At 45.9% G+C, this 68048-nt stretch overlaps 1 protein-coding gene across 3 annotated transcripts; it reads right to left on the bottom strand.

Moving 5' to 3' along the window:
• Positions 1 to 7684: 7684 nt before the first annotated feature.
• On the bottom strand, positions 7685 to 38129 carry LOC130114164 (BTB/POZ domain-containing protein 10-like). 3 transcript variants are annotated; one of them, XM_056281951.1, is made up of 8 exons: positions 37985 to 38129; positions 23438 to 23664; positions 22964 to 23291; positions 21874 to 21976; positions 18711 to 18831; positions 14099 to 14296; positions 9239 to 9349; positions 7685 to 8932 (listed from the first exon to the last, which is right to left on the bottom strand). In XM_056281951.1, the coding sequence occupies exons 2-8, from the start codon at positions 23604 to 23606 to the stop codon at positions 8355 to 8357; spliced, it is 1608 nt and encodes a 535-aa protein (XP_056137926.1). In that variant the 5' UTR covers positions 23607 to 23664; positions 37985 to 38129; the 3' UTR covers positions 7685 to 8354. The 3 variants fall into 3 exon arrangements, with proteins under 3 accessions (XP_056137926.1, XP_056137927.1, XP_056137925.1); XM_056281952.1 differs by lacking the exon at positions 37985 to 38129 and adding an exon at positions 34739 to 34799; XM_056281950.1 differs by lacking the exon at positions 37985 to 38129 and adding an exon at positions 34561 to 34688.
• Positions 38130 to 68048: the final 29919 nt, after the last annotated feature.

Below are 68048 nucleotides of genomic sequence, written 5' to 3'. Positions count from 1 at the left end.
TGTTTGATGGTTGTATCACTTACTGTGCGAGAGATGTGTCCGTTAACACATGAAGATGTGCACAGTGTTGGGTTGGAAACGGACGTGTCCAATGCCGAGTTGGGAAAAACAGGGAATGGTAAATTGGGCCGCGCCAGGTGAGAATATATTTTGCCTCCACCTTCATAATCTGATACTGGCTGGTGAGGTTACCTCTGTGACTCTGTTCTTAGTGGTTTTCTGTTTCAATAATTTTACACTACACACTTCAATAAAGTGTTCCTCTTGTTGATATGCCTCTCCCTACCTGACAGTAATGTATCAGATCTTTAAATATTATCATGTTAAAAGTATACTTTATGCAAATATGAGTATAATGAGTGTATTGTATGTATCAGCAGTGAAATATTTTTAAAATAAAATCTGTTTCCGTCGACTGGATTTCCCTTCTGTCAAGAAGATACTTCTGATGTTTTTTGTTTCATATTTCTCTCCATTAGCAGTGTAAGTGCAATGCAGTCCATAAATATTTCTCTTAGAAGAGTAGAAGTCCAGAGTCCCATGCTCAAGAAAATACACCGTGACCTTCCTGGTCCAAACCTGAACTCATGGTTCTGGTGTGTTAAAGGCTTTGCCACTTCTATTTGCCTTGTTTAGGTTTGTTAATCAATTGGCAGTTAAAACATGCCGAATTAATCTCTTTCTGTTGTTTGCACTATAATAAAAAGACCAAGAGGTCAAACATCCGATGTTTCTGATACTCCAATCCAGTTCAAGAGTCAGTACCTGTAAAAAATTATTTTACACAATGGCGGACTACAAAAACAGAATGTTCTGTTGAGGTATAGTCGAGTCCATAAATATTTGGGCAATGACAAAATTTTGTTTTAGCTGTCTACCACAGCATATCAGAGTTTAAATCAAAAGATGAATATGAGCTCAAAAATGCAAATGTTCACCTTTAATTTGAGGGTATTTGCATCCAAATCGTGGGAACGGTGTAGGAATTACAGCACTTTTTATATGAGCCCCCCCCCCTTCTTAAGGGACCGAAACTAATTGGACAACTCGACTGTTCTATGGCAAGGTGTATGTTATTCCCTCATTTCATTTTCAAGTAAGCAGATAAAAGGTCAGCCACCTGCGATGCACAAGCCAGTGCATTCTTAGTGCTGGTCCCAAGCCTGGATAAATGGGGAGGGTTGCATCAGGAAGGGCATCCGGCAGAAAACCTTTTGCCAAATCAAATGGTTGAATCATACCTCAGATTTCCATACTGGATCGGTCGAGGCCCGCGTTACTAACAACCACCAAGGGTACTGTTGGGGGAAGAAGGAGAGGGGGATGGCATGTCCAGAGGCAGTGGGAGAGGAGGAAGGGTAGGAGTGTGGAGGTGAGAGTCAGAACTTTGAATGTTGGCACTATGACTGGTAAAGGGAGAGAGCTGGCTGATATGATGGAGAGAAGAAAGGTAGGTATACTGTGTGTGCAAGAGATCAGGTGGAAGGGGACTAAGGCCAGGATCATCGGAGGTGGGTTCAAACTCTTCTACCATGGTGTGAATGGGAGGAGAAATAGGGTAGGGGTAATCCCTAAGGGAGAATATGTCAAGAGTGTTCTGGAGGTGAAGAGAATGTCAGACTGAGTGATGAGTATGAAGCTGGAAATCGAGGGTGGTAAATGTTATCAGTGCATATGCCCCGCTAGTTGGGTGTGAGATGGAAGAGAAAGAAGAATTCTTGAGTGAGTCGGTTGATGTGGTGGAGTGTGTACCCAAGGAGGAGAGAGTGGTAATTGGAGGGGACTTCAATGGGCATGTTGGTGAAGGGAACAAAGATGATGAGGAGGTGATGGGCAGGTATGGTGTCAAGGAGAGACATGTGGAAGGACAGATGATGGTGGATTTTGTGAAAAGGATGGAAATGGCTGTAGTGAATACATATTTCAAGATGAGGGAGGAACATAGGGTGACTATATCTTATATAAGAGGTGCAATCTGAAAAGGATTGGAGACTGCAAGGGGGTGACGGGAGAACGTAGCTAGGCAGCATCAGATGGTGGTCTGTAGGATGACTTTGAAGACCAAGAAGAGGAATAGAGTGAAGGCAGAGCCAAGGATCAAATGGTGGAAGCTGAAGAAGGAAGACTGTTGTGTGGAGTTCAGGGAGGAATTAAGACAGACACTGGGTGGCAGTGAAGAGTTGCCAGATGGCTGGGCAACCACTGCAGAAATAGTGAGGGAGACATTTAGGAAGGTACTTGGTGTGTCATCAGGACAGAGGAAGGAAGACAAGGAGACTTGGTGGTTTGATGAGAAGTACAGGAAAGTATACAGAAAAAGAGGTTGGCAAAGAAGAAGTGGAATAGTCAGAGTCAGAGAGATGGTAGACAGGAGTACAAAGAGGTGAAGAGTGGTGCCAAAGGAAAAGGCGTATGGCAAGTTGTATGAAAGGCTGGATACTAAGGACTTGTACTGATTGGTTAGACAGAGGGACTGAGCTGGTAAGGATGTGTAGCAGGTTAGGGTGATGAAGGATAGAGATGGAAATGTGCTGACATATGAGGTGAGCGTGTTGAGAAGGTGGAGGAGTATTTTGAGGAGCTGATGAATGAAGAAAATGAGAGCGAGAGAAGGTTGGATGATGTGGGGATAGTGAATCAGGAAATGTGGTGGATTAGCAAGGAGGAAGTGAGGGCAGCTATGAAGAGGATGAAGAGTGGAAAAGCAGTTGGTCCAGATGACATACCTGTGGAAACATGGAGATGTTTAGGAGAGATGGCAGTGGAGTTTTTAACTAGATTGTTTAACACAATCTTGGAAAGATTGTAATGATTTTCAAGAACAAGGGCAATGTGCAGAACTGTAGCAACTACAGAGGTATAAAGTTGATCAGGCACAGCATGAAGATATGGGAAAGAGTAATAGAAGCTAGGTTAAGAGGAGAGGTGACGATCAGCGAGCAGCAGTATGGTTTCATGCCAAGAAAGAGCACCACTTATGTGATGTTTGCTTTGAGACTGTTGATGAAGAAGTATAGAGAAGGTCAGAAGGAGTTACACTGTGTCTTTGTAGATTTAGAGAAAGCATATGACAGGGATATTAGAGAGGAAGTGTGGTATTGTATGAGGAAGTTGGGAGTTGCAGAGAAGTATGTAGGCGTGGTGCAGGACATGTATGAGGGAAGTGTGGCAGTGGTGAGGTCTGTGATAGGGGTGATGGATGGGTTCAAAGTGGAAGTGGGATTACATCAAGGATTGGCTCTGAGCCCTTTCTTGTTTGCAATGGTGATGGACAGATTGACGGACGAGATCAGGCAGGAGTCTCCGTGGACTATGATGTTCGCGGATGACTCTGATCTGTAGTGAGAGTAGGGAGCAGGTTGAGGAGAGCCTGAAGAGGTGGAGGTATGTACTGGCGAGAAGAGGAATGAAAGTCAGTAGGAGCAAGATATGCATGAAAGAGAGGGAGGGCAAGGGAATGGTAAGGATGCAAAGAGTAGAGGTGGTGAAGGTGTATGAGTTTAAATACTTGGGGTCAACTGTCCAAAGTAATGAGGAGTGTGGAAGAGAGGTGAAGAAGAGAGTGCGGGCAGGGTGGAGTGGATGGAGAAAAGTGTCAGGAGTTATTTGCGGCAGAAGGGTACCAGCAAGAGTGAAAGTGAAAGTTAACAAGATGGTAGTGAGAACAGCTACGTTGTATGGTTTGGAGACGGAGGCCCTGTTGAAAAGACAGGAAGTGGAGCTGGAGGTGGCAGAGTTGGAGATGCTAAGATTTTTGTTGGGAGTGACGACTTTAGCTTATTTAAGAAGCAAAAGACCCAGCTCTTTCACGAACACCTCCACACTTGATGGTATTAATAAAAATGCCAACAAAAAAAAATGCTCCTTTGCACGCTATGCATTGCCTTTGTGCACTGCCTGTTGACATCTATGTCCTATCGGACTTGATCCTAGTTTTTTGGCACTTACTTGTGTTGTTGTCTCCTGACTAGATCCTTGCTTGTGTTGTATTAACTCTCAGATGTATGTCGCTTTGGATAAAAGCGGTGGAAATGAAATTGTAACTTTGTAATTGTGACATTGTGATGAAAAAGGACAGGATTAGGAATGAGTATATTAGAGGGACAGCTGAGGTTGGACAGTTTGAAGACAAAGCAAGAGAGGCGAGACTGAAACTGTTTGGACATGTGTGGAGGAGAGATGCTGGGTATATTGGGAGAAGGATGCTGAATACGGAGCTGCCAGGCGCGAGGAAAAGAGGAAGGCCGAAGAGGAGGTTTATGGATGTGGTGGGAGAGGACATACGGGTGACATGCAAGTGACAGAGGAAGATGCAGAGGACAGGAAGAGATGGAAACGGATGATCCACTGTGGTGATCCCTAATGGGAGCGGTCGAAATAAGAAGAAGATAAAAGGTCTAGAGTTGATTTCATGTGTGCCATTCGCATTTGGAATTTGTTGCTGTTAACTCTCAGTATGAAGTCCAAAGAGCTATCATCACCAGTGATGCAAGCCATCGATTGGCAGAAAAATCAATACAAACCCATCAGAGAGATAGAAAAAAACATTAGGTGAGGCCAAATCAACTGTTTGGTACATTCTTGAAATGTGAGCTCAGGAACCCCAAAAGGCCTGGAATACCATGGAAAACAACTGTGGTGGATGACAGAAGAATTCTTTCCCTGGTGAAGAAAAACCCCTTCATAACAGTTGGCCAGATAAAGAATGCCTTCCAGGAGTTAGGTGTATCTGTGTCAAAGTCAACAATCAAGAGAAGACTTCACCAGAGTAAATACAGAGGGTTTACAACAAGATTGAAACCATTGATATGCCTCAAAAACAGGAAGACCAGATTAGAGTTCGCCAAAAAACCTCCATAAAACCATGTACAGTTCTGGAACAATATCCTTTGGACAGATGAGACAAAGACCAACTTGTACCAGAATGATGGGAAGCTGTGGCGGAGCCAGAGCGGGGGCATGGGGGCGGTCGCCCCAGGGCCCACAAGGTCGGGGGGGCCCGTTTGGAGCTCTGTTGCCGAGTTTACGAGCGTTCGTGAACGCACCGGGTCTCGGGACTCCGACGCATTCAGTGACACACTCGTAAAGTCGGCTAATGATAAAAAATACAGTGCAGTACGGGGCCCCTATACATAGATATTAATGGCCCCTATAAAGGCTAAAGCCTTTTTTACGACTATTCATGATTACACCGGAGCTGTGAGCCAGCTGTGATTGGTTGTGAGGTATAACTGCGTCACACTGCCAGAAGGGGGAGTGACTAAAATGACTATCACAAGGGCTCATCGAGAAGCTCCGCCACCTTTGTGCTGAGACCCACACTCCGCCCCTGATGGGAAGAGAAGAGTATGGAGAAGGGAAGGAACTGCTCATGACCCGAAGTATACCACCTCATCTGTGACACATGATGGAGGTAGTGTTATGGCATGGGCTTGTATGGCTGCCAGTGGAACTGGTTCCCTTGTATTTAATGATGATATGGCTGCTGACAAGAGCAGCAGGAGGAATTCTGAAGTGTATAGGGTTATATCATCTGCTCAGATTCAGCCAAATGCTTCAAAACTCATTGGACGGAGCTTCACGGTACAGATCACAATGACCCGAAGCGTACTGCAAAGCAACCTAAAGAAGTGGAATGTTCTGCAATGGCCAAGTCAATCACCTGAATTGAAGCCAACTGAGCATGCACTTCAATTGCTGAAGGCAAATCGCACCCAAAACAAGCAGGAACCGAAGACAGCTGCAGTAAAGGCTTGTCAGAGCACCACCAGGGAAGAAATCTAGTGGCTGGTGATGTCTATGGGTTCCACACTTCAGGCAGTCATTGACTGCAAAGGATTTGCAACCAGGTACTAAAAACAACAATTTAATTTATGATTATGTTAGTTTGTCCATTCCCTTCTGAGCTCCTAAAATTGGGAGGCTATATATAAAAATGGTTGTAATTCCTAAACGGTTCATACAATATTTTCGACAAAACCCTTAAAGTTGAGTCTACACCCGGATTTTTTCATTTCAAATCCATTGTGGTGACTTACAGAACCAACAATTGGAAGCGAAAAGGTGAAAATTTTGTAACTATCCCAAATACTTATGGACCTGACTGTACATTCTGTTGCCATTGAGATGGAGAGGTCTGCTAGACAGAGACTAGGACTAAGGACTAGGACTAGACAGAGACTAAGGACTGTTAGAAAAAAAATTTACACTTCAGAGACTGAGAGATTGTTGAAGAATGAGACGTTGAGTTTTTATAGATTATTAGTGTTTATAGCTGTATTAGCAACCAAGAACATTGCTTAATTTGGTTGTAGCTGTCAGAGTTTTGTTCAGCACTCCAAAACTATAGCTGGTTTGGAATTTTATTTTAAAATGTATTTTTACCTCAGGATGCATTTCAGAGATGGTTACTTAGGACTGCAATAGTACATCATAAATTAGGTTCATGTTAAACATGGAGGAATTGGGTTTATTCAGCTTTCACAAACATTTTCCAAACAGCTGAGGAAAATAACCCCATTCAGCACCAGCCTTCTTGGACGGTAACTACACCGGATGGTCAAACCTACCACCTTTATAACTGCATTTTCAATACAAGGTGTACACCCAATAGCGCTAAAATTGGCAGTCATTTCTCCATACTTACCATATATACATGTTTAATTGCATATTACACCCAAGTTGTACATGTACCAATTACAATCACCGCTGGGTCACCCCATCCAACCACCGTATCAAGGTGTGCAGGATTACTACGTGATGAAACACTGACTCAAATGATGACACACACCTGGCCAAGAACAGAATGTGAAGACCTCTAATCATCATGCCGTAATTTCCTTTCGAAAGGAGATTTACCTGACAACTCTGGTGTGGGAAGATGGCAGCGCAAATTCATGTTTGTAGCGGCCTCACTCAGTACCGGTGTGGGAAGATGGCGGCGCAAATTCACGTTTGTAGAGGCCTCACCCGGTACTGTCCATGCAGTGTCTTTGTCCATGTCTGCGTCTAAGTTTGACTTCATTCGATGGCTGGGAGAGCTGGCGCTGGATCAGCTGGGAGAACTTGGTCTGCCGCGTCCTGTGGGCCCAGGGACCACGGCCCTGCCTGGAGCTGTGCCTGAACAGGTAACACCGAGAGTGGTCTGGCGGTGGCCTCGCCTAGCTTTCACTTTGTTTTTAGTGTCATCGTGTGGAGTGCAGGGAGGTGTGTCGAAGGTGTCTGGCTGGTAGAGCTAGTGTTGGATCGGCTGAGGGAGCTTGGTCTGCTGCGTCCTGCGGGCCCAAGGACCACAGCCCTGACCGGCGCTGTGCCTGGAGTGGAAATACCGAGGATGGTCTGACAGGACGCGGAAGCGGGGCATGCTAAGCTAACTGCTAGCCCATGCAGACCGGCAGCTCCAGCAGTCATCCTGGCTGGTGTTCGTTCTCTGGACAGTGATTTTTTTTGTTTCTTTGTTTAGTTTAGATATGTGTTAGTTTGGATATGTGTTCTTGTAGTTTTTGGATATGTGTTTTTGTCTTTGTGTTGCACTGCTGTGGGCTGGAGGAAACAATGTTTTGTTTCATTTCATGTGTGCAAGTGCATGAAATGAAATGACAAATGAAGTGTTTCTGATTCTGAACTGCTTTTTATGAACTTGGAACAACAAGTCAGTCATCACTGAGGTAACTGTCGTGAATAATTTTATTACCAAAAGGGTGTCTTTATCAAGTATTCTGACGCCTGGTAGGGACCCAGTAGTAGGCTCCTAAGCGTGCAGTGGTACAGTCAAATGTGACACATGGCAAACTGTAGGCCTATATTGATACACAGAACGTTTTGACTGAAACAGGTAAAATTCTCAGTGTCTGACAGATTTTTTCAAATAAGAACATAAACAATCAGCATGGATAACTTTGTGGATTTCTAAGGAACAGAAGAGGTAAAAAAAATTGACATTCCGAGTTGTTGAGGAGGGGGGATAACACCCGTCTATGTTTGATGTGTCAAAATGTTTTATGAACACTGGAAAAGTGAATACTCAAGACTGTGTGGAGTAATCAAAAGTAAATTCCCCAATGTGAGGTACTGTATCACACAACAGCATCACTCATTGACGCACACACATACAAACAGTCAAGCCTCTACACACCATATATCTATGATTCACGTCAAGATAATGTAATCTACAGTACTTAATTGTGTCTTTTTATGCATATAGAAGACTGCAACAAAATAAAATCTCCTTTGGTCGGGTTAAAAAAAAAGAAGACAGGTGAATAAGGAGGTCCAGTGTATATACTGTGTGTGCTTTATCTATCCTTGGCTGTTGACATTAGCTTGTTCATTTTAGGTGTGGGTGACCACTGTCCTCATACAGACGGTGATGGTGTGTCGGGGTCTGGCTCATAGTGATAAGTGTACTGGACGGGGTGGTTGGGTGGAGTAGGGTTGCTGCCGTGTTGCTGCTGGTTACTTTGAGCTTGGCTGTGCGAGGGCTGGCCAGGGCTGTCCTGCCCCTGCGGTTGGCTGTGGCTGGCATCGTGGCCATGTTCAGGTTGATGGCCGATGCTGTCAGGCCCTTGTTGGGCCGGGTGGTTGATACCGTCGTGACCCTGTGTTTGCTGGTGGCTGACGTTCTCCTGCCCCTGTGCTGGTTGGTGGCTGTCGTTCAGCCCCTGCTGAGGCTGGTGCCCAGGCAGAGTGTCCAGCTCATCCACTTGTGGTCCTGGTGGCTGCATGACCACTAACTGATCCTGAGGTATGTCTGCAGCGGCGGCAGCCAGGTTGGTGGTAGACTTGGACTTAACACACTGGAAATCCACGTGACGGCTTTTCCCCTCTTCCTTCTCCCAGGACATGCGGATAAAGGGACGTTGGACATAGTTGTATATGACTTCCGGACGACCTCCGGGACGCCGTTTCACTTTCTCTTTATATGTGGGGTAACCTAACAAAGGCAAAGGTCAAAGGTCACTGAAGGTGTTCAATAATAGTGGGAAATAAATTCAACCCTCTTTTGTCACGACATTACTTTGTCACATTTTGAAATACACTTTTTTCCCCCATACAGAAAGTTCATTTATGTTGTAAAATGTTCTTACGTTTAGCAGTTTTAAGGCTCTTTATGTGGATGATGGCGGACATCTCCCATGTGTAAAAGATGCCTCATGACCCAAATCAGCCAAGAACCACTGCTGACTTTTAGAAGAATGGATCTTAAAATATACATCAATAAAAAACATTGATCCAGTACCTTCTATGCCTAGCCTGATCTTTTTCAGCCCTCTGTCCTTCAGCACAGATTTGGCCACGTCACGGTTCTCTATGTACTTGAAGAAACGGTACAACTTGGTGCTGTAGATGACTGTTGACGACAGCAGAGAAGAGGACATCAATAACATGAATCCATCACACAACTCAAAATAGATGACTGCAGTAAGGGGATAATTAACTACTTTAAAAATCAAGCAATAAAAATATTGATATATTAAATATCGATATAAATATATTTATATCAATATGTTTATTACTCTGGCAGTAGGCCTCCTCTTTCCCCCTCTATGGTATGTACCATGTAAGAATTACTAAAATAACGAAACTACAACATACATAAGTCATTGTAATATTTACCTTGGAGTAATAGTAAAACATCTTATACATGGAGTAATAGTAAATAATAGTACATGGAATAATAGTAAAACATCTTAATAATCAAAGTGCTATGAAAAATACAGCAGTAGTAACCAATCATTCTCTAAGAATGATTGGTTACAGAATCACCCTCTACGTAACCTGACATCACGAGACTCATTTACAAACTCTGGAACCTCCCAGTTCATTTTCCATTTCCAAGGGGCAATATCGTTGCTTGATATCCGACAGAGTTGTAAACTCGTTACACTCCATTCCTACTCTGGGAACCGGATGAAACTGTAAGCTCATGTTTTACATTTGCTCTGGCCTCCCTCCCATTCTGACAGATTTCCAGCCGACCTAGCCCAGGTGGGGCCAATCACAACTGTTTATCTAATATGGGGCGCGTTTTATACGATGACGTACAGCCTTATTTTTTCCCCACCTGCATTCTGGGAACTGTGCCTCTGATAGGCTAGTACTCATTGCCTCTGTTGGTTAGGTTGGTTAAGTTGGTTAAGGGTGGGGTTAGGGGTAGGGTTCACCAATCAGAGGCAGGTCTTCCCAGAATGTGGGTGGGAAAAAATAACGCTGACCTTCAGAGGCGTGCCGTTGGCTGCTGCTGATGTAGTAACAACTACGGATAAGTAGACTCGCTAGTCCTTGGCTAACGGGTCGGACCCTTTAGTCGACTGATTAACGTAGTTGTTAATCAGTTAATCGTTAATTAGTCATTAATTAATCAAAACTAACTATGATGTCGGGCGATATTGAGAAGACATGCCGTCTAACGCTTGACAACGGCATCAGTCCCACCCGCGGCGCTCATTGGATAATCACTCTTTCAACCGAGAAACCGCTGTTTCATGTCATGTTGCCAGACCAGAAGAATCGGTCAACTCGGTGGAGTGAGCGGATTCAATGGTCTGGACTGAGGCAAGCATTATCAAAGGGGGCAGATAAAAATGCCTCTGGATGCAATTGGATAGAGCTACAACCATTTAGAGCAACAAAACTTGGACATATCCCCATCTTTTTGGCAACCAGCGGGGTCAGTTGGTAAACTAAACTTTACCAAATCCTGTTGGAAGTACGGCAAACACATCTTTCTCATCAACAAGAGTTTCATCGTATAAAACCCACCCCATATTATATAAACAGCTGTGATTGGCCCGACCAAGGCCAGGCTGGAAATCTGTCTGAACGGGGGGGCGGACGTATATGCCAGAGCAAATAAAACACGAGCTTACAGATTCGTCTGGTTCCCAGGCTGCCCTCTTTGTATTAGTAACAATAAAGACAGAGTTAACTTTCCACCAAGCAACAGTAACTTTAATCACATTAGCATTATTTCATTTTGTTAATACTTTTCTGTCACTGGTACTCCTCTATACGATGTGAATTTAACTAGATGGTACATGAATACTGATCCGCATATTTGATTTGGCAAAGATTTTACGCCGGATGCCCTTCCTGACGCAACCCTCCCCATTTGTCCGGGCTTGGGACCGGCACTAAGGATGCACTGGCTTGTGCATCCTCAGCGGCTGAAGGAAGAGTATGTCAAGAGCGTGCTGGAGGTGAAGAGAGTGTCAGACAGAGTGATGAGTATGAAGCTGGAAATTGAAGGTTTATTGCTGAATGTTATCAGCGCATATGCCCCGCAAGTTGGGTGTGAGATGGATGAAAAAGAAGAATTCTGGAGTGAGTTGGACGACATGGTGGAGAGGGTACCCAAGGAGGAGAGAGTGGTGATTGGAGCGGACTTCAATGGACATGTTGGTGAAGGGAACAGAGGTGATGAGGAGGTGATGGGAAGGTATGGAGTCAAGAAGAGAAATGTGGAAGGACAGATGGTGGTGGATTTTGCGAAAAGGATGGAAATGGCTGTGGTGAATACATATTTCAAGAAGAGGGAGGAACACAGGGTGACGTACAAGAGTGGAGGAAAGTGCACACAGGTGGACTATATCTTGTTCAGGAGGTGCAATCTGAAAGGGATTAGAGACTGCAAGGTGGTGACAGGGAAGAACGTAGCTAGGCAGCCTCGGATGGTGGTCTGTAGGATGACTTTAGAGACCAAGAAGAGGAAGCGAGTGAAGACACAGCCGAAGATCAAATGGTGGAAGTTGAAGAAGGAAGACTGTTGTGTGGAGTTCAGGCAGGAGTTAAGACAGGCACTGGGTGGTAGTGAAGAGTTGCCAGATGGCTGGAAAACCACTGCAGAAATAGTGAGGGAGACAGCTAGGAAGGTACTTGGTGTGTCATCAGGACAGAGGAAGGAAGACAAGGAGACTTGGTGGTGGAATGAGGAAGTACAGCAAATTATACAGAGGAAAAGGTTGGCAAAGAAGAAGTGGGATAGTAAGAGAGATGAAGAAAGTAGACAGGAGTACAAGGAGATGCAGCGTAAAGCAAAGAGAGAGGTGGCAAAGGCAAAGGAAAAGGCGTATGGTGAGTTGTATGACAGATTAGACACTAAGGAAGGAGAAAAGGACTTGTACCGATTGGCTAGACAGAGGGACCAAGCTGCAAAGGATGTGCAGCAAGTTAGGGCGATCAAGGATAGAGATGGAAATGTGCTGACAAGCGAGGAGAGTGTGCTAAGAAGGTGGAAGGAATACTTTGAGGGGCTGATGAATGAAGAAAATGAGAGAGAGAGAAGGTTGGATGATGTAGGGATAGTGAATCAGGAAGTTCAGCGGATTAGCAAGGAGGAAGTGAGGGCAGCTATGAAGAGGATGAAGAGTGGAAAGGCAGTTGGTCCTGATGACATACCTGTGGAGGCATGGAGATGTTTAGGAGAGATGGCAGTGGAGTTTTTAACTAGATTGTTTAACACAATCCTGGAAAGTGAGAGGATGCCTGAGGAGTGGAGAAGAAGCATACTGGTACCGATTTTCAAGAACAAGGGCGATGTGCAGAACTGTAACAACTACAGAGGTATAAAGTTGATCAGCCACAGCATGAAGATTTGGGAAAGAGTAATAGAAGCTAGGTTAAGAGGAGAGGTGACGATCAGCGAGCAGCAGTATGGTTTCATGCCACGAAAGAGCACCACAGATGCGATGTTTGCTTTGAGAATGTTGATTGAGAAGTATAGAGAAGGCCAGAAAGAGTTGCATTGTGTCTTTGTAGATTTAGAGAAAGCTTATGACAGAGTGCCGAGAGAGGAGGTGTGGTATTGTATGAGGAAGTCAGGAGTTGCAGAGAAGTATGTAGGAGTGGTGCAGGATACGTATGAGGGAAGTGTGACAATGGTGAGGTGTGCGGTTGGAATGACAGATGGGTTCAAGGTGGAGGTGGGATTACATCAAGGATCGGCTCTTAGCCCTTTCTTGTTTGCAATGGTGATGGACAGGTTGACGGACAAGATCAGGCAGGAGTCTCCATGGACGATGATGTTCGCGGATGACATTGTGATCTGTAGCGAGAGTAGGGTGCAGGTTGAGGAGAGCCTGGAGAGGTGGAGGTATGCACTGGAGAGAAGAGGAATGAAAGTCAGTAGGAGCAAGACGGAATACCTATGCGTGAATGAGAGAGAGGACAGTGGAATGGTCAGGATGCAAGGAGTGGAGGTGACAAAGACATCTGAGTTTAAATACTTGGGGTCAACTGTCCAAAGTAACGGGGAGTGCAGTAGAGAGGTGAAAAAGAGAGTGCAGGCAGGTTGGAGTGGGTGGAGAAGAGTGTCAGGAGTGATTTGCGACAGAAGGGTATCAGCAAGAGTTAAAGGGAAAGTTTACAAGATGGTTGTGAGACCAGCTATGTTATATGGTTTGGAGACAGTGGCACTGACGAAAAGACAGGAGGCGGAGCTGGAGGTGGCAGAGTTGAAGATGCTAAGATTTTCACTGGGAGTAACGAAGAAGGACAGGATTAGGAACGATTATATTAGAGGGACCGCTCAGGTTGGACGGTTTGGAGACAAAGCAAGAGAGGCAAGATTGAGATGGCTTGGACATGTGTGGAGGAGAGATGCTGAGTATATTGGGAGAAGGATGCTGAATATGGAGCTGCCAGGGAAGAGGAGAAGAGGAAGGCCAAAGAGGAGGTTTATGGATGTAGTGAGGGAAGACATGCAGGTGGCTGGTGTGACAGAGGAAGACGCGGAAGACAGGAAGAAATGGAAAGGGATGATCCGCTGTGGCGACCCCTAACGGGAGCAGCCGAAAGTAGTAGAGGTACATGAATACTGAGCTTCCATATCTCGTGAATATTCCCGCATAAAGAGAGAAGCAATAGACTCATTTAACAGCATCAGTGATATTAACAGCACTAAGTAATATTTTACTCTGTGTACTCTTCTCCAGTGAGCCATAGATGCTTTTTTTTTTACAATAAACACGAGAACTACGCTTTGTGAATTTGAATATTCCTCATCAAAGTATAGTTGAGTGTTCTGTGTCACCAGTGAAGAATACAAGTACGGCTATCGCCAACTGCACCAGTGATATCGCCGGTAGTGTTAACAACCTACTTTGTGAATACTCCTCCCCCATCTGTGGTGGGTATTCTTCGTCCCAGTCTACCACATCGTCGTCGGTGAGCACCACCACGTGACACTCCCTCTCTCCACTCTGAGCACTGGCCACCATCAGAGGCAGCACCATCTCCTCCAGGTAGCACTCAAACTGACGCCGTGCCCCATCGTTGGACAGCTCATGCATCAGGGCACCTTAGAAATGGGTGGGGAGTTGTGGGATATACGGCATTAAAGACACATTTCATCACTTCAGTTCTGAATCCCACTCAATCTGGAAGCGATTTCTGAAGCGAATCATTACTGAAAATGTGACTGTGCTTTCGATTTGTCAACGCTATGATGCTTACAAACCTTGTATAGAATAAAGTGAATGTCACACACTGGCTGTCTTTACTTCAAAATGAATATCGGAGCACAACAAAATATTGTTAATACAAAAAACTAAATCCCACCATGTAAACAAAGCTGAGGGGGTTGAGTGAATTTCAACAGGAGGCAGTTTTTAAACACAAGAGTTATTTCTAGAGATGCATCGATCAACCTTTTTTTCAATTCCAATCTGATTCCGATGCCTAAATTTGGATACCTGCCGATACCAATCTTCTTCTTCTTCTTCTTTCGGCTTGTTCCATTTCCCAGGGGTCGCCACAGCGGATTTGATAGTTTCCATTGCACGTGTGAGGGCACAGCACTGATAGCGGTCTTGTCAATCCGCACAATGATTTGGCAAAATTTTACGTCGGATGCCCTTCCTGACACAACCACTAACCCTATGGATGGGGGCACAGGGAAAGCGCTGGACACCATCCCAGTATTCATGGACTTGTGCCCATGCCTGTCGCCATACTGGCATCTGCCAACACCAATACTGACCGATAATGATACTAGAGCTCCCTTTTCTTGAATGTTGTTTTCGTTGTTGTTGTGGTGGTGGTGGTGTAAGGTTACATGAGGCTGTAGGAAACCACGTACCACTTCTAAGAAAGATGAATCAGTTCATGTGGATACAACCTTTAGTGGGAGAAATGTTTCACCACTCATCCAAGTGACTTCGTCAGTGGAAAGTTGCTTTAACCCCACTATGTAACCCACCACAGACTCTTCCACACCTAAACTAGTATTACAATAGCACGTTATCAGCTCGAACCCAAGACCCTCTTACTGTGAGGCGACCGCGCTAACCACTGTGCCACCGTGCCGCTCTCACTATACTATCACTATCCAATAAAAATAGGCGGAACATTTTTTTTTTAATATATCATTGGAGTGGAGGTGTGTCTCTTGTAAACATGATGTGTCTGCTTTGAGATGCTGTAAATGTGACATAATTATAACTTTAGTAACATTGTTGCCACCTGTGATGTTCCATGTAATAAACCGTAGTATTGCAGTATTCATTCTACTAGTCTTTCAGATCATTGGTAGTAGGGTTTAACAGTATGTGAAGTAGTGGATGTCGATCATGATTAAATATTTCTGAGTGCAAAAATCAATAAGTATCGCTCTGATCTGCCCATCTCTCCCTCCATTAATGTTTCAAGATCCAAAACTTAAAGTCTGTAAAGGGAAAAGATGAAAATCAGAAAAACAAACAAATGGGGCGGACAGAGAAAATAACATCCTGTGATTCATCACAATTCGTTTTTTGTTTTTTTAGCATCCTTTCCTTTCTTGTGAACAGGTGCTTTTTAAAGCTTTCTTAAATGATTACATTCTTTTTTTCATCTATTAACTCAAACTCTTAACAGTTTTTGCGATGCTGTGACAGTTTTCAGAAATTTAGTTGTGTCCAGAAAATTAGTTTGATAGACTTGCTATGAGTTCGTTCGTTCGTTCATTCAATCATTCATCAGCCGCTTCTCCAGGGTCGGGTTGCGGTGGCAGCAAGCTAAGTAGAGCACTCCAGACGTCCCTCTCCCCAGCAACGCCCTCCAGCTCCTCCTGGGGGATCCCAAGGTGTTCCCAGGCCAGACTGGACATGTAGTCCCTCCAGCGAGTTCTGGGTCTACCCCGGAGTCTCCTCCTAGTTGGCCGTGCCTGGTAAACCTCCGAAGGAAGGCGCCCAGGAGACATCCTAATCAGATGCCCAAACCACCTCAACTGGCTCCTTTCGATGCGAAGGAGTTTTGCCACGAGTTTCATCAAAAACAAAACATCGATCTCTTCCAAAGTGTACAGTTCACTTGTTGGTCACTGGGAATCTGGTACCATGCCACCTGAGTCGGAATCGTACTCCACATCATCTTCATCCTCCTGGCTCTCGGTGAAAAGCAGGTCCACCACCTCGTCCTCCCCGTCGCTCTGCGCCTCAGCTGCTGAGGAGGTTACACACACAGCAGCTGCCACCAACTCCACGCACACTGGGTCCCTCTGATACAATTACGATGTCTTCTACAGCCAGTTTATCTTTCTCCGAAATACTATGGTGTTTAGGAGACTCCAGGTTTACTTCTTCTGTTTTTATTTTTTTGTTGCTGTTGTTTTGTTTTCTTTGTTTTTTCTTTCTCTGTGTGAGTGCTGTCTGCAGGTGCTGGAAGCTGCTGTGTACCAGAGGCAAACTCCTTGTGTCCACAAGCACGCTTGGCCAATAAAGTCAATTCGGATTTTGTGGGGTTTCACTTGTTTCCCCACAGCCAAAGGCCTTGTTACTCCCCCCGCCCCCCACACCTCCTCCCCCACTGCTTCAGCCACCTTGTTCGGTGGCTTCCGCATCCTCCAAGTCCCACTCTTTATGCGGGTAAGCGAAGTACTCGTGTCCCACGTCCCTGCACTCAAAACACTTCATACTACCTGAACTTACATTTTGGCCTATGGGCTTAAAATTGCATGTTTGTTTGAAATCCCTAAAAAAAAAACAAAAAAAAAAACAGATTGAGTCTGGATTGGTCACGGCTCAGTCAATCTGATATTCAGTGAGTGAATTACATCAGTATCGGCACCCGATACCGATATTGGATAAGACCCAACTACTTATTTCACCATTTCTCAAAACATTATTCCTTTTGCGGGTTAGTTCTTTATTGTGACTGACAGCTAACATTTTGAAAGTGTCATGACACTTGAGTAAAAAAAAAGCAGATATTAATATATAGCGATTTTAGCCTGCTCTCAGCCTGATATCTGATACCAGCATTGGTGCACACCCAGTTTTTATCTTTTTCTTTTTTCATGTGTCCTTCACTTTGTGCACATTGAGTTTCCTACATCCTCAAAACCGAAAGTCCAACCCTGACTACCAACAAGGCAGCTTGCACAGTCCTCCTTGAGCACCGCAGTTGTCTGTTGTTGTTGTTCTCTGCCAGCTCTCATCTAAGTTAGCTTAGCATGTGCCTGTGTCAGCTGAGGAGAGGGTGACCATTTATAATCATGAATAGCGGCACAGATGACAGGGACGGGCATAATTCTTTAGAATAAATGTGACTGAGAGGAGTAATAACATTACTTTAATGACTTTACTGAGTTAGACCACCCAGAAGTGACCTCCATCCCTGGCCTTCGGTGACGCTGCCCGTTTTCATACAGTTCACCGAGTACTCGCGAACACAATATCTCCCTTCTAACCTAAAAATCCCTTCGAATCACACAAACAGGACAACGTGGTTTAGAATACATGCCGCCACGATCAGCTCATTCGAGCCGGACACGAAAACAGGGGACATTTGATAGGAAATGAAAGAGTATTTGAAATGAGATTGGACGTGATTGAGGCAATATGACCCAAAATGAGAACTTACTTACCAAAAATCCCTAAATATCGTCCAAAAAAGAAGCGGCGGCTCTAATGCTACTTGGTTTGTGGCAGGCAGCTGCAATTATCTCACCACCATCAAGTCTTGCAGCTAATCATGACCTACATAGAGCTCAGCGGTCCAACGCAGCCGCTTGCAAGCTGCATCTGCCCCCCCTGCTCACTTGGAGGCACAAACAGAAAGGCAAAAAAAAAAAAAAAAAAAAAAAAAAAAACACACAGGAATATACACGCAGGTTCTACCTCTAATACTCTTGCAAACACAAACGCACAAAACGTACAGAGAACAACATGCCGTACAGACGGGTAGATGGGTAAAATGAAAATACAAACCACTTCTGTTTCAACAGCACAACCTCAAGGTTGCCTCAAATGCAAATTTACATCAGCCGCCTCCCAATAAACAGCCACGACTCTACTTTTACAATTAAAAGAATGTGAACGTGCTTCATTCTCAGTCCTCGCCAAGGATCCTACAGTAACATCACAAATACAGGGGGCGCGTCAATCCGCGGCTGTCACTGTGCTAAACTATAGCCTTTACCCTTACTGCCGGATGAGTCACATTCAGTACTGCAAAGACAAAGGGTAACTAACGACATCTTTACCCATTGCCCCCTCCCCCACTATTTTATGACCGAATATATAGCGAATGGGCTGTTCTGGTCTCCCCTAGGGTGACAACATAAAAACAGTGTCAAAGAAATTAGACTGGTGTTTGCCTACGCTCAGCACTCACCCACGCTCCAGCATTAACAACAACAGGAACAGGCTTCAGCTATGGGCTCAGTCATGCCTGGAAATGGCCTATAGATCCAAGCACCACGCATACGAGCTGAGTCTAGCGGCGGTACTTACTGAGATCTCTGCACTTGATGGTGTTGTAGTTGAAGGAGATGCAGAGGTAGTCACATGCCTCCCTCAACTCTGGAATGGAAACGCCATCAGGGCAGCGGATTATCCCCGACTTGTAGTAATCCTGCCATTTCACCAACAGGCAGATACACACACACACACACACACACACACACACACACACAGTCAGGCAGTCACACACGCGGACAAGCAAGAGGGAAAAAACAAGACGCCATTATTGATGCCGCTCCACTCACACAGGAAAGAGGGAGAAACTGTGTAGGGGGGAGACAGAGGGAAAGGGAAAGAGCTTGGAGAGATGAAGAGCAAGTGGTAATGAAGGCAAAAAAAACAAAACAAAAAAAAAAACAGCCATTCTCCTTCACTTTTCATCCTCTATCTGGTCGTGTGGCTCGGGTCCTGGGCTGTTCCGGTGGCGTCCGGACACTGCTTGGCATCCTCCTCATCATATTCTTCATATATTTTATAATTCCATTATAATTCTGTTATCCTCTTTCAGTGTTGTATTGTGTAAATTGTGTACACACAACATCCGTTGCACGCTGTCCGTCTTGGGAAAGAGCTCCCTCCTCTGTTGCTCTCCCTGAGCTTTCTTCCTTTTTTTCTCCCTGTTAAAGGGGGTTTTTAGGGGGCTGTTCCTTATCCGATGAGAGGGTCTAAGGACAGAATGTTGTGTTGCTGTAAAGCCCCCTGAGGCCAATTTGTAATTTGTGATATTGGGCTACACAAACACAATTGACTTGTCTATCCCTCAACTCTCAGCCTGTGCAACATGGAAGCCACCCGTGTGCAACATGGAAGCCACCCGTGTGAAACACAGACAAAGAAGAGACCGTCTCAGTGTTTTCTGCAGAATAACAGGCGGTCACCGTGGATACCCTCCGTACGCCATCCCATTTTAGCCATTTTGTGCAGCCAGTGGGTTGAAAATGAGCAGAGGTAGGGAAGACATTTGTTTTTCAATGGACACAGCTGAGAGGCCTCGGTTTTCTTCTCCATTTCACCCACTTTCTCTCTCACTCTCTCACACACACACACACACACACACAGACACACACTTACTTGTGGGGGTTTCTTTCCATTCACTACTAGAAAGTCACATTAGTACAACACCAGATAAAATGGGCCAATACAAAGCCATGATGCTCTGATGGTGATGCACGTAATGAGGTCAAAAAAGAGACATTTTTAACCCAAACCAAGTCTGAATGGATGAACAGAGTTAAGGACGCTGTTGGTCACCATGATAGTTTACAGACAGTGGTAAAAAAAAAAAAGGAAATTAAACTGGTCTGGGCACATTTGCTGAACGGAAAGGACACTTGCAAAGGACATCCTGCAAGGCCTGGTAGAAGGGACTAGGAAGGATAGGGAACGGTGGAGGAGACTTGTTGAGGCATCAGCTGTGCTCCTACGGCCTCCATAGGTTACGAAATTGATGATGATGACGTCTTAATGGATGTTGGATGTCCAGGTTTTATTTGCACGCCACCACTTCCTTGCTGTTCAGGGAGTTTGCACACTTTGATCGAATTTGAGTCAGAGCACCAACAGTCAAATCAAACCTGCCCCAGATATCTATCAACATGAACACAGTCTGGGTGACCACATCCATCTCTCCTGTCATGTGACCAAGTCATCCACCTTTTCCCCTTCCATCTGCCCTTCCTGCCACTGCATGCAGTACACATCTGAGGCACGAAAAACGAGACAACAGATGGATGGATGGACGGACGGATGGATGGACGGACAGATGGATTGGGAGAGAAACAGGAACACTAGCACATCATCCAGTGTTAGCAGCTTATGTCTTGTAAGCTGCCTTACACAACACTACTGTAGAGTGTACACACACACACACACACACACACACACACACACACACACACACACACACACACACACACTATACCGCCACTGTTTTCTTTGGAATTAAAGAATAGCAGAACCAGCCAGGAGCAGATGTTCCTGTAGATGGAGGAAACACTGAGGGCAGTCCGACAGGACACAGGAAGCAAGGCAGGTTAAGCTAACTGTCAGCCCATGCAGACCGGCTGGCAGTTCCGACAGTTCTCCTGCGTTCGTTCTCTCGGACAGTGATTTTTTTTTGTTTGTAGTTTGATATGCGTGTTCTTGCAGTTTGGATATGTGTTTTAGTCTTTGTGTTGCACTGGTGTAGGCCAATTCCTCATGTTACTTCATCAAGCCTTAATTACCTCAACAAAGACCTCCAAACAGGAAGTCTTTATCATCAGTGGCGATATGATGTAGAAGAGGATAAAAAGAGGATAAAGAGAGGAAAAACGCTATCAGAAAGAAAAAAACAAACACAGGATGTTGTGAATCAGCAGGCTGGCTCACTGAAAACAGCACACAAAAAGTGGATGGACAAATGATAATGGGTGGATGGGGAGGAAGGAGCTGCCTCTGAAGACAGTAGAAAATAGATAAGACAGGAATAGGACAGAGAGAGAGAGAGAGAGTGGGAGAGAGAGAGAGAGAGAGAGAGGGATAAAGAATGGTGATAAGAAGTCTTCCGACTGTTTTCTAACCTTGTGATTTTTTTTGTATATTCTAGATTAGGCTTCAGTGTACTGCAGTATACAAACAGGACAATCCTACTAGATAACAGGAGAGCAATCTGCATTCACAATGTTGGATGTAAAGAGACTTCAGCAACAGCGTGACACCCCCATGTTCTTGCTTAAGAAAACTGGTTTGGCGGTATCATGTCAGGCAGAAGAACGTATCTTCTGTTTATCGTAGCTAAGGGACGACTGGAGTACAGAGCACTTTGTCCTGCCCGGGATGGACAGACTGGACAGTGGAGGGAAGAGAGAGATAACTGGTCAGACAACTGACCGATAGGTAGGTCAAAAAAAAAAAATTCAGGTATGGAAGGATGTATCTTCATACTGGATAACAGTGAGACAGAAAAATAAAAATGGCAAGATCATAAATAGATAGGGAGAACAGAAAGTAAAGGAGACAGTAAACGAGAATGGAGACAGAGACAAAAAGAAAGACGGATAGAAAAACGGGGAGAGAGACAGCGAGCCAACCAGGGAGGAAGGGAGGCAGCCTGGGGCTAAAGAGCCATCACGATGGCCGAGTACACGAGGAACTGGAGTGGGTCTTGTCTTACCAGAATAGCTCTAAACACAGTGGAGCTGATGCCGTCAGCCACCTCAAACTCCCCCTTCTCATTGGGCCGTGTGAAGTTGTAGTCACGCCCCGAACCAAACATCCTGCGAACCAAACCGTGGCGTGATATCACAAACTGCGGCACAGGCGCTGCTAATGTTTTCTAATCACTACTACACAACAAAGTCAAACGCACACTGGGCTGGAGGTTTAACACTAGCATGACCAAGGCGGTCATTTTGACGGTTTTGGATTTTCAAAGTTTAATAACATTGTGGGGGAAAAAAAGATACAGACCTGCTGCTCCGTGAATGCTCCTAAAATTGCATGTATTTGCAATATAATGATTTTATATCAATTGCACACAAAAAAGTTATGATAAGCTCTACCTAAAATGACCATGAGCAGTCAAAATGACTGCTCATAATTTGCGTGTGATTGTGCGCGTCATGTCACTATTGATGACATGTGTTGGTCGCATCATTTCCTTCGCCAAGTTCATTGCTCTGTCCTAGAAACACACTAGCATTCTCCAGTGCAGTCTAAACTTGATTTTTGATTATTTCCAACATGTCTGGTTACAGACACAGTTATAGACGCACCATGACTACCACCTACACGTTGCTGTATTTACAGGCGTTGGACAGCGGCCATTTTAAATTGTGTAAAAAGTAGTGTTATAGTTGTTAAAATGTTAATTTTGATGTCAGTTAGTTTCATAACAGACATACTAACATATGCAGTGCATTAATATCTCAACTGGGTATTTATCTTAACAGAATATACAGTTTAAAAACCGGCAGCTAGTTTGACTGCCAATGGTCGTTTTTAGGTAGGAGTGAAACCCCGGTCGTTCTGAATTTGGCCACAGCTCGTATTTGCTATCAGATGAACAGGAGTAATAATACACCCAAAAGGTACCCTCTTCATGCAGGGCAAAGACAGGAAATCTTACAAAAAATGTACCAAATCAAAACAAACCTTCAAACCTGTTATTATCAACTACTTATTGATTATTCTTAGGCAACGAAGTATTGAGTATAATTAACATATCAACTCTTTTATCGTACTACCATAAAAACTATCATTACCTGCCCAGCATTGTGTTGGGCTGAGCTGTGAAGATTGCAGGATCGACCACGAATCTTGTATTATCCACAATGAGTGTCACTCTCTCTCCCGCCCGCAGCACGCCACGGGGCCCCTCTTTGGTGCTGAGGTCATACACGTAGATCATGTCACATGATCTGTGGCTCAGGCCGATGGTCTTAGGGTGAGGATCCCCTCCAGTGAGACCCAGGGGCTGGATGATGTGTCCCCCCATCAGGGCTCCTCCGATCGGGGAGCAGGGTAGAGAGACTCTGGGAGGACGCGGACTGGAGGATCTGGAAGAGGAACCTCCGTCACCTCGCTCACGGTCTGAACACATGCACGCCCACAAGATGGAGACAAAAACAACAATCACACAGATCAATGAAGCATGGGTTCTAGTCCTTAACTTTTCTGAATGAAATTAAATCAGGGTGTAACACCATCTCCCGCAGTCTCCCTCCCTCCTTGCTCACCAGGCTGCCGAGTAGGGGAGGTGACATTCCTGATGCAGGGGGTAAGCTGGCCTTCTCCTCTGTCATGGGAGGATTCTCGTGAGCGGTCACTGGAGCGTCTCCGGTGCTCTCTGTAATGTTCAGCTGCCCCGTTCTCCCCGCCACTGGCCCCAGCCCCATACAGACTCATGGCACCGAGCCGCCGCTGCTGGTCGCAGTCCAACACAGATAATTCACACGTCTGTTCACTGAAAGGACACGAGGGAGGAAACATGTACACACGTAAATAAATCTCAATCCATAAAAGAAATCGGAGGACGCTGGTGTTCATGCAGAGGTCATCACATCAATGCAAGAGGACACAGAACAATGAAAGAGATTAATTGTGCACGGATGCAAACGTTAAATAAGTCCGCATACACTCATGTGCACTGCAATGAGGGAGGAAAGGGGGGGGTGTTGAATATCAATATGTGAAGAGAGAATACAGAGCCTATAAAAAGTCTGCAGTTAACCTATGTGTGTGGAGCTGAGTGCTGCAGTGAAGCCAAACAACAAACCACCACCACCCTCTGCAGCTAGGGACACACGGACACACACACACACACACACACACACACACACACACACACACACACACACACACACACACACACACACACACACAGACATCAACTAACACCATCCATTAGAGAGTTTATCCATGTGAGAAGAATCTGAGATAGCTGAACTCACTTATGTATAGGCCCACAAATAGATATGGTCTGACCTATTTACCGGCTCCGGAGGCGGCTCTTCTAGAAACTAACCTGACTGCCAGGTAACAACCGCTCTGCCTCGTCTTCAAACGAAGGATGTGTAATTGAGGGTGCCAGAGGCACACAAGTAGCCCTGGGAGCACAGCAAACCTGACCACAATGGCTTTTTGCATGTACAAAAGCATATTCAATGGTATGCACACACAGCAAGGGACTGAGCACTGGATTCATTTCCATTCATTCCATTTCATGCAAATACTGCATTACAGCTTTTTTCTCAGTCTCAATATTTGTGGAGAAAATAATGTTCAAAATCAAAAGGATCATTTTAGAAAAAATGTATAAAATTATATCCAAAATATATTCAACTCATTGTATTACAATATGAATGAATGAATGAATGAACCCTTTATTTCTCCAAGTGGAATTTGTCTTGCATACGAGCACATCACAACAGACATCCAAGATTCATTAATCATCAGTCGTTACAAACTAGTCATCATCATCAAACCATACCAGTGGACTAATGAAATAGGGATGTATAAAGTGCATCTACACAGGATGCAAATTGCATTGGCAGGACAACAAAAAATGTCCATGTAAAGTACAAGTGCTGAGTCTCTGATTTTGTTTAGAAGCACTATGCCCCCCTTGGTACAAATGAGGTAACAGGCCTGTTTGTCTTGACACGGGCGTCAGGACCCTGCTGAAGAAGGGTGCACACTGGAATACAGGCTGGGAGATTGTGCTGGTCAATATAAAAAATATTTTGATCACAAAAACCATGGGTAATTTTAGACCATATCAAGCTATATCACTATATCTAGTTACATAAGAAAAAAATACCATACTTCAGAATTCAGCTTTGAACTTTTTGTTAAAGAACGGCCGAGAATTCACTCCTACTCAAAACGACCATGGGCGGTCAAAATGACCGCCGGTTCTGAACTCTATATTTTGTCAAGATAAATACCCAATTGAGATATTAATGCATTCCATACGTTGGTATGTCTGTTGGGAAACGACTGACACCAAAATGAACATTTTAACAACTATAATACTATTTTTAAACAATCGGTCTTCCGGCCGTGACGTCACATGCCGCCATCTTCCATTGTTGTTAGCTGTTAGCACAGATTTTTCTTACTAACTCTAATTAGTGCGTCAAATATTTTTTTTCAAATTAATGTTAAGATCACACATTTTCTCTGGTAAGATTTTAGGTTATATATATATATACATTTTTTAAGGTAACATTTTAGGTTAGATTGGATACATACGTAACTATATATTAGATAGTGCACGCAGGCGAGATGGTTGGGCATTCCTGCTGTGTGAAGAATTGCCACAGCAAATCCCACGATCGCTCCGGTATTAAACTCGAGAATGGGTTATGCTTTTTTTTCTTTCCCTTCTTGGAACAGAAACGAAGGAAAGACCATAGCGGACTTAACCATGAGGCGCAGAATGGCCTGGGTTGCAGCAGTGAGACGCAAATCGATCACGTTCTTTAAACATCTCAGTGAGGTAAGGGTAAATGTAACGCTAATATATGGCTAAGTCAATGGCTTAAGTGATAGCTAATTCGTAAACAATGCCTCTGATCCTTGGAAGATGGCGCCCTGCGTCGTGTTGCACTTGGAAACGGCCTAAGTCCAAAAGACCGATTTAAACTTGATAGAGAAATGGCCGAACTTGAATAGCAAAATTGGAAAAAGTGAAAATATTACCTGAAAAACAAAACGGAAAACACATATTGCTAATATAACAAACATAACAAGGCATATAACACATGAAATATAAAAACAGAATGGAAAATAATCACTGAAACAGTCCCAAACACAATCGGAACTTAAAAACTACTAGAACGACACGGGTTTTAAACTCTACATTCTGTCAAGATGAATACCCAGTTGAGATATTAACGCATTACATATGTTAGTATGTCTGTTAAGAAACTAACGGACACCAATCTTAACATTTTAACAATTCTAATACCATTTTTCAAACAATTTAAAATGGCCACTGTCCAACGCCTGTAAATACTGCAACGCGTCGGTGGTAGTCATGGTGCGTCTGTAACGGCGTCTGTAACCAGACATGTTGGAAATGATCAAAATCAGGTTTAGACTATTTCTCTGCACTGGAGAATGCTAGTTTTGTTTTGTTGTAGAGGAGCTCAAGCAGGAGTCGTGACAACTTTCTCTTTCGGCTACACAACGTGCACCATTTATTCCTTCCACCATTACAACAACCACCCCCGCAGCGGAAGTGCACCACTGTAAACCCGAACCGAGAAAACAGCAGCTGTAAACTAACGTTCCTACTAGCTCAATAAGGGGAATTATGTATCCCCATAACCACTAAACACGTCCCCCCAGAATTCGCCTTAATACGAAAAGTCAGTGTGGCGGATCTCTCTGCCCCAACGGCTCCGCTGAACAGGAGCTGGGGGCTGGTTAACCGCAGGCAAAGCAGCAGAGTCCTCACAGCTGGACCGGGGAAAGGGAGGGGCTGGGGAAGTAGGGGGCGGCTCACCGGGGGAGGGGGGAAGGGCCGGGGGGCACCCCCGCTATGGGGGCAGGGCAAGACCAACAGGGCGGTCTAAGTCCAGGTGAGCGGGCTTGAGGCGGTCCACAGAAACCCGCTCCAGCTTGCTGCCAACCTCCACCACAAAGAGCTTATCTCCAGTGTCCCGTACCCGAAATGGGTCGTCGTAGCGTGGCTGCAGGGGACCGCGGTGCGCGTTGTGACGGATGAAAACATATTCCGCCAACCGCAGCTCCATGGGGACATAGGACTGAGAGCCGCCATGCTGAGAAGTGGGGACCGGTGCAAAAGCCCTGGCTTCCTCCTGCAGCGCAGTCCATTGGCAGCTGGCGGACCAGGGAGCTGTGGCAGTGGGAAGGAAATCCCCCGGGACCCGAAGTGGCTGTCCGTAGACCAGTTCGGCGGATGAGGACTGGAGGTCCTCCTTGGGGGCCGTCCTGAGCCCAAGCATGACCCAAGGCAGTTTGTCGACCCAGCAGTCGTCCTTGAGGGTAGCCCGCAATGCGGCCTTCATCGAGCGATAGAACCTCTCGACCAATCCATTCGCTTGAGGGTGATATGCTGTGGTGCGATGGAGCCTCACCCCTAAACCCGCGGCGATCTCCTCCCAGAGCGCTGACGTGAATTGCGGCCCTCTGTCCAAGGAGAGGTCAGATGGGGTGCCAAAGCGGGCGACCCAGGTTCCGATGAACGCTCGGGCAACCTCAGGCGCTGTCATGGATGAAAGCGGGACGGCCTCTGGCCATCGCGTGGTCCTGTCGACCAGGGTGAGCAGGTTATGTGAAACCACGGGAGGCGGGTAGGGGGCCTACCAGGTCCACATTCACGTGGTCGAACCTCCTCTCAGGTACCGTGAAAGGTATCAGGGGCGCTTTGACGTGCTGGAGCACTTGGGAGCATTGGCACTCCACACAGGTGTCAGCCCAGTCCCTCGCATCCTTTTTGAGTCCATGCCAGACAAACTTTGCCGCCACCAACCTCTGTGAAGGCTTTCTGCCAGGGTGAGACAGCCTATGGACTGCGTCGAAGACCCGCCGCCTCCAAGCAGTTGGAACGACGGGTCGGGGCTGACCTGTAGAGATGTCCCACAGGAGCGTGACGCCGGCGTCATCGAAAGCCACATCCTCCAACTGCAGCCCTGTGACGGCGGTCCTGCATGCCTGCACTCCTGGGTTGGCGGCCTGGTCAGCCGCCATCTGGCTGTAGTCAAGTCCCAAATGGGCGGCACCAGCGATGGCCCTGGAGAGACAGTCGGCGACCGGGTTGGACTTCCCAGCGACATGCCTCACGTCGGTGGTAAACTCTGAGATGTAGGCCAACTGTCGCTTCTGGCGGGCTGACCCCGGCTCTGCCACCTTGGCCATCGCGAACACCAGCGGTTTGTGATCGACGAAAGCCGTGAACTGACAGCCCTCCAGTAGGAAACGAAAGTGCTTAACAACGAGGAAAAGGCCAAGCAGCTCACGATCAAAGGTGCTGTATTTACGCTCTCTCAGGTTCAACTGCCGGCTGAAGAAGGCAAGCGGCTGCCACGCGCCGCTCACCCACTGCTCGTAAACCGCACCGACAGCATAGTCCGAAGCATCTGTCGTGATGGCGATGGGCGCTCCAGACACAGGGTGTGCCAGCATCGCCGCGTCAGCCAGGGCGGCCTTCACATCCTTAAAAGCCTTGTCCCTCTCTGCAGACCAGTCCACGGCATGTTTGGGGGCTGTGCCCTTCAGAGCCTCATATAGGGGGCGGAGGAGATCAGCAGCCCGGGGGATGAACCGGTGGTAGAAGGACACCATGCCAATGAACTCCAGGAGGGACTGGGCCGTGTGTGGGCGTGGAAAGTCTGCGATGGCCTCCACCTTAGACGGAAGGGGGGCCGCCCCGTCCTTGGTGACCCGGTGGCCCAGGAAGTCGATGTTGCTCAGACCAAACTGGCATTTGGCCAGGTTAACTATCAACCCGTGCAGGCTGAGCCTATGGAAAAGGGCTCTGAGGTGGGACAAGTGCTCGGACACGGAGGCGCTAGCGACCAGGATGTCATCCAGGTACACAAAGAGGAAAGGCAGGTCCCGCAACACTGAGTCCATGAGGCGTTGGAAGGACTGCACAGCGTTCTTGAGCCCAAACAGCATGCGCAGGAACTCGAACAGTCCAAACGGAGTTGTCACAGCCGTTTTGGGGACATCAGCGGGATGGACGGGTACCTGGTGGTATCCACGGATGAGGTCCACCTTGGAAAAGATCATTTTCCCAGCCAGGTGGGCGGAGAAATCTTGGATGTGAGGGACCGGGTAGCGGTCCGGTGTAGTTGCGTCATTGAGCCGACGGTAGTCACCACATGGACGCCACCCACCGCCAGGCTTAGGCACTATGTGGAGGGGTGAAGCCCACGGGCTGCTGGAGCGACGGATGATGCCGAAGCGCTCCATGTTCTCAAACTCCGCCTTGGCGACAGAGAGCTTGGTCGGGTCGAGGCGCCGAGCTCGGACGTGCACCGGTGGGCCAGTGGTGACGATGTGGTGCTCAACCCATGTTTGGTCGTAGATGACGAGAATGTGGGCTGAGTGAGGTCAGGGAACTCAGAGAAGATGGAGAAACCCGTCCTCGTTGGAGAGCATGCTGGACAGCCTGACGGAGCCTGTATCGCTGAGTGCACACGCGTGTGAAGCGAAGGTGACGGCGTCAATCAGGCATCGATTCCTGACGTCCACCAGCAGCCCATGAGCACAAAGGAAATCTGCACCGAGGAGGGGAAATGCCACGTCGGCGGTGACAAAATCCCAGCTGAACCGCTGTCCGTTAAAACACATGTCAATGTGCCTCGTGCCGTACGTACGGATAGAGCTGCCGTTAGCAGCTTTCATGGGAGGGCCGTGAGCGCCTGACAGGGCATCCACACTCGATGCAGGTACGACACTCCTCTGCGCCACAGTGTCGCATAGGAAACGCCGCCCCGAGATGGAGTCTTGCAGGAAAAGTAGCCTGTTGTCCTCCACGCCGACGCCCATGGCCACGAGTGAGCGCCGGCCTTGGCGTTTCCCGACGAGCTGAAATTGCACGGGGAGTTGCACTTTTTCACCTTGGCCCCGAACTTTGCATTGTAAAAGCACAGTCCAGGCTCCTGTCGCCGACCGGGGGTTGCCGCGGCGACCACCATGGACTCACCAGGTGGTGGCGTGTGGGGGTGGGCAGGGGTGAGCGCGGACGCGCAGTGCTGCTGTTGGCTGGCCAGGAAGAATTTGTCAGCTTCTTCAGCTAGCTTGCGGCAATCGGTAATGCTGGTGTTAGCCAAAGCGGTCCGCACCTGAGCAGGCAGTTGTCGCAGAAACAGTTGGACAAAGAGGAAATCAGGTGTGTGCGCCGGTCCCAGCAGATTCAGCATTTTGTCCACGAGCTCGGATGGCTTGCTGTCACCCAAGCCTTGCAGAGAAAAGAGACGGTGGGCCCTCTCGGCGTCGGAAAGTTCAAAAATCTTCAAGAGGTGATCTTTGAGCCCCTTGTATTTGTCTACCGCCAGAGGATTTGTAAGGAGACTCACCACTCTAGTTGCAGTCGAACACCCGAGCGCCGATACCACGTAGTAGTATTTAGTAGCATCATCTGTTATTTTGCAGATAGCAAACTGCGCTTCCGCCTGGGCGAACCATGTCGTTGCCGGTGACTCCCAGAACTCTGGCAATTTGAGAGAAACCGCGTTGATTTCGTCACCCATGTTCGTTCGAAAGATTGTCTCTGATAACTACCAAGAGACAAACGTCGGGGTCACCAGTGTAGAGGAGCTCAAGCAGGAGTCGTGACAACTTTCTCTTTCGGCTACACAACGTGCACCATTTATTCCTTCCACCATTACAACAACCACCCCCGCAGCGGAAGTGCACCACTGTAAACCCGAACCGAGAAAACAGCAGCTGTAAACTAACGTTCCTACTAGCTCAAGAAGGGGAATTATGTATCCCCATAACCACTACATTGTTTTGTTTTTTTCTAGGACAGCGCAATGAACTTCGCGAGGGAAATTATGCGACCAACACACGTCATAAATAGTGACACAACGCGCACGATCACGCGCAAATTACGAGCCGTCGTTTTCGGTAGATCTTATAACTTTTTTTGCGCTATTGCTCTAAAACTCATATTAATGCAAATATATGCAATTTTGGGAGCATTAAGGCAGCGGCAGGTCTGTATCTCCGCCCCCCCCACATAATTATTAAACTTGGTCGTTGTAGTTAATGTAAAGTATAATATTAGAAAACTAGTTTTCAAATACTCCCTGAAACACTTCAGACCTCGTTTTATGAGAAATTTTAGGTAATGGAATTGTTGCAATTAATTCAGACAACAAAAGTGTGGTTAGTGTGGCTGGTGTAGTAAGGGTTATAATGGCAGGGCAGGACATTCCCCCCGCGCCCTCACACACACACACACACACACTGAGCACATAACAGTTTATGTCAGTACAACTGAAAGATGATGAACAGGAACACAATCACTGCAGCATACTCTGTGTCTAACACATTTTAAGGTGTGTGAGGACACAGGCGGGATGTGCTGTCCTGTTATTATAACTTTTACTACATCAACCACCTAAACCCCAATTTAGGCAACTAACATAAGAAAAGCCCTGAAACTCAGCTGATAAAGTGGCCCATCTGGGCTGCGTTATGGGGATCCTTTTTAATCATATGGGCGCCAAAGTGTTTGTCCCTCCTTATGTTAAGAGGACATATGAAAGATAACAAGATGCCTCTAAGGCATTTGATAGAATTAATCATGAGAAATTATTCTGGCGGCCTGTCCAGGGTGTCTCCTCGCCTGTCGCCCAATGACTGCTGGGATAAGCTCCAGCATCCCCGCGACCCTGAGAGCAAGATAAGCGGTTTGGATAACGGATGGATGAAAGATATACTATAAAATTACAGTTTTTCAGAAAGCAGCTGTGAATGCAGAGTTAACGATGGAGGAACAAGCTTAAGAATAAGGAGAGGAGAGTTTGGGCAACAAGCACCGTGTGTACACGCCACATAAAGCTTATATGGAAAGAAACACGATGGCGAAAGAAGGAAGCTTCCACATGGTTAAGGGTAAGAACATCCTCAGACTAAATTGTAGGTTACATTTTCATCAATTTCAGTTCATGAAGTGTATCTGTTCGTTTTGATGGTTTAACTATAGCATTTTCAGCATTTTCAGATCTCAGCACCATCACAAACAGAGACAACCACTGGGAGTGAATGCAAATGTTTCCATCTCCCCAATTAGCCTCACTAGCTGATAGCATTCAGCCAACCTCAATGGAAAACACACACACACACACACACACACACACACACACACACACACACACACACACACACACACACACACACACACACACACACACACACTACCAATACAGAAGGCCTTGCTATGAAATACAGTATGACGACCAGTTAGTGTAGAGCACCAGAGGAGATTCTGGTGAATGTGGTCAGACAGATGGATAGATGGAGACAGAACAAGGAAAGGAGTGATAGACAGATGACCTCATTTTTTCTCATTTATTTTTCAAACGTTCAAACGTTTCAATAAACATTTGCAAATAAAATGGTCTGCATAGTATCCCTTAGCCTTGTTCATTTATAAACTGCAGTTGTTAGTTTCTGCAGAATAAGCCCAGTCATTGGTCTGTGTTCAGCAAAACATGGAAGTTGGTCTTCCAGGAAGGACACTGCTGGACTGTTAGACCTGCTGGACATCTGACCTACTGCTCACTAGATGAGTGAACTACAGACCGATTATCTCAGGGATTAGCTCACTTAGCAGCTGGACAGGTTGGCTGATTTACTGAAAGCCACAACGTTACGAGGAGTATGAGAAGATCAGAAAGAGTATCAACAAGAGAAAACAAGGACCACAACAGCCAACGTCAATTTAGGTGAAACACAAAGAAGAAACAGAGCCACTTTATTTTGTCATTGTAGGTCACAATGAATTGTTCTCTGCATTTAACCCATCCTATTGTATAGGAGCAGTGGGCAGTTCCAGCGCCCAAGACCAACTCCAGTTCTTCTTTCCATTGCCTTGCTCAGGGGCACAGACAGGAGTATTAAGCCTAACATGCATGATTTTTGGATGGTGGGAGGAAACCGGAGCACCTGGAGAAAACCCACACAGACACGGGGAAAACATGCAAACTCCACACAGAAAGGACTTGGGACGGCCTGGGATTCGAACCCAGGGCCCTCTTGTTGTGAGGCAACAGTGCTAACCGCTAGGCCACTGTGCCGCCTGTAAAGGTAATGGATTAATTTTTGCCCTGTGGTCCCATTGTGAATTGTGGTGTTTAAGATGTCCATATACAAAATGCAAATTGCTCCTATACAATAGGACGGGTTAAATGCAGAAAACAAATTTCACTGTAACCACACAACTATACAATGACAAAATAAAGTGGCTTTCTTTCTTCTAAAAAAACAAAGGTCCTCTCTGCAAACACAGAGCTCAAAACTATTAAAAAATTGTTGAGACTGCAGATGGAAAATATAAAGAGCATAAATCAAAACAGAGAGGGATAAATATAACATCAGTAAGGATGTGGTTTAAAGCCCTGGAAATATTGCCATTCATCTATTACTTAAGCATACCAAATGAGAGGGCAAAATGATGAAAAATGGCATGAGTGAATAATAAAAGCCCTGCTCAGTGCACTTGCTGACGTCTTGCTTGCACAGTGCGGTTACAGACACTGGATGTCCTTGAAGATGGGGTCACCATAGAAGCGGAGAATAGCAATGAGCACTCACTCACACACACCTTTCTCATCCATTATAGTCCGAATACCCAACTGGCATTCAGGTAACATTTCTGCCACACACAAGTAAGAGTTGATATCATCAGACCTCAGTCACAGACTCAATGCAGACCCATTCAATGCAAACGTAAAGGACACCCATTATAGGTCATACTTAAAAGAAGGTATGAATGCAACCCAAAAAAAGGGTCTGATTTCTTAAATAAAATACCAGGAAGTTATTCATGAAGATCTGATTGAAATACTTCTGTTCACATACATGTATAAAGCTTAGTGCCTTGCCTGGGGCCTGCAGAAATACAACATTTATGTTGAATGTGATTCTAATGAGAGGCCGCAATGGATTCATTTTTCCAGCTCGGAAAGCAGCCAGACCAGCAGCGGTGGAAGGAACAAAAGAACTGGAGGGGGCAATTTTTCACTTAGACCAGCTCCTTTCATCTTTCACAGTCATGCAAATCTAGACAGCAAAAAATTCACAGCACAGACGGGATTTATAGGTTAAAATTTCATATTTTCAATTTCCCGTCCCTCTCAACCGTTCTCTTGATATTGTTTTTTCTTATCAGCTAAATAGGTCAACGGTCTACAGCTTCACCACCTTAACTTAAGCCTCCGCTAGATGTAATGTAGAAAATAAACGCACAACCAAAGACAACTACGCCATCTAGGACGCATAGAAGTCCGGTAGAAACGCAGTGTGCTTGTGGTCTATTTAAGCGCACTGTGAAGGCGGAGGGTCCCATGTATTATTCAGGCTGCCTGCCGACGCGGCCCGCGGACGGACACACAACACAGAGGCTGTCGCGCTCCGGTCCGAGCATAGATTCAGCACAAAGAGCCAGTAGGAAACAGTAGAAAACGATACGACGAGACGTGATAAATACCCCATATACGAACACACGTGATCATTTAAATAAGACAATTCTTTGAAAAGATGACAAATCGTACGGACGGCGAGGTAGTGGGTGTTGAAAAACAACGACAGTATGACGGGATAGTGAGAGATTGAATGGCGCACCGGGCACAAAAAGCGGTCTTACACTCACCAGTCGGGCTCAGCGGGCAAACTACAAACAAAGCAGCACGGGATGAGCTGCGGGATGACAGCGCCGCAAAACGCTTGTGCTCCTCCGAACAAAGCAGGCTTGCCAGCCGGTTCAGCATCCTCGCTCATTACTTTCCAACTTCAGCATTATTTCACAGACCACCTTGCACGTAACTTACTCGCTGCTAAGACACAGCTTTCATCCAAATGTAGCATCGGTGACCCGCTCGCCGAATCCCGACCGGTCAGAGGTGGAGAGGGAAAGGGCGAGGAGAGGCGCGCCAGCGACTCATTCAGTCACGGAGATCTTAAAATGTGAATGGCCGTGTGCGTGACTGAGTCACACATGCACGCACGCACGCACGCACCGAGGAGGACCTCTGACGTAGCTCAGCTCGACCTCCCTTTACCATCCACAAAGGAATCCGCCTGTCTGCGGGATGTCCCGTGTTGGCTTTAAGCCCGTCTCTGCGGGGCTCGGGTCAGTGGTAAAAGCCAACTTAATGGAATGACACCTTACCTCACGTTACGACTACTAATCGCTGCATTGTCTTGGTGAGACCAAATATAATTAAACTGATTATTGGTGTAGACCTCATGTTAGCTTTATTAATTATAGTGCTGAACAATCACACGGGCAAGGAGGTGCTTCATTTGTAATAAACCATTTGGTCTTGGAACACCAATAGGGTGGTGATCAGCTGGGTCAAGTCTTAATTTATGACGATATGATGGAGTGGGACTGGGACTTTGTGATCAAGGCTCTTTCTGCATCTGCTTTGTAGCAAGCCAACAGAGGCAGGCGGGCCACACTTTGGCTCGCTGCCTCTTTTTTTGTGTGGCCAAAAGAGGATGGCTGAAAAGGGGAGAGACAGCCAAAATCCCTGTGTCCAGTTATGTTGGGCAGCTGGTGGAACTTCCCCAGATCCAGATGGAAATACATGTGAAACTCTACCAAATAGCCACTTCACCTTACTATGTGCAATGGTGAAATTCATCATGTGATTTTCTCCTAATTAACAGCTCGTGTAAGCATACTCTGTGCTCCACCCATCTCTAATGTGGGGTCTAATCTTGAATGCTTGCCAGATGCAGGACAAATATAAACAGTGGCAAATTATTCAAGTGAACATCATGACTATGACATGATCATACATTTTTCTTGTGAAACTTGTTTTTTTCTTCATATTGTGACAAATAAAATAATCCAAATCAAATTCATATATTTATTAAACATTTTACATTCACAACGTCCGGTTTGGCTTATGTGTGTATTTTTATTTGCACAAGTTGGATCAATCCAATTTAAGCAGCACCCAAGACACAATGTGAAACATACACTGACTGCATCAGATGTGTCTGAAGGCTAGCACACAGACAGCTCTACGGATTAAAAAATGGCTACACTTTAACTGCTTCTAACTGGATAGAGAAGCTGCAGGGATGTGTAGGCTATTCAAAGTTCTATGCAGGATTACTCTGCTTTGATTAAATTATCAACATGCATATTGCAGACCCCCACTTGAGTCAAGTCAAATGACTTGACTCAAGTCCCGCCTGTAGCACACACAAGAAGCTCCACCTGAAACGTCAAATATTAATGGTTATAAGTATTCCGTGCTCCTCTGCAAAACAAGCAAACATCTTTTCCTAGAGAAAATCTGAGTTTGTTGGAACACTGACGTCAGGGAATAGCAAGTGTTCTTAGAATTCACAACTCCTCAAATAAACACACACCAGCCGTGCAGCAACAGTGTGTGTGTTGACCCAGATTGCGTTGTCTTTATCGGCAGTGCAGACAGCGGAACACATGGACTGACGGAGTGTTGATGGACGAGCAACTAATAACAGTGGTTTCAGGATTTCCTAAAGTATAAGGCAAAACACTTCATATATTTAGAGATTTGAATGACAAAAATAGGGGTTGGCATATAATTGCCAATGATCTTGCACCAATCAGGGATTCTAGAGGGAGGGAAATCATTTTTTTCCGGAATATAGTGTAATATACAAAATTAACTTTTCTTGATACAAAAATGTGGGATTCTCACAAATAGCTGCAGTAATGTAGGTGGTCCAATGCTGAGAGATGTTGGATTCTGGCAGAAAAGCATCTGATACTTCTCAAGCACAAATCAAGCGCCTTCCTGGCACTAGAAAACCTAAATCACAATGTATAAGATGACATGTCACTACTCAACAGTGCTTAAAGTATGGTACTACTTTAAATAAAGGAATAAATATAGATATCAATAAAGGCATTAATACCACTAAAGAATACAATCCTGTCACCTTCAGAGACAGATAGACGGATGAAAACAGACTATGTCTATAGGGCTTACATAAAAAAATCAGACTTATTGTACCAAGTGTAAAGGCTACTAATAAACAGGGACTCAATTAGAATATTTTCTGGTTAACACAACAAAGCAGGCAACTTGACAGGGTAGAACAGGGTGCATTTCCAATTGATGGCACAAATTCTGTTGTGTCTTTGCAGCCTACATCAAACCCCTTATTAAAACTGAACGAAAACTGAACTGAACTCATTCTGCTCAGACTTCCAGATAAAGCATGGGGGGTACAGTTATGCATCAGAATCTTTCTTTGCTACAGAGGCATTTAGCCACTGACTTGTGTTCCTGATCAACATTAGTAATTTAAGAGGTGTACTGTTCCTCTGTATATTTTGAATGCAGCTCTACGGATTCAAAAAGGGCTACACTTTAACTGCTTCTAACTGGATAGAGAAGCTGCAGGAATGTGTAGGCTATTCAAAGTTCTATGCAGGATTACTCTGCTTTGATTAAATTATCAACATGCATATTGCAGACCCCTACTTATATCCCAGCAGTACAAGTTGATGAAAATACATCCTATAGTTTATAACCTGACCATGCTTGTTTCAAACTAATTCATTCCAATTGCTTTGGGACTACATGTGAACGTGCTGGTCACTCATTCCTGTTGTTTACACGAGTCTTCCTTCCGAAGTTGTTTCCAAGTACTAACCTAGAGCAGGCAATGCCACCTCAGCAGGCAATGCCACTTCAGCAGGCAATGCCACTTCAGCGTTGGGCAAGTATGTTGTAATTATATTTCAACTGAACTGCCGTTAACTGCATGCTAAGCTTACATTATGCTGACTGTGAACTGAAGTTTGATTTAGAATAAAGGCATTCAAATTTAACGCTGTCTCAGTCAAGAAATTAAAAAAAGTCCTTATTAGATATAGATGTCCAAGAAATAGATTTGACAAGCGTCACAGCCTTGTTAACACTAGTCGTAGACACAACTGGGACACAACACACTCGGTAAAACTTCACTTCGGGTTCCTCACGGTGGGCAAGGAAACGCTCCGTTAGTTCAGCTAACGTTAGCTGCCTGGCTAGTTGGCTACATAAACAAGACTCGTGTGTCATTACCTCGTCGCATTGCATTCAGGTTTCAAGATTTATCCGGTGGTATCGCGGTCGTTTGTGCGATTTCGGTGAACGCGTTGAGGACTGACGAGTAACTGTTTATTTTTCAGTCGTTGCCAGAAAAATGCGTAAACCGCTCGGCTCGGGGATCCCGTTTGGTTTTCGAAGGCTAAGTTTGAACGGTGCATCTCGCGAGAGAATCCGTGTTTCCAAAGAACTCGTCCCGAGCCCGAGCAGTCAACGGATCACTGAGCGTCATCCAATCACTGAGCTCGGACGGCTCGCGTCGTCGTCGTTGTCGTTGTTGTTGTTGTTGTTGTTGTTGTTGTTGTTTTGTTTTTTTAACTGTAAGAAACAGTACAAGACGGAACAAGGTTCACATGAAAATTAAATATAATAAAAGAGACTTAGAGAATAAAATCAAAAACCAAGCTCATTACATACAGTTCTGGACTTTATAGCTTTGGAATTCGTTCAATGTTTTAGAGCATCTATGTATGAATAAAGTGACTGATGTAATACAATAAAATACTGTTTCTGGATAGCAAATGTTCTGGAATGAGTGTGGAATTCAACGCAAAATAGAAGACGCTGATAACATATTTTGTTTTTCATATTAAACTACACCAAATAAACTGTATTCAGTTGAAATTTAAAACCGGACATCAAGATTCAAGAAACTTTATTGCCACAACCAGGTTGGTGGTATTTGTTTGGCGGCTCCGTGTTAACATACGCAACTTCCCAACCTAAATACATACAGGACACACACGTCAACAATAGCATAGACATTGTAGTTGAGTCATCTAGCCGTGAGTGTGTGTGTGTGTAAGATAATAAGTATGAAAGAGTGGCGTGTGGGGGGGGGGGCAGAGAGAGAGAGAGACAGAGACAGAGACAAAGAGAGAGAGAGACCTTTTGACCTTTAACCAAGCCTTTAATGTTCCAATTCTTCAGTCACATCAAGATAACATCAACACAAAAACTCATATACATAGTGGAAAAACACAACAATCGCCATACACAGTAAAAACAAAGGATACACCTTCCCCCTAGTTCCCCTTTTTTCAAAGATTAAGAATAAGCACTTGGTCTTCCACTGTGCACAACACATCCCCATGCCCCCACATAAAAATAAATCCTTCTAGGTTTGAACTAAGGTTGAAGAATATGAACTCTATTTTCAGCCGAGCAGCCACTAGACCCCTGAACATGAGCATGGCGTCTGTGGACCCTGTGCCTTTCATCTTGTTCCATCTTGTTGTGTTCTTATGGACAAAGTACCCGGAGATGACTTTATGTAAAGGAGCTTTTATTCATATCTCCCGGCTGTACATGTCCACCTGACGGTCAAGGCATTGGAGAGCGCAGTTCGGGTTTTGGCGCTTTTGCACCTAATATTTATATCCTTTCTGGGCGGGGTTACATCCGGTCAACAACATGTAAACAATAAGTAGTTCCGTATCCACAGTGAATGATAGAACATTTATCAATACACCACATTCCTCCCCAGAAACTTTAAACCACTTATATTTTCATCTGAACAACAACAAAAAAAATAAAACCCGTTTTCCACCCACAGCAGTGACATTCTTTTTCCTATTACAGTCAACAATCAATGAACAGTTGTTTACAGTCAATGTTTCTCCTAAGCAGATTATAAAGTTAACCTATCAGGTGCTCGCCTGTTTCACTGTGGTCTGGTGCGTGGTGCTTCCGTAGTGGCAGATGCTTCATCTCTTTCCAGTTCACCACTGGGTACCACCTCTGTTTCTGGAGCCCTGACAAACACATGTTCTGCAATGTCAAATTCTGGGTCTCCTGTGTTGTCTGTGGTCTTATCTGTGATCAACTGGTCAATGTGTTTCTTGAGGGTTTGCCCCTCTACCTTGACTAAGTAAGTCACTGGCCCTAGAGCTCGCTCTATCACCCCTGGTTTCCATTTCTTCCCATCCCCTCCCTGAAAATCCCTAACCTTCACCTTCTGATTGGGCTGGAGGGTTCTAGGACTGCCTGTAACCTTTGTGTGTTTGTCTTGCATCTGTGCTGAGAATTTTGGCTTTATCAGCGACAACCAGGTTCGAACCTGTCTTTTCAGAAAGAGCTCCGCTGGGGTTTTCCCTGTGGTTGTTGATGGAGTGTTCCTATAACTAAACAAAAAACTATCAATGCACTGTTGCACCGGATACCCATATTCCTTCTGCTTCTCTAAAGACTGTTTAAAAGTCTGGACCAACCTTTCTGCCTGTCCATTGGAAGCTGGATTGTAAGGAGCGGACTTGATGTGTTTGACACCATTTTGTTCTAAGAAGGTTGCAATCCCTTGACCATAGCTGTGGGCCATTATCTGAAACGACCAATCGGGGGCGCTCCCACGCTGCAAAGAGGCCCCTCATTGCATCTACTAGGGCTGTAGCTGTAGTCCTGGTCATAAGCTTGACCTCTGGCCAGCGCGAGTATGCTTCACTGACCAAAAGAAACTGCTGTTTCCCTTTTTCTGCAAAATCGATGTGGATTCGTTCCCATGGCTGCTCCGGCCATTTCCGTGGGTGTACGGGCGCTTTGGTGGGCAGGTGTCTGCTTGCTTGGCATAAAATACAATTGTTTTACCATATTTTCTATTTCCTGATCTAAGCGTGGCCAACAAAAATGGCTTCTGGCTACTGCTTTTGTCTTCACAATGCCCAAATGCTCTGCATGCAACTCTTTCAAGAGTGTAGGTCTCAGTGTCATGGGTATGATTACCCGTAAACCCCATAACACACAGTCGGCTTCCACTGTGAGCTCGTCACGTCTGTTCCAGTATGGCTTTAATTCTTCATCTGCTACATGTTTAGGCCATCCTGTCTGTATAAAATGCCTAACTTTTGTGAGCACCCTGTCTTTATCTGTTTAGATTTTAATATCTTTGGCTGAGACTGGCATTGCTTCTAACCAAGACACTCTGTACTCTGGGTTATTCGTTGGTGCTTCTCCCTGTACTGGGAGCCTGGACAGACCATCTGCATTTGCATGCTGTAAGGAGGGTTTGTAGACTATGTCATACTGATAGGCAGAGAGGAGTAATGCCCATCTCTGCAGGCGGGCAGCGGCTAACGCTGGCACCCCTGTTGTTGGCCCTAGAATCTTTACTAAAGGCTTATGATCCATCAATAATATGAATTTCCTTCCGTATAAGTAGTCCCTAAATTTTTGTATCCCAAAAATGATGCATAGTGCTTCTTTTTCAATTTGAGAGTAGTTGATCTCAGTCTTGCTAAGCGTGCGTGAGGCATGTGCGATTGGACGTTCACTACCATCTGTCATTCTATGTGCTATCACTGCTCCTAACCCATAGGCACTTGCATCACACGCTAGTAATAGTGGTAGCTGGGGGTCAAAGTGAGTCAGCACTGTGTCTGATGTTAACTGGCTCTTGGCTTTCTCAAAGGCTTCCTGGCACTTAGTAGACCATACCCATGGCTTGTCTTTCTGTAACAACTCAGTCATAGGCTTTATGATAGTGGATAAGTTGTCCATAAACTTCCCATAATATGTCACTAGGGCTAAGAATGCTCTCAGTTCTGTGACATTCTTTGGGGTGGGAGCGTTTGCTATGGCTGTTACCTTCTCTTCTATGGGGTGTAACCCTTCCTTGTCTATTTTGTGCCTTAAATATGTAACACTCGGCTGGCAGAAGGCACACTTGTATTTGTTCACCCTTACACCTCTGTCTTGTAACTGCTCCAGCACTCGTTCTACATTTTCCCGGTGTTCGGCTTTTGTTGTCCCTGTGATGAGTATATCATCTAAACAGCACACCACCCTTGGCAGCCCCTGTAATACCTGATCCATGATGCGTTGGAATATTGCTGGGGAGCTTGCTACTCCATATGGCAACCTGTTTAGACGATACAGCCCCTTAGGCGTGTTTATAGTTAGGTACTGCTTGGATTCATCATCCAGCTCTACTTGCTGATATGCTTGTGTGAGGTCTAACTTGGTGAAATACCTGCCACCTGCTAGTTTAGCAAACAGGTCTTGTGTCTTTGGCAGAGGATATTTGTCTACCTCTAGCCATGGGTTTATTGTCACTTTATAATCCCCGCATATTCTGACTTCTCCATTTGTTTTGGGGATACATACTATGGGAGTAGCCCATTCACTATATTCTACCGGGGTCCATACTCCTTTTTCTTGCAGTCTGTCTAGCTGCTGTTCTACTGCTGTAGTCAGTGCATAAGGCACTGATCTTGCTTTGCAAAACTTGGGCGTGGCGTCGCTAACCACCTGTAACCTTGCTTTTACTCCTGAAATGACCCCCCTGTCTCTCTCAAACACCTGGAAGTATTTCCGATACATCTCAGTCAGTGGATCTACTATCACCGGCACATGGTTCACTCTAGACCAGTCTAACTTTAAGAACTGGATCCAGTTTCTACCCATCAGTGTTGGCCCATGTCCCTTACACACTAACAAAGATAGCTGTTCTGTTTGCTCCCCACACTGTACTTTCACTTGGAATTTACCCGACAATGGAATCGGCTCTGAAGAATAAGTTTTTAAACTTACATCACATGGCATTAGTTGACACTTGCTAAACCTCTGTCTGTACAGTTTCTCATTTATGATACTCATGGCTGCGCCTGTATCTACCTCCATTTTGATCTTTACACCATTACATCTCACCATGACCATAAATGGTCTGACATATTCATTATCATTTTTAGGCCTACCGGTAACGGAAAACAACCCCAAGTCTTTTTCAGTCCCTGTTACCTCGATGATGGTCAGCTTGTGGGTTTTGTTGGAGGCCCTGTAGTCCTCATAATCAGTCTCTTCCTCCGATGCACTTTGCTGCTCGTGGGGAGACTCCTCCCTGTTGATGTAGCGAGTCTGCCTCTCTGCAGGCGTGGCCCTCCTGCTCGTCCTAGGTCCCCGTCTGGAGCTGCCGCCGTGGTTGGCTGTCTCCGACTCCGATGATGCAGTGGACCTGCACGCCCTCTCCAGATGGCCCTTCCGGTTGCAGGTTCTGCACTGGAACTCTTTGTACCTGCATGTCGCTGCTTGATGCCCCTCTCCGAGGCACCGGTAGCACGCCGTGTCCCTGGCGCCCTTTTTCATGCCCTTTTTCAGCAAAATGGCGTTGCAGAAAGAAAAAATAGGACGTTGGTCGAAGCAGCTAGAAGCATGCTGTCTCATGCAAAGTTGCCGAAGATGTTCTGGGCAGAGGCTATAGCCACAGCAGCTTACATACAGAACAGGCTGCCCACAGCTGTTCTGAAGGAAGAGACACCCTATGAGAGATGATGTGGAAAGAAACCTAACATGAGTCACATGAAGGTGTTTGGCTGTATTGCTTATGCACATGTCCTAGATGAAGAGAGACGGAAACTGGACAAAAAGGCTATAAAGCTTCGTTTTGTGGGATATGCAAACAATGCCAAGGGCTATCGCCTGTACGATGAAGAGAAGAGGAGGATTCTAATCCGTCGTGATGTAATCTTTGATGAATCAAACTTCGACTGGAAGCAGGAAGTGAAAGTACCCTGTTCAGAGAACGAGATAAACATGAAAACAAATGACAGTGAAACACAAGATGATGCAGTCACTGCTGATAGCAGCACTATCAGAACAAGCGGCAGAACCAGAAATGCGCCAAGGAGATATTGATATGATGAGTTCGCTGATATAATGACTGTTGATCATCATGCCAACATGTGTCGTGTGACAGAGCCAATCACACTAAAAGAAGCATTGGAGAGTCCTAATGCAAAAGAATGGCAGGAGGCGGCTGACTTGGAATATGAGTCGCTGCTGGAAAATGAGACTTGGGACTTGGTGGATTTACCAAGAGAAAGAAAAGCAGTAGGATCGAGATGGGTGTTCAGAGTCAAGCATCATAGTGATGGAAGAGTGGAACGATACAAGTGTAGGCTTGTTGCCAAGGGCTACTCTCAGTTGTATGGTGCTGACTACGAGGAAACCTTTTCACCAGTTGTACGCTTCAGCTCTGTTCGTACATTACTGTCCTTTGCTATTCAAAACAATCTACATGTACACCAGATGGATGTCGTAACTGCATTCCTTAATGGAGACCTGGAAGAGGAAATCTACATGCAGCAACCAGAGGGCTACATAAAACCAGGACAGGAGCACCTGGTGTGTAAACTGAAAAAATCAATCTATGGACTGAAGCAGTCTCCTCGCTGCTGGAGCAAGGCCTTCACAGAGTTCATGATGGAAATTGGATTCAAACAGAGCACATCAGACCCCTGTGTGTTTGTGAGATTAAGACAAGAGCTTGAGATACTTGCGGTTTATGTTGATGATCTCATCCTGATAACAGAGTCAACTGAAAGCATGAACGGGCTAAAAGTGGCTCTCAAGGAGCGCTACAAGATGAAGGACATGGGTGAGCTGTCCTATATACTGGGCATCTCTGTGATTCAAGATAAAGAAAAGAACTGTGTCATTCTTCATCAGAAGCAATACATTGAAGCCATACTTCAGAAATATGGAATGGACAGTGCAAATCCTATAGCAACTCCTGCTGATGCCAACGTCAAGTTGAGGAAGAGTGATGGTGTCAGTAAGCCAGTGGACCAACATGCCTATCAGTCAATGGTAGGAAGTCTGCTGTATGCTGCAATGGTTACAAGACCAGACATAGCTCAAGCAGTGTGTGCTGTGTCAAAGTTCAACACAAATCCAGATGATTCACATCTGACTGCTGTGAAGAGGATACTTCGTTACTTGAAAGGGACAGTGAACTTTGCTCTCAAGTATGAGCAGTCAGCCTCTGGAGCTTTGATTGGATTCTCAGATGCAGATTGGGCTGGAGATCAGGATGATCGCCGCTCAGCAACAGGCAACATCTTTCTACTGAGTGGAGGAGCGGTGAGCTGGCTCAGCAAGAAACAACCAACAGTTGCACTTTCAACAGCAGAAGCCGAGTACATGGCACTCAGTCAAGCCACTCAGGAAGGAATCTGGCTGAGACGATTACTTAGTGATCTCGGAGTGGAGTCTATGTCCACAGTGATCCTGGAAGACAACCAAGGAGCCATCGCAATCGCAAAGAACCCTGTGAACCACTCCAGGACCAAACACATAGACATTCGCTATCACTACATCCGTGAATGTGTGCAGAATGGACAAATAGAACTGCAATATTGTCCAACAAATGACATGAAAGTGATATATTGACCAAGCCACTGACCAAACAAAAGTTTGAGTATCTCTGGGGAGAAATTGGACTTTTCCCTGTTTAATTAAAGTGGTTATTTGTGCTTGACACGTGTACGCCGAACGCTGCCTGATAAAAGCAAGTCTGAAAAATGTGATTCTTGAATCTGAAATGTGAAAAAGAGCTCCAGATAAAAACAATGTAAACAACAGTATTTGAAAAAGGAAGATTTTTTGTTGTTGTTTAAAGTTTGATGACATTATTGTTGTGAAGGAGAGCACGGCTCTGTAATATTATTTAAAGGGACTTAATGTTATTGAAAAAGTAAGTGGGAGTGTTGAATGTAGTACTTTTCCAATAGACATCGCCAATAGATGGCACTGTTGCACTGCTCTACAGTATACCACCTCTTCTAATCTAGAGTTCCGGTTCGTGCGCACTGTGTGTATCATGCTGTTGACGCTGTGTGTGTAGCTCACGCTACAAGCTAATAAAAAGCTCTGCAAATAACAATATCACAGTGGTTACTGACTACAAGCCGCTGGTGCCCATGTTTAACAAGCCATCCTTCTCTCCCCCTCCCAGAATTGAACGCTGGCTACTAAAGCTACAGAACTTAAACTTCTCTGTGACCTACAAGGCAGGTGTTGGTAACCCAGCAGACTACTTCTCCAGACACCCAGTCCCCACACGAGTCGAATAGCACACATGCCACCGAGCTGGCTGAAGCACACGTGCGTTTCATCATTGACCATGATGTTCCCCGCGCTATGACACTGCAGGAGATCCACACTGCCACACGGTCTGACCCATGCCTCCAGCGGGTCATAGCTGCGGCCAGAACAGGACAGTGGCACACTCTTCTGGAACAGACAGCAGACATGTCTCCAGCCCAAAAATCACTCCTCCGATGTTTTCATGCACAGAGGTCAGAGCTCATGGTGTCCACATCTGATCTCCTTCTCAGAGGTAACAAGCTGGTAATACCCTCATCCCTGCATAACCGAGTGATTGACATTGCTCACGAAGGCCACCAGGGGTTGGTAAAGACAAAGAAACTTTTGAGGGAAAAAGTGTGGTTCCCTGGTATAGACCAAAAGACAGAAGATTGCGTCAAAACCTGTCTTGCTTACCAAGCAGTGACAAACACAACGCAATCTCACGCACCACTCCAGATGACTCCCCTTCCAGCTGCACCCTGGACTGAGGTGAGTGTGGATTTTTGCTCATTGCCAAATGGAGAGTACTTACTTGTAGTGATGGACGATTATTCAAGGTTCCCGGTGGTGGAGAAGGTGTCCACCACATTTGCAAAAGCTGTTATACCAAAGCTAGACAGCATGTTCCCATTATTTGGCATCCCAGAAGTTGTCAAGAGTGACAATGGTCCGCCTTTCAATTCTGAGGACTTCTCCAGGTTTGCTTCATACCTAGGCTTCCGCCACAGAAAGATAACCCCTTATTGGCCCCAAGCAAATGGGGAGGTTGAGCGCTTTATGAAAACGCTGAAAAAAAAACGATCCAGATTGCCACCCTTGAATGCAAAAACACTCAACAAGCACTGAATCGCTTCCTGAGAGCATACAGAACAACCCCACACAGCACCACTGGGAAACCACCTGCCACAGCCATTTTTAGCAGGCAGGTGCGCACAACACTACCCAATGTCCAAAACACAGTTCCAGACAAGCTCATGAGAGCCAGAGACACACAAGCAAAAGAGAAGATGAAAGGGCATCACGACAAATACTTCTGTCGCCCATCCCCTGCTCTGAAAGTGGGTGACCATGTGCTGGTGAAAAGACTGCGACCCGAGAACAAATTCCAGTCCTTTTTTCCATCCGGAGCCGTTTCAAGTCACTGCAGCAAAAGGAACAATGATCACTGCTCAACGGGGGCAGCAGGTGGTGACAAGAAATGCGTCACACTTCAAGCGAGTGTCCCCCACACTTGGTCCAACTGGTACACTGGGAGAGGACAACAGCACGCGGAGTGAGACTGGCCCAAATGACTTTGTTTACAATGATGAACCCAACCCAACGTCAGGCCCAGTGACCTCAGGCGCCCCTCGCTACCCAAGAAGGGTTGCCGTGAAGCGGCCAGCGTACCTTAATGATTTTGTGCAATAACATAACACCTTGGACTGTGTTGTAGTGGAGCATTAGCTTGGTTTTTGTATGCCGTTAATTCAAAAAAAATGTTTATGTTGTGATACCTCTAGTGGGATTTGTTACAAAGAAACTTCAACCCCTATCCTATAGCAGGAATTTAATGTTTACTTTCTTGGGAATGTTGGAGGGATGTGATGTTCAGTATTAGGAGAATACACATTTAAGGACACTGGGAGTTATGGGATAGTAAACAGAGCAGCCACGGGAGCGAAAAGGTAGACGAGAGTCAGTCGGATTATGTGCACGTTACGCATGGAGCGAAATAAACATGCCGAAGTTCCACGGCTAATTCAGAAACGGTGTTATAATCTGTGAGAGTGAAAAGTAGGTCATTACAGACACCTCTTCCAGTGAGTGGATTTTGCTATTTCAGCCACACACATGGATGGTAGATGCATAAAATTGGGCACACATCTATCTCTATAGTAGAATGGTCATACTGAAGAGCACAGTGACTTTCAGTGTGGCTCTGATGCCACCTTGCCAACAAGCCAGTTCGTCAAATTGTTTTGCCCTGCTAGACCTGCCCCGGTAAACTGTTAGTGCTGTTATTCTGAAATAGAAACTTCTCGGAGCAACAACAGCTCAGCCACAAGCTGACAGAATGGGACCGCTGAGTGCTGTAGCGTGTAGCGTGTGAAAATCATATGTCCTTGGTTGCAACACTCACTTCTGAGTTCCAAGCAACGTCATTTTAGCAGAGTGGAGATGCTATATGTTTAGTTTTTATTTACCCCCCCCTCCTTTTTTGTTGTTGTTAATAATTGAACGATTACTTTAGTCTTTACAGCAAGGTAATACACTTTCAGGTCAGTAGATGGTGCTGTGGTGCTGCTGTGATCCAGTGCTGCACCCGCTCTACTATGAATCCTTTCTATTTCATGGAAAGAAATTGCGTAAAAATTGTATATTCTTATTGATAAATTGTACAATCCCCTAACCCATGTTGTAGAGGTTGCAAAACCAGCATATTCAATGTACCCCATACACCCAGGCACTTTTATTCTTATAAACACTACGACGCTTGCGCAAAGGCCAGGCTGCAGAGATTTCACATTTGGACCTGTTCAGTGCATTGCACTGATGCACAAAAAGGAGTTCGCAGCGGCAAGCTGTCTGTAGCCTGTGATAAAGTAAAGGTAAGTGTTAACTTTCAGCTCTGGTTAGCTAACGGGACGTCATTTTCCGCCACATGGGATAAACCATTCCAGTTAATGTTAGGTATAATGTTCAGCTTTTTAAAAGCAATAGGCTAGATTCAGAAATCAAAGAGCCCAAACCAATTAACGTTTAAAAGCTAGCTCTCTGAAAGAGCTTCAAGGTTTGCCAACAGGCGTGGAATCGTGGACTAAAATTTTAAACAAACGCAAGACCAAGAAATCTACTGACTGGAATGATATTGATATGACAATAGTTAAAGAAAATAATCAAATGTATCGTTAAACCACTAAACATCGATAACACGTCCTTTCAATCTGGTAAAGTTCCAAGCAAAATGAAAATAGCAAAAATTATACCCCTATATAAAACTGGGGGTAGACACCAATTTACAAATTACACACCAATTTACAAATTACAGACCAATTTCATTACTGTCACAATTCTCCAAAATACTAGAAAAATAAGTTGCTGTTAGACTAGACAAATTCATTGAGAAGCACAATCTGCTGACCAATAGCCAGCACGGGTTTCCACCGAACAGATCCACATCTCTGGTTCTCATTGAATTAACTGAAGAAATAACTAATTGCATAGACCAAAAAAAGTTTTCTGTGGGAAAAGCCTTTGACACTATTGACCACAACAGATTAATAGATAAATTGGAAAGGGTATCAGAGGAGTGGTACAGAATTGGCTAAGAAACTATTTAAGTAAGAGGCAGCAGTTTGTAATGATAGGTGAATATAAATCGTCATGCATGGATATTACTTGTGGTGTACCCCAGGGGTCAGTTTTAGGTCCAAAACTGTTCATTCTGTCCTTAAATGATATATGCAAGATATCAATAATATTGAAATGTGTTCTATTGGCTGATGACACGGATATATTTTGTTCTGGTGAGGATTTACAGCAGCTTTTGGAGGTTGTCATGTACCGGTTTGGTATGTAAGGGCACCCGTATGTATGTGACGTCACCTGTTGATGTGGGGAGAAGCGCGAGGAATATTGTTCGGGCAGTCTTGCAATACGGGGGAATAAAGCAAGCCACGTTAGGCATTGTGTAATAACGGTGTGCCTAATCATTTATAATCAAGGACACCTAAATAAGCATATGGGTGGGAATAACGGATCAGAACAATGGCGACGAGTGATGTACCGAGCCTAAGCTAAGTACAGAGGTGACCACAATAGAAATGGAAAAATTAAAGCGGTGGTTTGACAAAAACAAATTGCCCTTAAATCTGGACAAAACAAAATGTACGTTGTTTGGAAATCGATTCCTGTATTTTCACAATGTGTGCCCCGGTGTGTGTCTGTGTGGGAGTCTATAAACGGCCAAACTAAAGCACTTGGGGCCTTGATTCTTTTTGGAGGTTATCGGGGATGATCGGGGGCACCTATAAAAAATAGCAGAACATTAAAAATATGCATAATGTGCGGAATATGCATAAAATATGTGGAATCCCTTCATAATCCTGCGCAGTTCAACAAGATGGCGGGCTCTGGCTACGTCACGCCTCGGCTCTTTCCGCCGTTCGCACAAACCTCGCGTTCTTAACGGGTTGCTGGATGGTGGTCGGAGACAGCGAGCAGCGTTGGAACTACAAAGCGTCCGTGAAATAAGCCACAACGTCAGAGTCGCATTTGCATGGGTCGAGCACGGGCGTATATGGCGGCTGTCACGTGAAGTGAACCCAATAAAGTTTTCTGTTTTTGAATGTAAATCAGCGCGTGCGGGCGGTTCGGGTTTTGGCGAGTCTGACGAACAATAAAGTCGGCCGCTGTTGCGCGCGTGGAAGTGTCCGAGTGTCTTATCTGATGAATAACATTTAAAGGCCCAAACATACTCGGGCGGAACGCACGCGGAGCGGACTCCACGAGGAATGTCCGCAGTCGTTTGGGCTTCCGTAGTCGAGCGCACTTCCGCGTTGTAGTTTCCTGTAAAACTGTCCGTGAAACACTACATTACCCACAATGCTTGCGTGTTGTTTACACTCTTCTGTCATGGCGTCCGACACTGACGACGAGGAAGAGATGCTCTTGCCTGCTGGCTCTACAAGAAAATAAACTGAAGAGACGGTGGTATGTATCCTCTCTGTGACGTGTCGTACAGGTGTGGGTACTTTCGCACCTTCTACTCATATATTTTCGGAATGTGTGTGTGTGTGGTGTTAGTGTGTGTGGTGTTAGTGTGTGTGTGTTAGTGTAGATAGCGGGACCGAAAACTAAAGCATTTATGATTCTAATTTCTTTTGGAGGTGGTAGGTATTGTTCCAGAGAGGACCAGAAAAATAGCAGAAAATTAAAATATAATTATAATAATTATGCAAAATATGCATTTTCTAAAAATGGCTAAAAACCTCTTTTTGTCACAGCCTCTCGCCCTTGACATAAAAGCGATCGCCCCTGACACCTGCTGACCCCCCCTGTCACAGCCTCCACAGCCTCTCTCCCTTGACTTCAAAGCAATCAGCCTCTCGCCCTTGACATCAAAGCGATCGCCCTTGACACCAGCTGGCCATCAAAGCAGTCAGCCGCTCTCCCTTGACATCAAAGCGATCATTACCCTTAAAAGCCTCCACTGTGGTCCAGTCTTCGCTGGAACGTCGCCTTTCATGGACTTCTGCCTGCCTGCCTATCTGCCACTGAGCCAACTCCTGCTCTACCCCTGAGATCGGTTACTTCAATAAAGACTTGATTCTTCCCTTACCTGGTTGTCCCGTCTGCTTTTGGGTTCTTTCCTGATACGTGACACTTTTCTCGGCATTTCAAGTGATTCTGAGCATTTGGGGGGAGGGAGTTGGAGTGGGGGGGGGGGGGGTTAGGGGCAGGGGGAAGGCGGTTAGCTGGCAGGATGAAGAGGAGGGAGATTTAGACGGGTGGATAGCTAATAAACGTCATGATCACCGCAACTTGGTTGCGGGTCACTTACTAGTCACATAATAAATACCAAAGTAGTGATAGACAATGTCCAACTAGAACGAGTATCTGAAAAGAAGTGTCCAGGTGTGATACTAGACCACACAAAATCTGCTGGAAACCTCACATAACATTATATATATAGTAGAAAACTCGGGGGCAAACGCAGGAACCGCCGCAGCCAGGACGCGAACCCGTATCTCCCGCGGGTGAGATCGCTAACCGTTCGACTACAGGGGTCCAACACACTAGCGAAGAGCTAACGTGTCTACTTATCCGTGCACGTTACAATATGTTGTAGCGAATTCGGGGGTCAGTCCGGAAGACCGTCGCCACAGCCGGGACGCGAACCTGTGTCTCCCACTCCGCAAGCGACAACGTTAACCAGTCGAGGACCAACGTGTCTACTTATCTATGCACGTTACTGTTATGTCTGCACACATCGACAGTGCTGCATTTGATTTGGTGCTGTTCTATTGTGCTCGGATCGATTGGTGATGCCTGCGGGCTCTGGGTTGTTTGATCGGGTCTGCCTTTGATGCTGTGTCAGTCTAAATAAAGAATGCCACGGAGAGGTTTGTCGAGCGACAGCGCTGTGTCCTGACGTGATTTAAAAATACAATATTGGCGACGAGGATGGCTGATATCTCTCTCCCACCACCTGCCCCCTTCCTGGCATTACCTGGCGAGCCTCCGGTACCATGGACTCGCTGGCTACATAGTTTTGAAAATTACATCATCGCCTCAGGGCTCGACGACGTGAGCCAGGCTAGGAAGACGGCTCTGTTGCTACACTGCTTGGGAGCAGAGGGTCATCGTGTGCTCGGGACTCTGGGGAACGTCACAAGCTTTGCCGAAGCTGTGGGACTTATGAGCACCCATTTCGCTGCTCCACAGAGTGCCCTCCTTCGGCGATTTATATTCCGTCAGCGACACCAACTGCCTGGTGAGTCTGTGCGGCAGTACGTAGCTAATTTGCGAGGGCCAGCTAGCTCATGCAAGTTTGGCGCGCTTCAGGACGAGATGGTTCGCGACCAGCTAATCGAACACACCAACAACGCAAAGGTGCGTGAGACTCTCCTGCTGGAAAAAGACGATCTGCTGCTGTCCAGAGCAATTACCATCGCACTACAGGTTGAGGGAGCAGCTGAGTGTGCTGCTATGCTAAATACACAGGAAGTGGCCACCTCCAGTCAAGCTGCCAACGACTCCTCCCTCTACTCACGGCTGCCCCTCGGGACGAAACCCAACCAGAGCGAGGCGGGCGCCGACTCCACTGGGGACGTCTTGCAACTGCAACGACGGCGTTCTCGGCCCCGCCCTCAACAGTCCTGTGGTAACTGTGGGTCTCGGTCTCATGTTTCAAGGGCTCAGAACTGCCCTGCCCGTGGCCAGACATGCCGTAGCTGCGGTAAGCACAATCACTTTGCCAACGTCTGTCGATCTTCCCCGGCTGGGTCAGAGGGCCACACCCCCCAGTCTTCAACCGCCGTCATTCACAAGGTGAGCTCTGGGCCAGTGTCATTCAAATCATGCACAGTCAACATTAATGATGTGTGCATCCCCCTGCTGTTGGACACCGGTGCAAGTGTGTCTCTCCTGAATGTTGATACCTACAGTCAATTTTTCGGTTCACTGCCACTGTCCGCACCCTCAGCTGTCCTCTGTGGGTATGGTGACTCCAAAATCGATCTGGTTGGCTCTCTCCAAGTGACTGTCCGCTATGGAACCAAGCTGGTGCCCAATGCAGTTTTTCATGTGGCACGCCGTGGGGCCAACCTGATGGGCCTGGACCTGTTCTCCGCTCTGGGGTTCTCCCTCTTAGACACAAGGGGGGCAGCAATCTTGACTGTCGCCACACCTTGGCAGCAGAAGTGGCCATCGCTGTTTATGGGGCTGGACTGCCTCTCCGCCTTCACCCATCAACCTCTCCTCAACCCTGCTGTGAAATCTGTCATCCAACCACTGCGCCGCATCCCGTTGGCTCTCCGTGATGGGGTCTCCGTCGAGCTGCAACAACTGCTGGAAGCTGGCATCATTGAACCGGTGGACGCGTCACCTTGGGTCTCAAACCTCGTGGTGGCTAAGAAGAAGTCGGGGGACCTGCGTGTCTGCGTCGATCTACGTGCAGTAAATAAGGCAGTGGTCCCTGATAAGTATCCACTGCCCACCTCAGAAGAACTCACTGCTCAGTTCTATGGCTCTGAGGTGTTCTCCAAGCTCGACCTCAGACAGGGGTACTTACAGGTGCCCCTCCACCCCAGCAGCCGAAACCTCACAGCCTTTGTGACACATGCAGGAGTGTTTCGCTACACCAGGATGCCTTTCGGTCTCAGCTCCGCCCCTAGCTGCTTCCAGAAAATCATGGTCTCCGTGCTGGCTGGCATACTGGGCGTGGCCATTGATCTGGACGATATAGTGGTACACGGGCCCACCAGTGAAATCCACGACAAGCGCCTTAACATGGTCTTCGCAGCCCTGTCCTGTCCAACTCTCAATGCTGAGAAATGTGTCCTCTCTGTGCCAGCCATCGACTTCGTGGGGTTCCGGCTGTCAGCGAGCGGTGTAACTCCACTACAATCCAACGTGGACGCCATTCAGGCCATCCCTGAGCCCAGCTCGGCCGTCCAGGTCGCCTCCTTCCTGGGTATGACAAGTTACTACCTGAGGTTTCTTCCCCAGTACTCTGCGACCACAGCCCCCCTGCGCCAGCTGCTGCGTAAGGACGAGCCATGGGTGTGGTCAAAGGCATGCAGTGACGCTGTGTGTAATCTCAAGACTCAACTGACTTCACCACCAGTGTTGGCTCACTTCGACATCTCCAGCTCCACCTTTGTGACCTGTGACGCATCAGCCGCAGCGATAGGGGCTGTGCTGTCTCAAACCCAGAACGGTGTGGAGAAGCCCATTGCCTTTGCCTCCCGTGCCCTCAACCTGACCGAGCAGCGGTACTCCGTGGGTGAGCGTGAGGCGTTAGCCTGTATCTGGGCTTGTGAAAGGTGGCACCTCTACCTCTATGGCCACTCCTTCACCCTCAGGACAGATCACCAGGCCCTGACAGCACTGCTGTCCACATCTGGGACAGACCACAAACCCCTGAGGCTGCACCGCTGGTCTGACCGCCTCCGCCAGTACAACTTCAGCCTGCAGTTCACCCCAGGCACAGACAATGTTGTCGCCGACCTGCTCTCTCGCTCTGTCTCCACCCCAGCTCCACAGACGGACACTGACTGTGTGGAAAAGGACATTGTCCAAATGCTACACACACCCCTCCAGGCCACTGTCTCTCTGCAGGAGCTGAGGGCAGCCTCCGAACAGGACCCTGTCCTCTCCCAGCTCCACACCTACATCCAGAACGGCTGGCCTCACAAGGTCCCAGAGGAGCTGGCTTCGTTCGCCCGAGTCAGACAGGAGCTCTCCTGCTGGAACGACACCTGCGTGGCACGTGGGTTTTGCACAGTGGTCCCAGCTGCTCCCCGTGCACGTGTTTTGAATACGGCGCATGAAGGCCACCTGGGCATTGTGAAACTGAAACAGCGCTGCCGAGACCTGGTGTGGTGGCCGGGGATAGACAGAGATATTGAGGCTCTGGTGAAGGACTGTTCTGCCTGCCTTGTGAGTGGCAAGACTGGCCACCAGGCTCCCCCACCCCTGCAACCTCTCGCCTGGCCCTCTCAGCCCTGGGAACACCTGCAGTTGGATATTTGTGGTGAGATCCATGGAGTTCCCCACCACCAACGCTTCATGGTGGTCGCCTACGATCTACACTCAAAATGGCCTGAACTCACCACTTCCGGCATTGTGACCTCACAGATCATCATCGACTTCCTGGACTCTCTTTTCTCTTGCTGGGGCCTCCCAAAGGCCATCACCACTGACAACGGCCCTCAGCTGGTCTCTGCTGAGTTCACTGCTTATCTCGAAAGCAAGGGCATCCGTCATAGACGCACTGCGTACTACCACCCCCAGGCCAATGGCGGCATTGAACGTTTTCACCAGTCACTGAAGAACGGCCTCAGAGCACACATGGCCCAAGGGTGCTCTTTCACGCAGGCCATCCGTCACACTCTGCTGCACTATCGGGCCACACAGCACTCGACTACAGGCGTCTCCCCAGCCTCTCTCATGCTAGGCCGGGAACTGTGCATGCCCCTTGACAGGCTCCGCCCCTCCACACCTCAGGCACCTCCCTCTGGGGTCAGAGCCTCAGTCACTCGTCAGCAGACGCGGATGAAGCAACGGTTTGACCAGTCAAAACGAACCAGGGTGCCAGACATCAATGTGTCAGACTGGGTCAGGGTCCGCAGGCCCCACAGGGACAATAAAATGGCTTCATACTGGTCCTCTCCTCTCCAAGTCACCCGTCAGCTGGGCCCAGCCACTTACCTCCTCAGCGATGGCACTCGGTGGCACTCCAGTCGTCTACGGAAGGTGTCAGCTCCGCCACACACAGCTGGTGACACAACCATAGCCATTCCCTCAGCATGGCGAGACGCCCCGGGGCTTCATGCAGCTCCTACACGGGCCCCAGACATTTCTGGGCCTCAGCTTCCCCTGCCATCTCCCTCCCCACCTTGGCCTGCCCAGCCTCAGGCCGCCCCGCGACCTGTTCGCACACGTTTACGCCCTGGCCACCTAGAGGACTTTGTGTCAACCTTTCATGTTTGAAATCCTGCCGGGGGGGGGGGGAATGTTATGTCTGCACACATCGACAGTGCTGCATTCGCGTCCCGGCTGCGGTAGTTCCTGTGGTTGCACCCCGAATTCACTACATTAGTTTCAGAAGTGGGATACGCGCGGACGCGATTTCCCGAAGAATGGGGGGGGGGTAGTGTAACGTGCATGGATAAGTAGACACGTTGGCTAACGGGTCGGACCCTTTAGTCGAGCGGTTAGCGATGTCTCATACGGGTTCGTGTCCCGGCTGCGGCAGTTCCTGTGGTTGCCCCCCGAATTTGCTACAGTATTATATAATATATGATATATATATATAATATCATATATTATATTAATTATTATATTATATTTTATATATATATAAATATATATATGTGCGAGCAAAGCTGGCAAAGAGCATTGCAGTCATGAGGAAAGCAAGACACATTCTGGATCATAAATCATTGTACACGCAACTTGTTTTGGGGTTTGAAAGCAAGATGCTTCGCCAGAAGTTGGTCCACCCCAAGGATCGGGTCCCCGGCACAAACAGAGGAATCTAGTGTGAGAGGGAACGACCATCTCTGAACCGGGGGAGCTAAGAGTAAAGCTGTCACCATCTCAATGCTGTGATTGCAACAATCCCTAATCCTCTGTGAATAGTACACATGATCAATGATCACACAAATATTTGCATATGAAACTGGTCGTTGGTTTCGGTCGTTAGGCAATGTATTGTACTGTATTGTTTATAAGGGTGGGGATACCTGCAGTCAGTTTACACTGAAGATGTCACTTGGTTGAGTGATGAAACGTTTCTGTCAATAAACGTTGTATCCAGATGAACTGACTCAACCTTCTTTGATTTTCTTACTTGGATTAGTGAACATGCGTCAATACAAAGGTCTGATTTTCAAGAGATATAGGGACGATGAAGAGTTGTGTTAACTGCTAAAGTTTTATGCCGCTCTGATGGCTGAGCGGAAATAACCGCCGTTCTTGCAATCTGCTCATCATGTGGCTGGTAGGTTCGTGTCCACGGGGTAAGGCATTCATTAGGCCACCCTTACCCGAGGGATAGTGGGTGGGTGCAGATCGGTGTAGTGTTCGGGAATTCGTCGTTCTCCAGCGATCTCTGGCCCATCCGGGCCCCTTTAGCCAAGCAACCGAAAGCGTTCTCCCTACGTCTCCTTCGGGGTCTGAAGGTAATGCAATCCATGCGAAGCGAGAGCAGCCGACACGAGTTTGAAGGAAGCTGGTTTTACGACCATCTCCTTCCTGTGGAAACGTGAGCTAGGGGGGTTATTCGACAAGAGTTCCGGCCATATGCCATTGGGTGGGATAAGGGGAAAAACTAAAAAAAAAAAAAAAACTTGAAATTTTACTTATCTCCAAACATTCCTAATTACATTTTTCCTTTATATGACACCGCGTGGATGTCTGGGTTGTATATATATATATATATATATATATATATATATATATATATATATATATATATATATTGTAGCGAATTAAGGGGGCAGGCCGGGACCGCGACAGCCGGGCCGTGAACCCATGTCTCCCACACCGCAAGTGACAACGTTAACCAGTCGACTAAAGGGTCCGACCCGTTAGCCAAGAGCTACCGAGCCTATTCATCCGTGATCGTTACATGGCCCCCTTCCTTTGAGATTCACGGCCCCGCGAATCGCCACAGCCAGGACGCGAACCTTGGGCTCCCGCACCGCAAGCGACAACGTTCACCAGTGTTAATGTTGTCGCTTGCGGTGCGGGAGACACGGGTTCGCGCCCTGGCTGTGGCGACGGTTCCCCAGGCTGCCCCGCCGAATTCTCTACATTGGTGTCAGAAATGGGATACACGCGGACGCGCGTTCCCGAAGGAGGGGGGTAGCATAACGTGCATGGATAAGTAGACACGTTGGCTAACGAGTCAGACCCTTTAGTCGAGCGATTAGCGATGTTTCCTGCAGTGCGGGAGGTTCGCGTCCCGGCTGCGGCAGTTCCTGTGGTTGCCCCCTGAATTCGCTACAATATATCTGTAGCTTTTTGTCATTATTTTTGCTGTATATATTTTTTTCTTTTCCTTTTTGCAACGTATAGTAGCTGAAGTAACTTAAGAGTAGCTGAGAAGGGGTAGGGAAAAATAAGTGTATACTTCCTCCTGCTCCTTTTCCAACATGTAACAAATAACCCGATGTATATGGAAATTTGTTTGCTGAGTTTGATGTGTGGATTTGTTGATCACTTCAGATTATTGGCAATGGATTATCTGTATGTTATATCCTGCTTCGAAATAAATCATCATTCAGCCTTTCATTCATTCGCCAGGAAACTCATTGATTACTTACATGACGTTATCATTTTGATAAAATATTTTATTACTGTAGGCTTGGGCTGCTATAGTTGCATGCAAAGGAAATCCGAGCATCATTCATAGGAATTTTTTTATTATAGATTACAAATCTGTAAAAGGTTGGGTTTTCAGGGATCAGTCATTTTACTAGGAATAATGATGTTGTATAACATTCTGCTCCTCAGAGTATTGTTTTTGTTTTTTTTGTCTAATTACTACAGTACAGGGAAATGCACAGATAGACCCCAGGTAGTGCTCAAGCACCTGCCCTTTTGCCCTCTGACCAGATAAGTGCCCTTTTTGAAGGATTTAAAAAAAAAATGTGGCCCATCAATTCTCAATTAAAGGCGTGTAACAATGCCTGAAATTTGCACTTGAGTAATTCTGCGAGGCCGCACTCTGTGGTCCCCCCCCCTCGCCCCTCCTTCTTCGACTTTCTTGTTGACGCGGCTGCCACACAAGCAGCATCCACTTCTCCCTGCCTTTTGGTGACATGACAGCCAGCCAGGTAACATTACTATCAGAGGCTGTAAGGGCTCATTTTTAAAGCTAGAGTGGAGAAATGATCCTCATATGAAATCATATGACACTCGAAGACCTAAGGCATCTATTGGTATCAACCCTGTCATGTTTGTTTGTTGGGAAGGAGGCTAAATAACACTTCAAAGTTAAGCTAAATGTTGGCGAGGGAAAGTGAGGGCCATTGACAGTTTCAGTCTGGTAAGACTTACTGTTGAAATGCATCAACTCTCTCGCCAAGCAGTCTTACTGACCGCAACACGCTTAGTATTTAACGAATTAGAGAGCTAGCTAGTCAAAGTTTGTGAAGTGAAATGGGCCAGCTAGCTAGCTAGCTAACAGTGCACAGAATTAACTGCAACACGCTTAATATTTAACGAATTAGAGAGCTAGCTAGTCAAAGTTCGTGAAGTGAAATGGGCCAGCTAGCTAGCTAGCTAACACTAGTGCACGAAATTGATTGCAACATGTTTAGCATTCAAGGAATTAGAGAGCTAGCCAGCCAAAGTTCGTGAAGTGAAATGGGCCAGCTAGCTAGCTAGCTAACACTAATGAACAAAAATGACTGCAACACACTTAGTATTTAACAAATTTGAGTTGTTTTATTTGATGAACGTGAGCGCTGATAGGCAAAAATCTTCACCAAGCAGTCTTACCCAAATAAGCATCACATCATATTCTTTGTCTATTTTGGGGGGATTAACCCTTAATTATATTGCACAGCATTGAATTTTGCTCATTTTGCAATTGCAACAGGTATAATACCAAGAAAATATAGGGTAAGAAAACAAAAAGAAAGGGCGCTACAGCGGGCAGCCCAGGGAAGCAGCTTTCTGTTATCCTGGATCAGGCCTACTGTTGGGCTACTTCCAGGTTGGGGTTATAGCTGACATGATATAAAAGATCATTTTCATGCTGTTAAAATGCTCATGTAATTTAGTTAAAATATTTGACATCATCCTCTCCAGAAAGTCCACAGACATAGGCAAGCAATCGCGCAAAATATGTTAATTAAGTGATCAAATAATAATAATAATAATAATAATAATAAATACACGTTCGTTTGATAGATTAGACAATTTAAGAAAAAGATAAACAGCACGGGCGGTCAAGTCACCCGGATTTTGTGAATTAATTAAAAAAATTGGTCCTACAAATCCTTCAGTTAATTTGATTTCTTGAAAGAAATAGCCTCATCAATCATCACTAACCACCTGGTTAGTACGTTAAAGTGCTTGGAGCGCTTAAGACAGGGAAGCCTCCGCGCCACGAGTTTCCACATCTACTGCCTCTTTACCGAGCAGGTAAAGGTAAATCTACTGTCACTTTACCGAGCAGGTCAAACTCAGACAGACATGAGAACAACAAATACAATACAGACGAAAGAGTCTGTCGCTGCTGTAGAATGCATGAGGTGCAAAAAAATAAAAAATTCTAGTGGCCACCTGGCGCATGAATGGGCCAAGACCACATCCAGAGCCGGCGTCAGTGCCCGTGGCTGAGGCGCTGGTCCATATGGTCCGGCTCCTCGCTCACCTCCGCTGGGAGCTCGGCCACGTCCTGAGCAGGCGACGCGCGCGCCGGAAGCGGCTCCTCCCGGCGTTCCGCGGTGTGGATTCCCCGGACCCTCATCTGCAGCCAGTCCTGCCGCACGTACACGTGCTTGTGCTCGCCCAAGTTGTGCATGAGCTGAACCTCACTCACTGTCCTTTTTCTGCAAGCAATGCATACGAAACTGTATGAAACACGAAGATAGCATACAGGGTGGCTAACCATGTGCCGCGGAGAGCCATGTGCATGCAGGTTTCCATTCCAGCCGGACTCCACGTCAGGTGATTTCACTGACTAGCAACCCTTCAACCAGTGAGAAAGAATGTATCAGTGAAATCACCTGGTGTGGGAGTCCGGCTGGAATGAAAACCTGCATACACATGGCTCTCCATGGCACATGGTTAGCCACAGCTGATGGACAGAGTAGGGTAGGCCATCATGATTACAGATTATTAAATTTAATAGGTGAAACACACACACACACACACACACACACACACACACACACACACACACACACACACACACACACACACACACACACACACGTTTCTCTTGTAGCCAACGTTTATTTAGATGACTGTGGGATATGTAGTCAACGTCTACAATAAAAAGAGGGGAGATTACCTCAGGGGTCGCCCTTTGCAGGATGTAGAGAGGTACAGAGTGAATAGCGAGAATATTACAATTTTAGTGTCCAAATGTCTGACGAGTAACATGATGATCTGTGAAATATAAAACATTAGCAGGTCAATTTTAGATGTTTCCCAGTTGCTATCAGACATCTATAACATAAATATAGCACTGACCTGAACCCTTCAGGCTGAATGCATTAGCATTGGCCTTTTCCAGCTTTTTATAAGATTTTGTGACGTTGAACGTACCTCTGGTCGTGTCTTTCCGTGGTCGTGTTGGAAGTTAAAAGTCTTGTTACATGAAAGTGTCAGTAAAAGCTGCACAGTGGGGAACACTGGTGTGATGTCTAGATGCTCCTGTCAGTTATGATAAGCAGCGGGCTCTCCACACTCCTTTTATAGCTTCTGTCCAGCATTGATCAGCCGCCGTCCGTATTGTTACTGATGTCAGTGCTGCAGCCGCTGGTGGCAGTAGGAGAGGCATGCAGATGGGAACACCTTCCCTGGCCATCGGCTTTCAGCACACTCCAAACTAATTGCTCTGCATTTGACCCCGGCAGCTCTGCTCTTGTTGGAGTTAACTGGTGAAGACCGGTCCGGCCCGTCTGAAATACTGAACTCAATACTCCGTACCCTCGTCTGCATCCCCAAAACATCCCTCTCCCAAGCAATTTACTGTTGGACTCATCCTCCACATTTCATATTTCAAATTTGAAGAATTCTCTTGTGGTTTTCATGTCCCCTTTGTAACTCAACTGTTATTTGTGGTGTGTCCTAGTTGTCGGTCTCCCAGTTTTTCTCACAACAATAGCTCCAACATTCGCACAGATTTATGACTGACAGTGACTATTATCAAATCTCCATAGTTACATACACGCCCACCCCGGAATCACCATTGTTTTCCCTGGCTCCTAAAATAAAAGCTTTTACACTGTTATGACGTCAGAAAAACCAGCCCGAATCAAAGGGATGAATGAAAGTTAGAGAGGCGTGTCCGCAGTCATGCCGTCATCCTGCCTGTCATCACCACAGCCCTTTGTAAAGTTAAACTGTGTGTGTGTGTGTGTGTGTGTGTGTGTGTGTGTGTGTGTGTGTGTGTGTGTGTGTTCTCTAGGACTATAGCCTAGTGTGTTCTCTAGTCCAATATTCCCAGATACATTTCTGCATCCCACCTCTTCCCTCAGCATCACGTCAGGACTTTCCCTCCACCATGCAGCCGTCTGTCCCGGGCATCACGAGGACGCTCCATCCGCTGGTGAAGCAGTTCATGCTGGACAGGAGCGCCCTGCTTGTTATGGCTGCAGCAGTGACACATTAGGTAATGACACGGGTATGAGTCTTCTAAATGTAGCAGGGCTAGGCATGGTTATGTCATGACACAAAGGCTCTGTTTACACTTTACACTGCATCTGTTGTCAAACTGGTTTGCAGATATTAGGGCTAGAAAAATCTTACAAATTAACAATAAATACAGCAGTTGCAGACTGTTGGATCTGCAGAGGGGACATTTTGATGTGTGCTGCCAAGCAGTTAGAGCCTCGACTTTAAAGTGTATGAGTATAGTGACCTAAATGTTTTTTTTCTTTCTTTTATTGTATTGTTGCTTTTATGCTATGGTCCGGCTGTGTGTCCGAAATAAAGATTATTTATTTGTTTATTTATTATTTCCCCCGAGAAACCAGTCCAGAATGCTTGGCTGTGAACTGGGAGCTGAAAACAGGTCCGACTCCACATGTACTCCTCCCATCGCGTTGTTTGGTTTCTTGAGCTCCTCCTGTCTCTATTACACTGTAGTGAATTCAGGGGCAGCCGGGACAAGAACCCGGGTCTCCCGCACCGTGGGCGATTGCGTTAACCAGTCGACTAAAGGGTCCGACCCGTTAGTCAAGTGCTAGCGAGTCTAGTCATCCGTGGCTGTTACACTACTCCTTCGGGAAGCGCGCCCTCGCGCTTCAGCATACCAACTCCCTCACGCCTCTGGGCGCACGCACTTCCGATGGCCTCACGGTCTCACCATCCCACTTCTGACACCAACGTAGCGAATTTAGGTACAGCCGGGAAGCGAACCCGGGTCGACTGCACTAACCAGTCAACTAAGGGGTCCGACCCGTTAGCTAAGGGCTAGCGAGTCTAGTCATTCTTGATCGTTACACCACCCCCCTCCTTCGGGAAGCACGTCTCTGCGTTTCAGCATACCATCTCCCTCACGCCTCTGGGCGCACGCGCTTCCGATGGCCTCATGGTCTCACCATCCCAATTCTGACACTGATGTAGCGAATTCATGGGGCAGCCGGGAACCGCCGCACCCGGGATGCGAACTCGGGTCTCCCGCTTCTCGAGCGACTACGTTAACCAGTCGACTAAAGGGTCCCACCCGTTAGCCAAGGGCTAGCGTTTCATCGTAGTGTAGAGGATGAATATCTACATAAGGATAAAGGGTCTGTAGCCACGTAATGAAAATATTTCTCTTGTCAGACATTCAGTACAAAATGTTTTGTTATTGAAAAATTAAGCACAAATAACCACTTTATTTGTACTCAATTTGTCCCTCATATTCTTTATTTACAGGGTCATCAAGAGATCACTTGCTAATGCTAATTATCCTCTGAGCTCAGGATGTGCAGCTGTTGACACATAAACAAATGTCACGGCTGGCTAATGATTAAAATTGTTTTCATGCCAGGTTTCTAAGATTTATGGCGTTACTGCTTAAAGATGGGGACCACCCCCTCTTGCTTTCCCATACCATTATGGACTACTGTGTTTAGATGACACCCGCCGAACAGAACGACCTTTGATCTTAGCAAAGGTTCTAAAGCCCGTCGTTCACATTAGCTCATGCTGGCATAACGCGGATCATGTGTCGCGTGGCATGCAGCAGCAGCAAGGTGCACAGAAACTAGGTTACATGTAAGAAACCAAAGTCACTGATCTCCTGGCAAAAAATGGGTAACCCCCCCCCCACACACACACACACATAAAAGGCAAAAGATAGGACTGAATTAATTTGCCACTTTTGAAATGATTTGCCAACTTATCAGTATGAAATGTAACAACATACCTATAAATGATCTGCTTTAAATGAACATAAATGTGATTAACAAAAGAATGAAGACGACGCTAAATGTTGGCCGGTGACCTGATATTGAGGGCTGCGGGTCGGTGCACCAGTAACCAGCTGGTCTCTACTTAAAATAGTCACAGTGCAGAAAATAAAGAGCATGGCAACGCTATTCCAGGTTATGCTTTTGTTTTTATAGAGAGTGACGGCATGTTCGGAGATGGGTGACAGAGAGGATAAATAACATAGCAGAGATTCTTCTCATCCCAAGTCTTTCGAAATGAACTAAAGAGAAAACACAACTTTACATAAGCAGTTCGTAACAACTGTTTCTTGTGAAGGATAACACTAAAAAGATGTTTTATAAACCTCATTAAAAAAAACACATGTTTACATTTATTTCACAATTGATCCAGGTGGGATGCTCAAAAGGTAAACAGGAGATTTCTGTTTTTCCATGTAATATACATGACAGACATATCCAGATGTTCAGTCAAACTACTGGGTACCAGCTCATTCCACAAGATGTTTTTGAAAACGCAAAACAGATTTCCAATGTAATGGAGCAATTACACAATTTGCCATATGACTTCAGACACTAAACTTTTTTTTCCCAGACTCAAAGTGCCCTTGATGATGTTCCTTGTTTACGTTGTATAAATGAGTGCCAGATATAAGATAGTGTATCAGAAAAGGTCTGCACACTTGTGGCCTATGGGCCAGCATGTATTGAAAGATACTTGTTCAGAAACTCATCTGTAGAAAGTTAGAAACATAGGAGTTACACTAGAGGATAAAAGGTCAAATTGAATTTCTAGCTAAACTAAGCAAGGCAAGGCAAGGCAAGGCAAGGCAACTTTATATATTTAAAGCACATTTTATGCACAAGGCAGACTCAGTGTGCGTCACATAAAAGAATTAAAAAACCATTATACGATAAAATAAGATTTAAAAAGTAATTCATAAAGACATTTGAATTAAAGAATCTATATATATAAAGCGAGAGTGTATGTTTGTATGTTCACTCAAAACTCCAGAAATACTCAGTAGAACAAAAAGAAAGATATCTTCAGAATCAGCACTTTCCAGTGATTGCACAGTTCGAAAAATATTTCAAAAATCAAGTAAAAAATTTGATTTATTTGCGAAATTGAGATTATTTTGTGTCGATTTGTGGCGGCAGCGGCCAAGAGTGTATGTTTGTATGTGCGCTTAAAACTCCAGAAATACTCATTGTAGAACAAAAAGAAAGGTATCTTTAGAATCAGCACTTTCCAAGGATTTTACAGTTCGAAAAATATTTCAAAAACCAAGAAATTTTTTTTATTTATTTGCGAAAGACGCATTCCAACGGTGCTTTGTGGAGACTTCCGGCAAACCCTTCCATTGGTCAAGGGAGGCACTACACCTAACATAGTCAATGCTAGCCTGAAGGCACACAACGTGGTTTTACCCTGAGGCACTTGAGCACTGAGCGATTAATACACAATAATATGGTCTCAGTTGCTAATTTCTAATCTTAGTAAGGACTCGAGCAGCAGCGTTCTGAATCAGCTGCAACTGTTTAATCAAATTTTCAGAAAGACCTGCAAAGACACCATGACAATAGTCGAGTCGACTGAAGATAAATACATGGACAAGTTTTTTCAAATCCTGCTAAGACATAAATCCTTTATTTTTTGATATATTATTCAGGTGATAGTAGGCGGACTTTGTAATTATCTTAATGTGGCTATCTAAATTCAGGTCTGAGTCCATGACTATACCAAGATTTCTGGCTTGGTTCAAGGTTTTTAACATTACTGATTGTAGATGAGTGCTGACTTGTAGTTGTTCTTCATTGGCTCCAAAGACAATTACTTCAGTTTTACCTTTGTTTAATTAAAGAAAATTCTGAGACATCCAATCAATGATTTGTTCAACGCACTTACTCAGTGCTTGTATGGGATTATATTCCCTTGGTGATATGGTTATGTGAAATCTACGTGTCATCTGCATAATTATGGTAATGAATGGTGTAGGAGCAATGGGGTCGTTTATTTCCTCCACAAAACTTAAAAGGCACAGTTCACAATTATAAACTTGGGCGGCTTGAAATGCTAGCTCACAACCACTAATAACCTCAACCTCCTGTCTACCCACACTCCCCTTCTGCTAACCCCTGAACCCACCGTCTTAAAGAGACAGTCTCCGGTCAACATGATGAATGTCTCCCCTGCCTAAAGTAGGTCACTACAGTAACATATTTTGTTGTTTTCCATAATCTTGACTAGTAGAATTATATATATGTTAAACAGAAGCAGCCCCAGAATGGAGCCTTGCGGAATTCCACAGTCATTTTTGTATGCTGAGATTTGTAAATACCTATAGACACAAAGTAGTCCCTGTCCTTTAATTAGGATTCAAACCAATGTAGTGCTGTGCCAGAAAGTCCCACCCAGTTTTCCAAATGTACCAGTAATATGTTGTACTCACCTGTGTGAAGTGTAGCACTGAGATCCAATGATATCAGGACTGAGATTCTGCCACTCTGTGTTTAAGTGGATGTCATTAAAGACCTTAACAAGAGCAGTCTCAGTGCTGTGGTGTGGTCGAAATCCTGACTGGAAGACATTGAAACTGTTGTTTAGTGCCAAAACGTTGTTGACCTGCTAGAAAAGTTTTTTCAATTATTTTACTCAGAGATGTGAGGTTTGATATTGGCCTATAACTGTTCATTAATGAAATGTCTAGATTATTCTTTTTTTTTTTTAGAGTGGCTTGATGACTGCAGTTTTCAGGGCCTGTTGGAAGAGACTTGAGAGAAGAGATGTGTTGACAATTTGTAGAAGATCTGACTACATGCAATTAGAAACATTTTTGAAAATGGCTGTTGGCAGAATATCAAGGCAGCAGGAGGGGGATTTCAGATGTTATATAACAGCGGTGCCTAACCATGTGCCATGAAGAGCCTGTGTATGCAGGTTTTCATTCCAACCCGACTCCACACCAGGTGATATCACTGATACATTCTTCCTCTTTGGTTGAAGGGTTGCTATTCAGTGAAATCACCTGGTGTGGAGTCCGGCTGGAACGAAAACTTGCATACACATGGCTCTCCATGGCACATGATTAGCCACCCCTGCTGTATAATGTCCTCCACGTTTTTATGGTTGATGGGATCAAATTGTGACATGCTATTTGAATTAATTTTAGGTGGACTTAAGGACAACACTTGCCCTGTACCTAGTATGGAGACAGTAGCTGGCTGTTTAATTTTCTGAATTTTGTCATTAAAGAAGGAGGTAAATTGCAGTGCCTGGTAGATAGAAATTCAGAGGCTACTGCCACTGAGGGGTTTGTTAGCCTATCGACAGTAACAAACAAGGCATATACATCATTATTGCTTTTCCAAAGTATAAATGCGCAGTTTCTCTATAGCTTCTGAGTTACCAGTGCTAATGCTAGCTTGGCATTACCATTGTGCTCACTAACAGGCAGCCCATTCAGAATAATAAACCTGTCCTCCAGCCGAACCTCTGGAGAGACAGTGGAACTAACTGTGCTTTTTGTGTCTGACTCTATTTTTACCCTGGAAAACGTCTGTCCAGAGCTCAGGATTTGACACTGCGGGGGTAGAACAGGTCTTTGGTCTTGTGCCCTGGTTTAGCCAATAGCACATATCCAGATCCACGGTGGTGTCGGTCTCAAGCGGGTGCAGGCTGGACCAGGGAATAGTGTCTGCATAGTCATTGGCGTGGTGCTCATTATGTCCGAAAGCCGCTTCAAAACACGCTTCCTGTCCCTGGTTTTGATCATCAGCTGGTTCCGGGACACCAGCTTGGGAAGCAGCAAACAGAGTCAGTAAGTTTTGCATCCTCTTGTATTTTG

Source organism: Lampris incognitus, chromosome 6 (genome assembly GCF_029633865.1).
Source record: "Lampris incognitus isolate fLamInc1 chromosome 6, fLamInc1.hap2, whole genome shotgun sequence".
Classification (NCBI taxonomy): Eukaryota; Metazoa; Chordata; class Actinopteri; order Lampriformes; family Lampridae; genus Lampris; species Lampris incognitus.
The sequence above is the reverse complement of the archived record's forward strand: the minus strand, read 5'-3'. Positions and strand labels throughout refer to the sequence as shown.

What these genes read in the sequence shown, in the direction of transcription:
- LOC130114164 (XM_056281950.1), bottom strand. Translation starts at nt 34,688, where the DNA reads ATGAGCGAGGATGCTGAACCGGCTGGCAAGCCTGCTTTGTTCGGAGGA. An exon ending in CTCCCCTACTCGGCAGCCTG is followed by an intron (nt 23,292 to 23,437) that starts GTGAGCAAGGAG and finishes GCATGTGTTCAG; the next exon opens with ACCGTGAGCGAGGTGACGGA. An exon ending in CTGTGTTTAGAGCTATTCTG is followed by an intron (nt 18,832 to 21,873) that starts GTAAGACAAGAC and finishes GTGAAATGGCAG; the next exon opens with GATTACTACAAGTCGGGGAT.